General features: G+C 40.9%; 4 protein-coding genes across 5 annotated transcripts; all 4 read left to right on the top strand.

The window, feature by feature from the left end:
- Positions 1–4,379: 4,379 nt before the first annotated feature.
- On the top strand, positions 4,380–5,780 carry LOC306696578 (homeobox protein MSH-C-like; the record flags this gene model as incomplete). Its single annotated transcript, XM_079160235.1, has 2 exons — positions 4,380–4,800; positions 5,368–5,780. The coding sequence occupies 2 exons, from the start codon at positions 4,380–4,382 to the stop codon at positions 5,778–5,780; spliced, it is 834 nt and encodes a 277-aa protein (XP_079016361.1).
- A 2,169-nt stretch (positions 5,781–7,949) lies between these two features.
- Positions 7,950–11,462, top strand: atp5pd (ATP synthase peripheral stalk subunit d). Its single transcript, XM_079158909.1, has 6 exons — positions 7,950–7,982; positions 9,204–9,334; positions 10,128–10,224; positions 10,721–10,792; positions 11,128–11,190; positions 11,278–11,462. Exons 2-6 carry the CDS (start codon positions 9,213–9,215, stop codon positions 11,407–11,409), a joined length of 486 nt encoding a protein of 161 aa, XP_079015035.1. The 5' UTR covers positions 7,950–7,982; positions 9,204–9,212; the 3' UTR covers positions 11,410–11,462.
- Positions 11,463–12,160: 698 nt separating this feature from the next.
- On the top strand, positions 12,161–41,972 carry pnpla6 (patatin-like phospholipase domain containing 6). Of its 2 annotated transcripts, XM_079159650.1 has the most exons (36): positions 12,161–12,189; positions 16,672–16,763; positions 18,027–18,080; positions 18,322–18,409; positions 18,528–18,610; positions 18,714–18,808; positions 18,926–19,066; positions 19,381–19,540; positions 19,823–19,903; positions 20,277–20,405; positions 20,575–20,655; positions 20,885–21,020; positions 21,135–21,209; positions 22,206–22,306; positions 22,787–22,981; positions 23,739–23,816; positions 24,455–24,660; positions 25,171–25,302; positions 25,431–25,554; positions 26,189–26,302; positions 26,379–26,454; positions 26,583–26,732; positions 26,933–26,996; positions 27,278–27,446; positions 27,558–27,740; positions 27,959–28,077; positions 28,360–28,516; positions 28,743–28,859; positions 29,000–29,069; positions 33,751–33,867; positions 35,744–35,892; positions 36,071–36,223; positions 36,642–36,758; positions 36,871–36,958; positions 37,260–37,399; positions 40,177–41,972. In XM_079159650.1, exons 2-36 carry the CDS (start codon positions 16,713–16,715, stop codon positions 40,249–40,251), a joined length of 4,068 nt encoding a protein of 1,355 aa, XP_079015776.1. In that variant the 5' UTR covers positions 12,161–12,189; positions 16,672–16,712; the 3' UTR covers positions 40,252–41,972. The 2 variants fall into 2 exon arrangements, with proteins under 2 accessions (XP_079015776.1, XP_079015777.1); XM_079159651.1 differs by lacking the exons at positions 12,161–12,189; positions 16,672–16,763; positions 18,027–18,080 and having other exon boundaries at positions 18,404–18,450.
- Positions 41,973–44,712: 2,740 nt separating this feature from the next.
- LOC306696536 (ependymin-like) lies at positions 44,713–50,118 on the top strand. The gene is made up of 6 exons (XM_079160189.1): positions 44,713–44,872; positions 45,430–45,483; positions 45,535–45,671; positions 47,699–47,882; positions 48,740–48,827; positions 49,564–50,118. The coding sequence occupies exons 1-6, from the start codon at positions 44,797–44,799 to the stop codon at positions 49,712–49,714; spliced, it is 690 nt and encodes a 229-aa protein (XP_079016315.1). The 5' UTR covers positions 44,713–44,796; the 3' UTR covers positions 49,715–50,118.
- Positions 50,119–60,948: the final 10,830 nt, after the last annotated feature.

The raw sequence follows: 60,948 nt of genomic DNA, 5'->3' as shown, positions 1-60,948 counted from the left end.
CCTGGTAATTGGAAACAATTCTATTACCACAATTAAGTGTCACACATTTGACCTTGTGGAAAGAAAATGTTCAATGATAAAACTTTTTTCTGTCATTATTGGTGTGATGATTATTGTTTTCTTTTCCTTGCCAGAGCAATAAAGTGACACGTCTGCAAACGTATCAATGCAATCTATCTGCCAAGAACTGTGAATTTACCTGCGTTCAACTACAAAGAATAATCGTCTCAGCTATTGAACTTAATAAGGAAATTACACCAAAAGAAGAAAATTGGTTGCATCAAATGTCCTGTTTTCTCCTCACCCTGTTCAGATAACAGCTAATACAGTTTCATGAGGTGCAAAAGAAAATATTTCTTATTATATATACCAAATATACCAGTTACTGGCTTTGGCCTCGCTGGGATTTGAGGCCAGTAGTAAAAGAGAAAATTTATGCTGCTGCCTTGTTTCGTTTCTCTGCCTCAAATCTCCTGCATTACAGCTTTGGCTGCTAAGAGCGTATGAGATTGTGGCGAAATTCTTCGGTTTGTGAATGAGACCACGGAGTAGCCACACAAAGTTCCTCGTCCCCAGTCCTCAACCTAACTCGCCCACTCGCATTGTCTCTAGACTTTCCTCAAGAATGCGGATTTCTATGGCCGACGGCAATCCAGACAAAATTGCCGATTGCATTGTCACCTCTCGTGGTTTTTCTCCTCAACAATCTCTACTGGCAGCAGAGTTCAGGAGGAACCCTCTCAACAAAAACATCTGTTTTTGAAGAGTGGGAAACAGCGTCCAAGTTTTTTTAAAATGTAGCCATCAGTATATGAGCAAACATTCATTTCAGCTTGAGCTCAAAATGCAAATGCAACCACCACAGTCAAAAGAAATAAACCCTGTTGTGTTTAGGTTTGAGTTAAAAACAGCAGCTATAACACCACAGGACACTCCATCCCCTGATTGCTTTTTTACAGTCCACAAAACGAAGTCGTGATGAAGGCAGCTTGCTTCCTTCGCTTCGGCCAGGCAAGACTATTTCCCTCATTACTCTGCGTTCAAACACAGGGTGCTCTGATGCCACAGGAGGAAGTGGCTTTGGCAGAAAACGTCAAACCAGCGTTTAAGTGCAGGATTGAAGCGGGTCTGATGTGGATTGGACCAACTTGTTAAGTCAAATGAAAGGTCAAGATATTTTTCCACAGCGTTGAGCAGCCCTAAGAACTGTTATTTAAACCACCGTTCAATGCAGAGCGCCGTGCTGCCCACCTTATGCGAGGAAGGCACACGAGTCGAGGTGTTGACGGAGGCAGGAAATTAAAACAATGCACGGAAAGATAAACAGTTACCTCTTGCTTCCATGTAGAAATGAAGACTAAACTCCACCACAGAAATGTTCCTTTCTTACAGAAAAGTGACGGCAGCGTGAGAGTGGCGTGTCGGGACGATGCCGAGAGCGGCACACTCGCTTGTCCCCGTCTAGTCTGCGCCGCCACGTCAGCAAAGTGTCCATCTCGTTGAGGCCTTCAGGTCTTTGTGCCACCGTCGACACATCTCACAGGGATTGGGTTCCACAGCTCGCTCACTCCTCTAAATGATCGGTTTGTTTGTCAGAGGGCCTCACTACAGCGGGGAATTCACACATTGTTGATGGAGGACAGACACCAGCTCACCTGGACTCCCACGAAGTCTGAGTTCATCCGCTGGTGCACCTGAAGAGTACGGCCTTGACTGGGACACCTTCTGAAAGAAAACGTGGTTTCTTTACCAACTGGCTGAGTGGTTTCACCGAAGAATCGAGTATTGAAAATGGCAGAAGAAGTTCTCGTTTCTGGTGCCAGCTGAGGGGAAAAGGGCTTCCCATCGAGCTTGCGTCGACCTTGAAGGACTGATCTGCTTTCAAACTCACGAACACCTTTTGGCACAGTTCCCTTGCCTGCATGCTGTTACATAAATGTCTTTTGGGGTAGGCGAGAAGGGGGCCCGGAGCTAAATACACTGCACCAAACACCAGGGGAGGAGAGGTAACTGTACTTCTTGTGTAGATCTCTGGATGTACCTGTATCGGATGAATCTCTGTGTGAGTCTGCGTGGTCCGCGGGCCGACTCTCATCCCCTTCTTGCACAACACTACGGAGATGAGACAGAGGGAAGGGTACGCGGTCGCTGGGATTTAAACCCAAACCAGCTGGGTGACGAGAGGCCCCGGTGTGTGAGGAGACAGAGGGCCGGCTTTGTCAGATAGAAGGAGCGCACTCAAACATCAGGATTTACTCAAGTTGAATCACCAACCAAAGCTGCCCCTCTTACTTGATGAGGGGTAAACTGTTCTTTGCACCTGAGGGCTCACACATGGCCGACCATAGGTGATCTCAATAAAGAATTTTGTTTCCTTTTTTTTTGTCTTTTGTTGAGAAACAGCAGCTAAGTTCACTAATTCCAGTTGCATGACAGTCATATGCTGCTTGATGGGCCTGCAGGACACAACCAACTGCTTGTGGTTTCTAAGTATTCATTGTTTCATCCATCTAAGCACTGGCACGGATCAATCCATCTCCTCACTTAATCACTTCTCGATCGCATATTTGATAGCGTTGATGAGTGTGGAGCTCTCTTGTGTTGGGTTTTGCTGATGATGTCCAGGAGGCCTGCTGGAAGGGAAGATTTTAAAGGATGTTTAGAAGGTATTACATTTCCCGTTGAAACAACGAGCTTCTTGAAGGGACATAATTATTATGGGATGAAGAACAACTAAATGGACTACAACAACTTTATTCATCTACACAATCAGATATTATACCTTTTAGTCTGCTACATGCATCTTACTTGTTACAAGACATGTGATCAGCCTCTAAAATAGGATTGATTCTTGCTTTAATTGTCCAATATATAAAGTAGCCAGAATAAATTCCACTTCAACCTATACAGTAAAAATACTGGAAACATTTTAAATCAACTGTGAACATGATCTAATGATCTCATGAATATGAGTACATAATCAGTACTTTTACTTTTATGACTTTAAGTACATTTTGCTGATTAACTTTGGTACTTTCGACTCACGTGAAATTTTGAATGCAGGGAATGTATTTGTAATAGACTAGTTTTACACTGTGGTATTCAACTTAAGCAGCAACAACACATCTGAATAGTAACTTATTAATGAACGTGAAGTATTCTGCAAATACTGATGAGCACAATACTTCTGGAAAGAAATGTTTCCCACAATTCTTTCCAATAATTTCACATACAATTAATTTAGTTGAATTATTTTTTTTAATTAACAAAACGGACTTGTCACCTGATGCAAAGTCCATGATGGTCTCGTGATGAACTCGATGACGATGAAGGTTTTTGCATTGCTGCTGCAGTCGTCATCATTTTAATAAAACATGTCGAAATGAATTAAATCCCACCCTCGTCAGTTTTCGACTAGACGTGAAACAGTTAACTGTCAGCGGCTGCTTCCTCCCAGCTCCATGCAGCGGACTATGAAATATTTGGAGGACAATTGGTTAAGTGGAGTTAACCGTTGCCTTTTTTCTCCCCGAGGTATCTTCCTTTTTGATCCTGCCGAGACTGGCGCCTCGCAAAACACAACTTGTCTGGCTTATTAAATAGTATGACCTGGAGAAAGAAAACGCCTGTTGCTTCTCAACTGAGGCCATTGTGAAGCGAGAAGAGCTCATGACAGGCCTTAAATTGCTGTAATGCTGTGTGACCAACAGTCATTCCTAATCAATTTCCATCTCGGTTGCGCACCTTTTCTTATTTGATTCTCAGCTGAATTGTTTTACTTTTATTTTTTTTTCCAGTCACTTGATGAGAACACGTATCTACAAATCTACTTCTGCGTGCTTATTACTTTTAATCCGTTGACTGAATACATTTTACTGTTTGTTTTTTCCCCCTTCTCCTTTGATAAAAGTATCGCTTTGATATTGACATGTGACTCTTTAGTTCCTGCTCAGCTTTACAGTAGGAGAATAATTCAACGAACAGTACCGATGGAGAGCCCGGCTAATGGATGTAAATGGTCAAGAGAGATCCTCCCCACTGGTTAATTGCGCTAAAATTGGTCTAAGCTACTTTGTGAGGGCCATCAATAGCCCCGCGCCGCATGGGGTCTGTATGATTAACTTCTCCTTCCTTTCAAAGGCCTCTTGATCTCCCCTTCGAGGGCCAGCGGGCCAATCAGACCCGCACTTGCAGACGTCACGAGGCCAAAGCGACGAGCTGATTGGTGGGAACGTCGAGGGGGGACAGCCCTTGTCCTTTTATAGACGACCCCGTGCAGCGCGTAAAGGCTACTGGGCACCGCTGACAGCGCAGAGACGCATATTGGATACTGTACACCTCGGCGACTCCATTCCTCCTAACGGGCCACACGGAGGTGCATGGCCCCATCCCCTCGTATCCCGATGAATCCTGTGCAGGGGTCGCCGTCCCAGGACGCCAAACAGCTTCATCAGAGTGAGGAGACGGATACGGAGGGCGAGGATCTGCAGCCTAAAGACATGACCACTGAGAAAGGATACAAACCCCAGCGGAGCAGCCTCGCGTTTAGCGTCGAGTCGTTGATTTCCAAGAAGACCACCTGTCGGACTTCCTATTCCCCCACAGATTTAGCTGTGGCCCTGCCGAAACCCGCGGCCGGGCAAGGCGTGCAGTTCTCTCCAAGGACTCTTTACGCGGAGAGCAAGGTTTCCGCGGAGAGCTCGCAGGGTGTTTCCAGCAGTTCCAGCGAGGACAGCCCGCAGTTCAGTGAGAAAGAGCAGAGCACTTGGTACCAGACGTCCTCCCTTTCTACTCCGCCTCGTAAGTCCGTCCTTCTGCTGTTCTGAGAGTTTTGCAAACTCAAGTATACATTTGTTTTTAAATTAGTCATCTTCTACTGTCGATAGTCAGGGCTGCAAAGTAAAAATAGTTTGGCAACAGATACAAGAAATTGTAATTCTCTCGTTGTGTCACAGTCATATTGATATTACCACTGCTGCTCTGACTGCATGCATTTCCTTCTTGCATTATACCTTTTGTTGTGTCTTACAAACTGCAGATAGATTATGGTAATGTGTCTTTGTCAGATTGTTTTTTTATTATATTCTTATATAATTCTTCATATATATTTTGTTACTTACAGATGATATATATGCAAGCAAATATTAAAGTGTGACAGCGGGATTCAACTTTAAGATTAACGTTTGCAGGAGTGGATGTGATCCGTTTTTGACCCATATTGAAATAGAGGCTACATTTTTCATCAAACAAATAATAAAACTTGTCTATTGATATCTTTTTACCTGTGGCATGTGTTTGCATTTAATATTGTACACCTGACAATTAAGAGTAAATGTATTCTTCCCTTTGTTGATTGTTCTCTAACAGGGAGCTCAAGTCCAAATCAGTGTACGTTAAGGAAACACAAAAACAACAGGAAACCTCGCACGCCCTTCACTACCTCCCAGCTGCTGGCGCTGGAGCGCAAATTTCGCCAGAAGCAGTACCTCTCCATCGCCGAGAGAGCCGAGTTCTCCAACTCGCTCAACCTGACGGAGACTCAGGTCAAAATTTGGTTTCAGAACAGGAGGGCAAAAGCCAAGAGACTGCAGGAGGCCGAGCTGGAAAAGTATAAACTGGCCTCCAAGCCCATGCTGCCCGCATTCGCGCTGCCGCTCCCCCTCGGAGCGCACATGCACTCTCCAACATGGGGCACGTCAAACATCTTCCCGAGGCCCAGTCTGCCGGTACCAGGACTGTTCGGCGGACCCGTCACTTATGGGATGTACTATTTGTCTTAGTAGTGCTGCGTGTGTATGTGGATGGTTTTAAGAGAAAAAGAATGTCTTCTTTCATGGTCGCAAAACACTTATAAACGAGGAGGATGCGTTTTCTTCAACTCGGACACAGTTTTATATTTGGAGTTTAGAGAATTTTCTGAATTAATTTCGGGACACATTTTGATATGTATTTGTGTGCGTAATCGGACTGAGCGAGTTCACCTGCTCTCCTCATTGTAAGACAGTTCTGTGGGTTGTGGATCCACAGGCCTAAATTGCTGAGGCGATACTCCAAAATGAAATGTCAGGTTTTTAACCAACATGCCTTACATATCTCACTCCAGTGCTTCCACCGTGCTCCGCAGTTTGTGAACGTGGACATTCAAAGTGTGTCCAGACATGAAGGCGATGATCTACTGAAGCGCAGGTTCGAAAGCAACAGAAAAGTACTTAAATGATGTCAGTGCCTTAAGACCGGTGTATCCACTTGAAGTATTTCTCCTCATTCAGCATCGACTGTTTCTGGTAAAACTGCAGTTTGCCAGAGTTGCTGTTTGAATGTTTGTATTTCCTTTACAGCATCGCGATTTCTACATTTTTGTATGGAGCAAAAATTATATTTTAGAAAAACACGTGTATTAGATATTGTTTTTATTCTCACAGCGTGGCCTTTATGGGAGTGATGATAGATTTTCTTTGAGGAATTTTGCTGTAAATGTAAATACAATGTAGTGTTGTGTTCATAAAGCCCTGCAGCCTCGCTTGAAGAGCAGCAGGAAATGTGGTATTTATTGAATATCTTTGTATCTGTACTGTGTACATCACTCTATCCAAATGTTCAGTTACTTGTAAAAACTGATTTTAGTAAATAAACATTATACAAAACCTCAAAGTGGCTGTCTCGTTGCACAACCTTTTTACTGTTTTATTTATTTATATTATTTAATACTTATAGTAGATCAGATGAATTTATGGAGGAGTTAATATTCACTACTCCAAGAAATATGACTTATTCAAAGGTAGCACAGACTTAGATGAGATCATTGTTATTTATTAATGTAATTTCTAATGAAAGCAATGCAATCATGCCAAACCTCCATCACTGTTGCTAACAAAAAAAATTGCCATCCCACATAATTCTTAGTTTTATCTAATTTGAAAATGGGCCAATAATAATGTTGTTTCCCCCCAATATCATTCAATTTGCATACATTGTATTCAAAATTGCATAATCTATTACTATTGACCATAACCATTGAACACCTTGCAACAAAATTGTCAGGGAGATTTCAAAATGAGCCTAACACCACATCAGTTAAACCCCTGTTCTGTTAATGTAAAAAGGATTTGTAATATCTCAACACAACTTGATGTCTTCTTTGGCACTTTTCAATGAAGCGTTTGTAAACGAAATCACATCATAATAGACCTGGTCATTTCATTGTAATTTTCAAAAAAATATATTTGCGTTGCGGCACATGGAAGACTAAACACAAACATCTTGTTCAGTAGTACATATTTTCCAATAAGACAGCTTTAAAATGGGAAAATGTGGCTGCGCACCTCAAGGGGCCGATTTTATATTATTTTCAGATGTAATGTTACTATGGCCCCTAATCATTTTTGATATATTTTTTAAATTAAGCAATTGATTTAATTGAGGGGGAAATGCATATATATTTATTTATAATTTTTTTAATTTAATTTGTATTTATTTTCTGGTCTCTCTCTCTATATATGCGCGGATGTTTTACGTTTTTAATTAGCCTGTTGTTTGGTTCACTTAATGTAACCAAATACACTGTCACTATATAGCGTATAGTGGGTTACCCGTTAGTTCTCATGCCTTTATGAAACTGTTTAACTCAGGTTATAAAACAAAAGTTCAACATTCATGTTGATGGTCTGCCATTCTTGTCACACTTCTCCAACAAAAATATCTTGTATCCCCTTTAAAGGCTAAATACAATCACAGGAATAGGACTTACAGTTTATTGTGGGGAATATTTTAATGATATCCCCAGTAAAGCACTTACGTGGAGATGTACATTTCATCATTTAGTCGGAGCTTTCGTCGAACATGGCAGTATAACTCGCGGTCTGTGCTCCGTCCGTCCGGCAGAGGGCGATAGCGCGCTCGCTGCTGCTCCTGACGGTGCTGAAGAAGAAAAAGCCCTTCCGCTGCCTGCTCAACCCGTCACAGACTACTCTTTGTACAGCGAGGTGAGTACGTTAGCTGAGCGGCTTGTTGAATGACAGAACATCTAATGAAAACCTGTTTAAATAGCTATTTGTGCAGCTCATCCGTGTATTGTTGTGCATGAGATTCAGCAGTAAACCTAACGTTCGCTCGGTGTTTTTGTGAGAAAACTGGCGTTACTGAGAGACTTCACTGACCTTGGCTAGCAAGCTAACGGCGCTAGCTACCGTTAGCTTGCCTTGCAGCGGTCTTCAATTGAACAAAATGTCAAGGGCCTGGTGTCATTGATTGTCTCTTGTCAAAAATGTGTTTCCACCATCTCATCTTCTGTTAGTTATTAAATGTATGCATAACCATTTGGGACCAGCTGTCCTACAGTCTTTATTGGTAATGTTAGCTGCTCAGGCCTGCTTTAACCTGAAGACAATAATCTATCAGTTCTAACGTTAACGCCACTTGTCTGCTTGTTTAGCACAAACTTAAAGGTGTTTCATCCTGAAGTTGATCATTAAAAGTACAGTTGACGCACAAATGTGTAACTGCATTACGACATGGCATCGCACATTGAAGTGGAAGTGAACATGTTTCAGTCTAGGCTCCACTTAGTAATCAAGGTGACATTTTACACCCAGCTGAGACTAATGTAGCCAAATAACGTCACATTTAAACAGTTTAGCTTTTGTTGAAACTGATTTAGAGGGTGTTGATTCAACTTTATACCGTATTTGTGTTTTTTTTAAATTATTTACCACATTTTATAAAATAACGAGTTTTTCCGTTATGCTACCCTCAATGATACAAATTATATAATAAAAAAAATATATAATACAATAAAATATTATTACAACAAAATCATCCAATTCATTAGCAACTTCACATCTAGTCAATAATATTTGACGAAGTCATATCTTATGCATATTCATTTTATATTCTCTAATATTGTAACATTTTAATATTGTATAGGTGGAGGCTTCAAATAAGCCCAGTTGGCTTTTTGCCTCTTCCTGCACTATGTCACATGGCTCCAACACAAACTGAATATTAACATTAACTCTGGCAGGATTTATTGCAGGGCTGTCATACTATTAGTATGAGCTAGGTTTACCTCATAACCTGGCAACTGAGCGTATATAACATCTGAAAATATTGTATGTACACACTTTTGTTTTCCAGCCACATATAGCCTGGATTGTTTTGATGTTTTTGTTGACTGGACTAAACAAGATTTCCGTCTTACCTTTCAGACAAGCAGGATGGCAGGCCGTCGCGTAGCCCTGAAATCCATCGACTGGCTGGCGTTTGCTGAGCGTGTCCCACCCAACCAGAGGGGCATGTTCAACGCGCTGAAGACTCGCAGTGATGCCATCGCTGCAAAGTTAGTTTCACAACAACAGACTTTAGAAGTCATGCTGAATGTCAGCTAAAGTCAACTTGGTCTTATAGTGCTGAAGTTCATTCATTGTGAAAGAACACAACAAACAGTGCAATTGAATCTTAATAGGTGTATTTTCTTGCTCATAAGCAAAACACACTTTCCAAAGGAGTCTGCTGTGATCTGTCGTGCAATGAGAGAGAGTGGCACATGCAGTGCTGCATATCTTAAGTGTCCACCTGGCTGAGAAGCTTTGCAAGGCCCTGGAAACACGATCACATGTAAATGCATAAAAGATAACGTGCACACTAGCACCTATTTATTTACAGTAGGCAGTTCCTCGTGTGTGGTAGTTCCTTTTTGTATTTTTAGATCGGGGCTGAATCTAGTATTTGGTTCTTGGCAGTTTGATTGAAAACTTGTCAATAGTTTGGTGTAACTGATCAAGTGTTTAACCCACAGAAGTGATTCTACACATCATGAGAGGTTGGAGCAGAATAAATAAAAGCTGCAAACAATAATGCAAAGTTAGAACACCTGTCTTGTTGTTCTTTGCTTTTTTTTCGTGCAGCTTATCAGGTCCTCATTATCAGTAAATAGCATTGGGTTATTGAACTGTCCTCATACTACAGTACATGTATCGCTCACTTTATATCGCTATTATGTTTCTAACACATTTGCTCATTCTTTTGACTTTTTGTACCGATTTTATTCTTTGATGTCCTTTTTTTTTTTAGTTTGCTCACTTAAGCGTCATAGTCGTCTGTTAAACTCCGTCTTCTCCGTTTTACACCAGACTGACCTCACTGCCAGAGGCTCCTGCAGCCATCGACTGGAGCGTCTACAGGAGCACAGTGGCCAAAGCCGGGATGGTTGATGAGTTTGAGAAGAAGGTGCGCTTTACTTGGCTGGTTCATTCAACGGTTCATGAGCATTATTCAGTGTTTCCAGGAATTGTGGGAAAAGTTCCAATCTGTTCTGACACCACATGGCAGCTTTCACTTTAGTTGTAGTTTGTATATTTTTATGGTTGCGTCCAGCTGTGATTCGACATTTTCCAGATAATGTAAAAATGTATATCAGGATCCAAATTAATGGAGAATTCAAATTAGCATGAATACATCAGTTTTATGTAGAATCCAAATCTTAGTTAATCACTTTTAGGATGTCTTGAAATTAGTTTTAGTTTGAACAGCTTTAAATGTTACAGTGCAAGTGAATAATTATAGCATTCAAACTACTGTTTAAATCTCCTTTTAGTTCCTCTGCAAAAACAATCAGTTGAGCTGGTGGTGGCGCAGTTGACTCAGGAATTTGTTACAATAGTTTGTTCAGCATTTGTTGGTTTGTGTTACAGTGGTAAATGATAAATGTTCCTTCTGCACACAGTTCAAAGCCCTGCAGATCCCTGAGCCTTCTGACACACAGACGAGCGCCATCGCTGCACAGGAGGCTGAATCTGTAAGTGATGACGCCAAACAAATCTGTGTTGCCGGAGTTTCCGCTTTACTGTATTGTTGTAAACTGTGTTGTCTTTTAATTAGAAAACAATGCAGTCAAACCAAAATGTGCAATTCTATGTATATATTTGTAACTACTAAGATAGTTTAATATGCGCAAATAGATCGACAATAGTTCATCAATCATGAAATGTATTCAACACTAAAATGGACATTTTTTATTAAAGCAAAGAGACAGAACTGGAATTTTTGGAATAATAATTGGAAAATAGTAACAGATATGTTATGTTGTTATTTTGTATTGTCAGATGTAATAGTTTCACTTTTCTCTACCAGAATAAAAGTGCATCAGCCTACCTTGAAGGATCTATGGCCCGCATCGCTCAGTATGAGCAAGAGGTGAGACTAGCTGTGGTAGTAGAACACCTCATGGATGTCTTCGGGAAAACCGTATTTATAACCTGTTCTTTTTACGTTTCGTCTCAGCTGGATAAATTCAAGAACATGATCCCCTTCGACCAGATGACCATCGAGGATCTCAACGACACCTTCCCAGAGACCAAGCTGGACAAGGTCAAATACCCCTACTGGCCCCACAAGCCCATCGCGGAACTGTAATCCTTTTACCTGAAACTCACCTCACAATAAAGTTTATGTATTGTATAGAGAAATCTTGTGATGGTCTCATTATTTGATATACATTTTGGTTTGCATGTGGTATTGTAGGTGGAGCCCACGAGGGGGCGGTGTTTCAATAGTTTTACTCTGAAAGTTAAACATCTCGGTTGAAAAAGCTATACATCTTGACATTCACTATGTCTGTAACCACTGTATGATAAGATATGTGGCACCAGGGCGAATCTGCATCTGTGGGCATTAAACAATCTCACTGACGTGTGAGACGTTTCCTGATTCAATTAGCAGCAGTGTTGAGGTGCAGTACAGCACAGGTCTGGTAACTAATAGAAGTAATGTTATCAGTCTATTAATTGTAGTAAATGATAAAGCTAAACATGCATAGTAGCTTACATTGTATACTGTTAATTTATGCTAATACTGAATTAGGTCCATGTCGAAGTCCGTTTGAAACCCTCGAAAAATAATCTGCCGTTGTAGGTTAATGTCATATGTCAATCATCCTGAAACTATCCAATCATGGATCGACTAGTTGTGTCTCTCAACAATCATTGGACCCCCACTATTTATTTACATATATGTGGGTGGGATCGAGCCCATTCACTCCAGTTCTGCATTTTGATTGGTCCATTTTTCAGCGTCTCGGCTGCTGATTGGCCAAAAATGCTGGTGTAAATATAATAGGAGGGGCTTTGTCAGAGACGATTTCCGTTGTATGTTATTTGACAGTCACAGACGATTGACGGGAGAACATCAGCTCAGGTGAATGTCTTCTTTAATATCTTATCTATTATTCAATGACACGGTTTCACGTTGATAGGATTCAGCTCACGGTTCGGTGATTTTACTGCGACTTCTCATTTAGCGTTGGTCAGTGACGGTGGAAACACGGGCCATCCGTCCAAGTGTGTCAAACACGGTGGAGCTCCGTCTGAGGTCAAAAAGGCAACAAAAACAATGCAGCAACATTTATTTTCGTTTAAACATAAGTAACGTGTTTGAGTTGTTTTAATTCCACATGACCACAGTTTACTGCCATTAGTAGCATCGGATGCTAGCTAACGTTATCCAGTGATAACGTTAGCCTCAGGGATTACATTATGGATGGGTAACGTTTTCACCTACCGTTAGTGGTAACCACTCATTTACTCTCGTGTGATCATAGACAACAAGGCCTTTCTATGTCTGACATCGTTCAGCCACAGTCTCCTAAAGACTTCACGTGCCTGTTAGCTAGCTTAGCTAACGGTGCAGCACTGCGTCAAAACAATCACTACTTGTGTGCATCAGCTACATTTCGTACCAGCTCGAGGTTTATTGAAGGGACACTCCACCTTTTGGCATTTTCTGAAGCGGTTCCCCGCCTTCTCGACGTGTTTACAACTCGAATGAACACTCCCACCAGGGGATTTACGACAGGCCAGTGAGGCAACTCCTCTGTGGGCGCATATTATGCAAAACTATTTTGGCTGGAGGGAAATATGAGCTGATGTCAACCTCTGAGTTCACCTTGGTCAGTACTTTGCAGCCGCTTGTGTTTGAGCTTATGTTTGTTTACTTAAAACTTCAAGACATGTCTCTAATGAGTGTTGCACTTTGGCTTGACTTCCAGGGTCAAAGGTGATACCAGCATGTGAGTAAAGCAGTTGGTGTAAGTGTTGACAGCAGCACATTCAACCAAAGACATGGTTTTCTCGGGTTTGTCTTCTCCCACTGTGAAATCATCAGGGAAGAGTCGTTTTTTTTTTTTTTTTTTTTCTTGTCTGACATTTTCCAGCCGTGCATCTTCTAAATGTGTGTTCAAACACAGCATCCTACAGGCCAGTTATTGTGAGTCTCATGGCCTAGAGAGGGTGTATTGTGTTCGGTGAAAACAAACGAGGATGTGTTATTAGTCGGCCCAGGTCTGCCCCTGGACGGTGAAGTCAACAGTAGCTTCATTGTTTATAGAGAACAATGGGAATAGGCCTGTGTGGAGGGAGGCACTGCTAGGAGGCTAGAGGTTGGCTTCTGTCTCATCTCTAGAGGACAGCAGGCCTGTGCTTTTCTTACAGTTATTACCACACACGATGGCGTGTAGAGTCAAAGAGAGAGAGGGGATCTGAAGCAAAGTGTAATGTGTAGCAACAAGTTTTGGTAGTTGGAGCGTTCTTATCCGGAGTGCCACAAGTTTTGTTGAGGCTGCTGCACAAGAGACAAGAGTAAGAAATGATTCACGGCACTTTAGGGATGGCAGTGACGTCCAAAAATCCACAAGCTAAGCTGTTTTTAATTTTGAACTGGCAATTTTCAGAATAGAAAACGATTTGCAGAGTACGCCTGGCTACCTGACGAAGAACGATAGATGAAAAGTCCAACTGCAGCTAAAATCTGCTGACATTGGGCTGGTGGTGATTTTCCTGCTCTGAAAGATGAGCGACACTTAGCGGGTCAGGTGAAGGTGTCATACACACATTTCCATAAATTGATTCCATATTGAGTATTATGAGATCATTAGAGCATTCAATTTCTATTTACACTTTCTGTTTAAAATAAAACCCCTCTTATTGCATATATTAAAATATAAATATTTCAGGATTGTGTCACACAATGTCATTATAATATACGCGTCCTTTACATGCTGGCCATTCTCACGTGAGAGTTTATGGCAGTGAGACCGTGTGTTTTGTGGTTTGTTTGTGACTCCCAGGGTTACTTCATGTAACACGGCACTGGATCCTCAAGCTTCCACTGATTGAATTTCATCTATGCAGCAGTTCAGCCACCCTCTCATGTTACATATTTAAGCAGGAAACGCATCAGATGAAAGATGCAGCTGATGTCAGTCTGTGTTGTTACTTCATATGTATGCTGGTTAATAGTCGGGACATTGCTGGTGTCATTGGCAGATATGTTCTTCCACTTTTAGCAGTTAATATAAGCACGAGACATAGTCATTGTTATTAAAAACAAATGTCAGATTAGACCTGAAGCATTTAGTCAATTAATCGCTTGCTCGTTTGACAGAATTGATTAAAAGTCTTTTTTTCAAGCAGAAATAGTATAAAACAAATACACTAAACTTTATCTGGTTCTATTTTCTCAAATGAGATGATTTGCTGCTTTATTGGGTTTTTTGGACTTCTGGTGAAACAAAACAAAATCACCTTGGTTTTTATTATTATTTATATTAACCTAATGTTTAAAGACTAAATAATTAATCAGTTAAGACAATTATTTTCATTATCAGTAAATTATACAATTATTGAAGAACCTGGAGCCAAACAAATGACTGAAAAAAAAATGTAATCGATTTATCAAAGTATATTCAATTAAGGTTGATTATTTTTCTGTCGATCGATGAATCAATTCTTTGACTGAACATTAGTTGCAGCCCATCTTGAGTTTTTGATATAAAAAACAAACATTTGACTTAGTTTTGTTTTAGCAGTAAAACTAGAGTCGAGTAAATCTGAATCAGTTGCATCACCTCATATCACAATCGTTTTTTAATCTTGATCGACCAATATTAACATCCATTCAAACATCCTTTATATAAATACTTGGTACACAAAACAAGAGGCCTGTTTGTATTCTATTCTATGGATATGGTAATGTCTTTTCTCTAATGGTCTTGAAGTTCTGGCCATTAGCCATGAGACACTTGCTTGTTTATAGGGTTCTCCATGCTAGTGCTTGTAGCCTACTTTGTATGCCCTCAGCAAACATGGAGTGTGTTTTTAGCCAGCTTGTTTTCCCTCCAGCCTCCCTTTCAGAGTACAGACATCGTTGGACCTCGACGAGCTAAGCTAGCGTAGCTGCTTATTTGTCCACAGACGGTGAATGAAGCTTGTTGTCCCAGCTACAGCACATAGGCCTGTGTCAGCTGAATCAGTCCGTTCTGGCAGATGTGGGCAGGGAACCGGTATGTAGCCGACCCGGATGAACTTTGGGAACCATTGCATCAGTATTGCTTCAATTATTGCATCAGTATTGCTTCAATTATTGCTCCAATTATTGTAGTAGCTCAGTGATCCGAGCATTTTGGTGTTACTGGGCTTCTCCCCGCAAGTGTGCTCAGTTATTATGACTGTAAAAAGGAGCAAGCTGGGTCGGTAAAATGTTACAGTATGTAGAAGTATCTGTTTCTATGTCGCGGCATTGTTTAGCTGAGTGGTTGGAAGAAACACAGTAATAATTGTATGTGCAGTGTGTAAAAAAAACTGCATTTCATTAACACAACAGTAGCTTGTTTCTTAAAGGTACAGGTATTTCAGCTTATTTTAAAAACAACATTTTCTCGCAAAGCCATTAAGCTGTATAAAGGTGAAAACCCTCTCCACCTCGACTGCAATCACTCACACATAAAAGTACACTAATTGGCATGCTAAAAAAATGTAAAGAAGAAGAAATTATATAGAAGAACTATGGCCACGAACTTTGCATTGTTTGTTATGCTGCCTTAAAATGTTGTCACTGAATCACCAATAGATGTGGTACCAATTAATTGGGAGAGTAAGAAGATCATCCTCTGAGGAAGTGGATGGATGGATAAAAAGAGGGGAAGGGGTTACCATCTGGATAGTTTTATCTAGATACCCTGCTGTGTGTGTGTGTGTGTGTGTGTGTGACAGAGACAAAGCCTGTCCCAGTAGGATGCAATTATTTGATCCCTCTCTGATTCTAGTACTCAGTTAAACTGATTTTAAGGAGAGATTAAGTTTGATAATCATTGTAAAGAATAACAGGGACTTTCAAATCTTCTGCCCCGTAAGGCTTTGTGCTAATGGCTTCGTATTTACATTTCCCATTGCTTTGCCGTAGCTTGGAACAATTTAGTGTTTGTTTGTGTGCATGCGTGTCCATTGTTCCAAAAACACATTTTTCCAATAAGAGAACAAACTGTGCTGCTGAGGTCATTTTTGTTGTTCGCAGTAAATGAGAAAGGCCTTAAATAGCCAGACGTTGAGCAGCAGCCTTAAAGAAACTGCTGAGTCCTGAGGAGTGAGTGGATGTTTGTGGGTGTCGAGTTCGTACAAGTACGGTAGCATCTGTCCCCGGATGCAGCTGAAAAGTCAGGAAAAATAATGTAATTTCTCTTTGTGCTTGTGCAAGTGTGAACGTTGGCATGTTTTCTTCTTTTTTCGCTCGACCGTTTTGGCAGCAGACCATCAACCATTCTCGTGTGCGTTTCCTACTGTGATATGTCAACATGTCCCCCGTGAAACCGGCCTGTTTAGTATGCTTGTCTGTCTTTGTTTCCAGTGGCCGTTGATGGACCATCCCTATGAAGAAACAGGGTTACAATGGGACAGAGTACCTCCGAACAAGAGGTCCAGGGAGACGTCACCAACGAGGTCGGTTTGCTCACTGGCTTTATTTGCTGTAAATTTGCTCTCACGTGTTCACTTTACACACTTTTGTTTCCAAACTCTGATGCGCCTACTAAGGCATATTTCTGTGTGCACATCCGGCCTATGCACTCACCCGTCTGTCAATATCCCCAGTGTCCAGTCTTTTACTGCCAAATATCCATTAGCTCCTCACACACTAATCAATAACCACTGATAGCAGACATGTAGTCTCATTTGCTGAAAAAAAACAGCCAGAGTACGAAAATCATGTTACTGTTCCTCTTGCGATGCTGTATCTGATCGCAAGTTAGCCACACACACACACACACACACACACACACACACACACACACACACACACACACACACACACACACACACACACACACACACACACACACACACACACACACACACACACACACACACACAGTAAAACAAACAAGCTTATCTTGGCCACAGGATCTCCACTCCCTGCATGGACTGTCTTGTTTTGTTGTGTGAAGAAGCGCTTAGTTTGGTGTTGAACTTTAAAAATAAAAGTCAGATCAAGCCAAAAGGAAAAACTTAATTCTTCCTCTGTTTAGCTGCTTGTTTTCGATAGGCAATGCTCATGATTAGAGATCTCCTCTTATCTTCTTGGTTTCTTTCATGCTTAGTTGCTTATCGTGCCCCTCTGCCCCGCCCAAAGTCCAGCTCCGTCAGTTTTCATTATGTCATGTTGTCAGCCCCATGGGCTTACATTGTCCGCAGGACCTGCGTGCTCCCTGCAGTTACAGGTTTGTTTAGATACCTTCATGGGAAAACGTCACCCACCTGGGCTGCATTTTGCCATCCAGCCTCGGGTTGCGCTTTCCAGCGTGCCAGTTTGTAGCCTGTGAACCCAACAGCTTCACATCGGGAATCCTTCCGTGAGTACATAGGGAGCAGAGGGAGGAAGCTGTGAGTGGTGCTTATTGTTTTTAACACTTGCAAAGGTGCACGCATTAAAAAAGGTCAGATAGTATGTTCATATTCTCCTCCTTTCGTTTCCCGGGCACTCGTAGTCAGTCAGACATTCCTGCCTCCAGGGCAAATCCCTTATTCACACATTCCATTACGCTTCAATGGAAGTGGAACCTTCAGACCCACACAGTGTGTCGGGCTCAATGCGCTGCAGGTGGTTGCAGCCGTTGGGTATGCTACTTAGCAACTAGCACTCTGCCTGTGGAAGTTTTGGTTGTTTTGTTTTGTAATTTCTATATATTTTTTTTCCTCTTACATTAGGAGGGGTTTGATAACCTCAAGACACTTGTGGAGGAGGAACTACAGACGAGCATGGTGAGTGCAGGAAATTGTAGCAGTGCCATGCCATTCATGTTTCAACACGGAAAGAGAGAGCCAGAGAATAAAATGTTGCTCAATAGTATTTAAAGAGCATGCAAATGAAATAACGAAGTGATACTTTAACGTACGCGTAGATATAATTTTCGTTTACATTGCGAGTTCCATTTTTTCATTCTGCAGACTTTAACCGTGTACACACATTAACCCTTCTCCTCTTTTCGTCTCTTCTCCTCAGATGGTGGGGATGGTGATTGGTGCGGGCATCGCCATAGTCCTCATTGCCATCCTCATCTTCTTCATCTTGCGGCGGATCCAGCTTCGAAGTCAGTAATTGCTGAGAACCGTATCTCGCCCTGCACTGAGGGTGCGCAATGATGAAGAAAAAAAATAATACAAACTTGTATGTATTTCTATGGTAATTTGTCATTTCTTATATTTTAGACATAGAAGCTCAGGAGGCACCTAAATACCGCTTCCGCAAGAGGGACAAAGTCATGTTCTACGGGCGAAAGATCATGCGCAAAGTGAGTCTGTGGCAGAATGTGATAACTGGCTTCAACGGCCAGCTAGTTTTTTAGCCTACTACTATCACAGGAGTACCTTTTTTAAACCAATGTTTTTCAACAGGTCTCGCAGTCTACCTCTTCCCTGGTGGGTACATCCTCCTGTTCCTCTCGGCAGCGCCTAAAGAAGAAGCAGAAGATGCTTAACATTGCCAAAAAGTACATCAGAAAGATTACTCTCACCAACAATACAGCTTCTGCTACTGTCATGGCCAGTTCTCTTGTTAGTGGTTCACACACTTACCCGTCTATTCCCGCTGCCTTTCTGCTGTGAAGGATCCTGCGCTTTAAGAAGGAGGTGCCCATCCTGCAGGCCAAGGAGCCCCCTCCCTCAGTGCTGGAGGCTGACCTCACCGAGTTTGAAGTGGCCAACTCCCACCTGCCCTCTGAGGTGATCTACATGCTCAAAAATGTCCGGTAGGTTTGTCTCCTTTGTCTCACCTGTGTTATTGTGTACCGCAGTCTTCTAAAGTTGATTTGCATGATTGATAAGCAACTCTGATGAGACATGAGCCGGATGCCTTTTGACATGTTTGGCTCTGTTGTGCAGCGGTTACCGAGCAAACTGTGCTCATAAAGCTCAGTTAATAGCATTCCATGCAACTTAACACGGATTTTAAATATCCAAACTTTACAGATGAGTGTTCACACCTGTACACACCTGTTTGTTTGTTTGTTTGTTTGTGTGCGTGTGTGTGCACAAACCTCCTCTGTGTTGTCCTTCACTGCAGTGTGCTGGGTCACTTTGAGAAGCCCCTCTTCCTGGAGCTGTGTAAACACATGGTGTTTTTGAAGTTCCAACAAGGGGAGTACGTCTTCAGGCCGGGCCAGCCTGACAGCAGCATCTACGTGGTTCAGGATGGAAAACTCGAATTGTGCCTTACTGGAGCGGTACGCAAGCTTGTGTGTGTGTGTGTGCATGATTACATGTGAATTTCCTGCATGTCATAGTTGTTTCTGTGTTTGGGGGGGGATTACATTTTCTGATGTGAAAAAACTTAATGCACATGGAAGCAAATCAAGGGGCTTAACCATGGGAGTTCTGACTTTAGCAGCGCACTAGCATCTATCAACATTTGACTCAGATAATCTCATTAGGGAACTAAGGGGCTATGACTGTCTCTTAGTAACTAAAAGAAAAAAAACCTGGTATGTCTTCTTCCTGTCTTCCAGGATGGCAAAGAAAGTGTGGTGAAGGAGGTTTACCCCGGAGACAGTGTCCACAGCCTCCTCAGCATCCTGGATGTCATCACAGTATGTCACACACTGTTCACACACAGGCTTCTTCATAACACGCGTACACATTATTCACACGTTCCTGAATGAGCTGCAGTCCTGGACACCACCCACTTCCTCCCTCCTCGCATCATTCACATTAACCAGCTGACTCACCCAACCTTCTCCACTGGCACACATGTGACTCATACATTGATCTGTAGTTGTAATTCAGTGAAAATCAATGCCCATCTTAAATAAAGGATAAGTTAAAAATGATAACGTTAAGATTTTAGTTTTTTAAATGGACTAAAAACTACAAGAACCGACAAAGAGAAGCAACCTCTCACATCAGAGCTTCTTAGACTGTGAAAACATTTTCTGAAGTATTCGTTGGGATATTTGTGTCCAGGGCCACCAGAAGCCTTACAGAACTGTGTCGGCACGGGCTGCAGAGGTTTCCAATGTTCTCCGTTTACCTGTAGAGGCCTTCCTCGCTATATTTGAGAAGTACCCTGAGAGCCTGGTGCGGGTAGCACAGGTGAGTTGTGTGTCTAATTCTCTTAATTCTTTTGTGTTTCTCTCCCTCCCTCCTCTTCTGTTTTCCCTCTGCTGTTGCTCAGAAATGTATGCACTCATAAAACTGGAGCGGTTTTGGTGGTCAGTTTGCATGCATGGGAAACGACTCACTTCCTGTCTTCTCTGTTCAGATTATCATGGTTCGTCTCCAAAGAGTAACAGTCCTAGCCCTGCACAACTATCTGGGGCTCACCAATGAGCTCTTTAGCCATGTGAGTTTGACACGCACACACACACACACACACCACACACAGTACACAGTACACCAGACAGCCATGCAAACATCTGTTGGTGATGTGGTTTGGCATTTATCAGGAATTCTGCATCATTAGCTCGGTACGCATGCTGTTTCTATTATGATTTGAGTCGCTAATGTTGTGTCTCTGTTTCCATTCTCCCCCGTCACACACACGCATCATATTATTCACACTTGTCCTATAGGAAATGCAGCCCTCGCGTATGCCGCCTCCGTCTCCTCACCCAACTCGCACCAGTCCCATCCGGCATGGTAAGCGCTTTGGCAGCCTGTCCGTAACCGAGGAGCAGCGGGAAGCTGCCATTAAGGGTGAAGCTGCAGGTGGGGAGAAAAAAAACCCATATAAATATATCTTGACTCTTCATTTTCCTCTAGTGTTACTTCTGTGTTTGGTTTCTAACTAAAAGCTTCATTTGTGGTTTCCTGTATGTACAGGAGGGGAACAAGGGAAGGATGGCGCAGCAGTGCCAACTCTTAGCAGGACCATCTCGATGCCTGTGGACATTGCTGGTGAGGGACGTCTCTCCTGTTCAGAGAGATGATGTTTTCACAATGTTCTTTAGTTTAACCAATAAACACGATATGTTTTAATTGTAACAAGTACTATTTTGAGAAAGAGAAAGCTCTTCTGATGTCATACTTATCTACGTCTGCGGTCATGTTTAAACCAGTTCTAAAGCATTTTATTCAAGCTATGAACCCCTGTAGTTAGCCTCTTTTTTATAAACGGTGTGTAACCTCGCTGTAGCTGCTTGAAAAGACGTGTTCTCCGTTCTCCTTTTAAATGAAACACAGTTAGAAAGTTATCTTCAATCGATCAATCAAACTTTATTTGTAAAGCCTCTCTTATACAGGTTAGTGTTCACAGATGACTGACAAGCTCAGAATAAGACAACCTTGAAAACAGAAAAGACAAAAGCAGTGAGAGACTTACACTTTGAGACCAATGCACGCAAGAAAATACAATGATAAAAATGTAATAAAAGATCATTTAAAGCTATAATAACAGTAATAGTAGTAAAACAGGGTGAAATATAAACTACATAAATTAAATAGAATTAAATTATACAACTTGAATACAATAAAAATAGAATATTTTTTTCAAAATAGATATTATAAAATAATTAAAATAAATGAATGAATAGCTAGGTTTATCTTAACCATCTGCAGCGAGGGGCTCGTTAACACAGAGACGTTGTTGGCATGAAGACATGATGTTGAAACATGAGAGCCAGCAGATGAATCATACTGAGGGCAGGTCCATCGTGCTAAACTTGGCTAATGTGGCTAGAGATTAATATTTGATTTGTTTGGAACCCGTCAAAATCCTTTCCAAAAGGTATGAGGTCCCAAAGGTCCCAAGGCCGAAATCAAACCTGGGACGTTTTGGCTATACGGCCAAGGCCCTCCAAGACGGATGTTTTTCAGAGTGTAGTAAATGGAAACCTGTGTATAAAAAAAGTAGAATGTTGATTAAAGACTGGATATCTACTTTTGTCTGTGCAGGTATGCAGAAAGGTCCGAGATCGGACTTTGACATGGCATACGAAAGGGGGCGGATATCTTCTTTCTCTGCCGAGGATGGCACCCCTCCTACGTTTACTCGGGTCAGTACGCGGCAGACTCTTGAGACACAAATGAGATAAGGTTGACTCAATTGATCTCCTGACATAAAATTGGGTAATTGCACCAGAAGCTACAGTGGTCTTTCAGAACAAAGACTAAAAGTCTGCTACGGAGCATGAATAACAACAAAGTAGTCCGGTATATTTTTTAATGTCCGGAAATTAGTCTTTTAAAATGTTTTAGTTTTTTTAAAGATAAGAATATATATATTATATATATATATTTTTTTTTTACAAGAAATGCTCTCTGCTGTGTGGTAGAATATTTGTATTGTTCCATGACATTATATAAGTTTTGAACATGTAAACATAAATAAATCGGTCAAAAACAGGATATTATCCGACACTCTTGATTCAAAGTCTTAGTTAATCACCTCATCACGATAATTCATAGATAACTCGTTGTTTTTTAGTGGCAGATTTCCTATGTTGAAACATATTCTTGTACTTGTATGATTCCAGTCTCCCAGTCTGATTCCAGTGTCCCACGACCAGCGGGAGAGGAAGGTGACAGTAGATGAGGTTCCCTCAGGGATCTATCTGTACCCAGAGGAAGAGCCGGGAGTGGACAATATTTTTACACCTGTATCCAGTCGATCCAATTCTGCTTTGTTTGAGGAAGGGCAGAAAGAGATCCTTAAACTCATGAAGATTGAGGTTTGTTTCCATAACATCACATTACTTTTTGAGCATTTTTCAGCTGAAGCCGTCAAACTACTGTAAGTAAAGGTGGATCTAAAGATGCAGTCAGTGCAGTGCTCTCACAATCATCGTATACTGTATACTGTAGGATCAAATTCTCAGGGATTAAGAAATAATACTAGCCTCATTACACTATTCCTTTTTTCGCACGAGGGAGCACATTGTCTCAAATCACCCGGGAGCATCTGCTGACAGATTATGATGTGGAAAGAGGGTCAGTCAGCGGGCCCACTCTAGAGGAACTGGGCCTGGTCTATGGATGAGTGGAGGGTGGGCTGCAGTGTGAAGCCACCGTGTGGAGACATGAGCTGTTCCTGTGTGTTTGGTTATAGATGAGGAAAAAAATATGCACGCTAAATACGCTTAAAACACAAAGAAACACAAATGACACGATGACAAACCAGAGTTCAGCTGAACTAGATTCCGGTAACTGTAACACAATTAAATGCTCAACTTCTCTGTGCCAGTTTTCAGCTTGAGTTGCAAACACTCGTTTTGTGTAATATGTGGTGAACCCTCTGTGTGCCTCTTGAGTTGAAATTGCTACACCGAATATTTCAAAACATCATGTTGGTGTAACTAGATCAAGCATTATAACTGAACTGAATGTTGCATAGTCGTCTGGGGCTTGATTTTCATCCCCATTGTTCCTCCACGTTTGACTTTTGTTGCTGCTTGATTGGATTTCTTTTGTCTTTCTTCTTAAATCCAGGACCCGGCCTTGTTAAATGGGAAAGTGACTCTGCACCAAGCGAAAGCAGGAGCTGTCTTAGCCAGACAGGGAGACCAGGTACTTAAAACACAAAACATACTGGACCCGTTTGTTTGAAACTGTTGACCCTTAGCTGCCGTACAAAGGCAGAGTGCAGCTACTACCAAAGCACTGAAGTTGAGGGTAAAAAGAGTTCAAAGTGTCCAGGCTGGATTGGAAAGTGTGTAACAGATAGAAAGGCTGTAAGGTAATTTAAGTCGAATTATTTTAACCCCCCAAAAATCATTGCCATGCTTAATACCTAAAGCATGCATTATACCTAAACAATACGGATGTGATGGGATCTTTAAGCTCTCTTCTCCATTTCAGCCAGTTTAAGAAAATAAACATTTATTTAATTATTTTCAGTTGATGGCTCATACATAGCGCATTACAGTTATTCCTCTGTTTGATACTCGTCTGTTCATATTTTATTTGCATACATTTCTTTATATACATATTATATTACTTATTTTTAGTCAGATTCAAGTCTTCCTTTAATTTTGACTAAATGTGTAGTTATTGCACTTTGTCTTTGTAAGGCAGTATAGTAGTAGTAGTACTAGCAAGTATTTTAAGTAAATATAGTATATAAACTTAATAATAGCAACAAAAAGCAAAGTCGTTTTTATCCTCCCCTCTTTCCGTTTTCTCTCTTTCTCATTTCACTCTTGTAGGACGTGAGTCTGCACTTTGTCCTGTCTGGGTGTCTGCATGTCTACCAGCGGATGATCGACAAGCAGGAAGCCGTCTGCTTGTTTGTGACCCACCCGGGCGAGATGGTGGGCCAGCTCGCTGTGCTCACTGGAGAGCCCCTCATCTTCACCATCAAGGCCATCCGCGACTGTACTTACCTCATGATCTCAAAGTCGGATTTCTACGAGTGAGTTCATCGCCTTGAATGTGGACAAACGACAAACTTTTTTTTTAATTTACAGTCAACTTTCAGCAGGAATACAACTGAGTCTAAAATGATGTGTCCTCTTATTAATAAAGCAACTATGCCCCATTATATGTCCCACAATGCAATTAGACATTCATCCAAAGCCTTTTCAATTTCGCATTGAAGCTTTCTGTACAGACTGATTTGATTTCACATCATTCATCAAAATATTAATATAAAGTTGTCTTGTGTCTCAAGGTGTACACTGTTTCACATCAATACAAAACATTTAACCAAATAACAAAACCATACATCAGACAATAGGAAAGGTGAATGCAATGCAAACAATTGAATCTCTCCCTTTAAAATTCAGTGTTTGACCCAGGAGCACTGAGGCCTACCTGTCCAGAACTATAATTATTTTCCATGATCTTCCAAAATTGCTGTAACCATTCTAATTTAGCCATATAAAGACTTGCTCATGCCTGTGCCGTGTGCTGCCCCCTGCAGGATCATGAGGGAGCAGCCCAGTGTGGTGCTGAGTGCGGCTCACACGGTGGCCATCCGCATGTCCCCTTTCGTCAGGCAGATGGACTTCGCTATTGACTGGATGGCCGTGGAGGCTGGCAGAGCCCTCTACAGGTAAAACTAATATTTAGCTCCCTTGTGCCAACTGTACTTGGTCAATTCATTGTTTTAGCATCATTTATTTGTTCAGTGTATTCGTGTACTGTTTATTCATCACGGCGACTCTAATATCCCATCCACAGACAGGACGACCAGTCAGACTGCACATACATTGTTCTGAATGGACGTCTACGCTCAGTCATCCGCAAGTCAAATGGCAAGAAAGAACTAGTTGGGGAATACGGCAGAGGAGACCTCATTGGAGTGGTGAGAACATGTCTTTTCCCCTCGGTCTCTGTCTGCCTGCATGTAAAAGAAACCTCCGCTATCAAAATGAAATATGAAAACAAAAACAAACGAGGGCTATTATTTTGGTGCCTTGATGAGCTGCTATTGCGAGTAGTGCAGTGTTTTTGTTTTGAATTGCTTGTAATACAGTAGGAGTAGATTTGACCACATCAGGACAATTTTAACGAGATGTAGTTTATATGCTAGATTTCTATCCTATTAAGTAACTATCCTATTAACTAATATCCTATTTTATTTTGTTAGATGCAAACATGTTTAACAAAACATTTCGACTCTTGGGACTAACAATGCTCTTGAGTTATAGGAATGTTTGGATTATAACAAGTCAGAAACAATCCTACGCAGCCATCCCTGGAATCTAATTCTGCAAATAGTATAGTATACTAATAATATTAGTGTAACCTGATAAATTTTTTTTTTTCTGCAACTATGCAGAAACTACTGGGTTTAAACAGAATAGGATAGACGTGACAAAAAAGAGCAGCATTCGAATATTGATTTAAAATGTGACCGTCAATGTTATGATTTAAGCTTTTGGTACAGCTCTACTTACTATAATTACATGTCATGGTGGACTTGCCTCGTACTTTAGGTGGAGGCCTTGACCAGACAGCCAAGAGCCACCACCGTCCACGCTGTGAGGGACACAGAGCTGGTCAAACTGCCCGAGGGAACGCTCAACAACATCAAAAGACGATATCCCCAGGTCAGGTGTCTTCCTCTTGATCCGGTTGTGGTTGTGTGTGCGGCTGAAACGGTACTGATGCTTGATGTCTGTTTAGGTGGTGACGAGGTTGATCCACCTGTTGGGCCAGAAGATTCTGGGGAACCTGCAGCAGGGTCGAGGGCCCTTCTCAGGTAAGGTGGTGACGAGGAGAATGTTATGTTCTCAAAGACATGCTCCCTCCCGCCGTCTTTGTGAGTCCAACCTGATCCATTTGACGTTCAGTATACTACCATTTGAGCACTGTGGTCCTGTCTTCCAGGTTCAGCCCTGGGTCTGCCCAGTATGACAGCCAGTGCTGATGTCACCAACCCTGCCAGCAACCTCTCCACTGTGGCTGTCCTGCCTGTATGTGATGAGGTGCCGATCAACGCATTCAACCTGGAGCTCAGCCATGCCCTCAGGGCCATTGGTAGGTCCGCAGAGTTTTCATTTGGACACAACAGCCCTTTTCTGCTAGATTTCTGTTCCGTTCCTTGTGATACTAGAAATATACATTGCTTACCAGTACAGACTGGAATACACATGGAGGTTTTACATGCTTATGGTTAATGCTTTTATACATTTCATACAACGATGCCTCAGTTGTCTGCCTGTCTCTGTAACTTGCAGGCCCCACTCTGCTATTGACCAGTGAAATCATCAGAGAGCGACTGGGCGCCTCTGCTTTGGACAAGTAAGTCGAACAACAACTCGGCTCTCAGTCTCATTAGGCATCATCACGAAAGCTTTCCAGCTGTTCTTAATTCTTTCTCACATTCTTTTTTTCTCCATTTTAAGTGTCTGTATTAATCACCATCATTTCCACTCGATATATCCTCCATAGTCTCTTTTCTGCTACATATTTTTGATCCCCTGTCACGTTCCGTTCCTCTCAGTCACTGTCGGTGTCTGTTTTTTGGTGAATTAAAACCCCGTTCCATAACCTCGTCCCTGCGTTTCTCCTGTATCCATCAGTATCCACGAGTACCGTCTCTCCGGCTGGCTGGCCCAGCAGGAGGACATCAATCGGATTGTCCTGTACCAGACCGACAACAGCATGACCCCGTGGACTCAGCGCTGCATCCGCCAGGCTGACTGCATCCTCATCGTCGGCCTTGGCGACCAGGAACCTGCCCTGGGAGTGGTATGTTTCTGTCTTAAGAAAGGAAAAGTAGCAAACAAACTTTACAAAGTACACTTATTTCCTTTGTCTCTTTTCTAACTCTTGCTACCATCTTCTTCTCTTCCCCTCCAGGTGGAGCAGATGCTGGAGAACACAGCAGTCCGTGCGCTGAAGCAGCTGGTCCTTCTGCACAAAGAGGATGGGCCGGGCCCCTCCAGGACGGTTGAGTGGCTCAACATGCGTAGCTGGTGCTCCGGTCATCTGCACCTCAAGTGTCCCCGCAGGGTCTTCTCCAGACGCAGCCCTAGTAAACTAGTACGCAGCATACTTCACTGTGATAGCTGTTTTTCATGAAATTGTACTACTTATATTCTGTATATTGGTATGCTGTGCTAGCTAGAAGGCAGACCCAGTGGTGAAGGGAATTGATTAGCCACTCCTTCATAAGTGTAAACTAAGCGTGCAATCATGAATTAATGCTCTTGCAAATCAATGGCGCTGTATTTTCATCCGTATTTCCTTTGTTTGTGCAGAGGGAGGTATATGAGAAGGTGTTTGAGAAAACGGCAGACAGGCACAGTGATTTCTCTCGGCTGGCCCGAGTCCTGACTGGAAACAGCATCGCCGTGGTGCTGGGAGGAGGGGGAGCCAGGTGAGCAGGGCTGAGCCACAGCTGTCTGTACCGACATGTGGAGAGCAGTTTGTGTCTCACAAGTCTTGGTGTTAACAACGCTGTCTGCCCACTTGACATCAATATTATGTCATACTCTTGTCTTATCACACTAAATTCGGATGATGAAAATGTACTCTTTTATACCAAAGGGACATCTCAGTCATTTGTTTACCGCTCAGTACAATGTGCAGTTTAGATCATATGAAGCCATTTAGTGTACCTGACTTTTGTTTGAAAAACTGTTTGTTTTCCCTCATGCAGAGGCTGCTCTCATGTGGGTGTGATTAAAGCTATGGAGGAAGCAGGGATTCCTATTGACATAGTGGGTGGGACCTCAATCGGCTCATTCATCGGAGCGCTGTACGCTGAGGAGAGGAGTGCCGTCAGAACCAAACAGAGAGCCAGAGAGTGGTCGAAGGTACAGCACACGTCTATACGCATTGTTGATATTTCATCTCTTCAAATTAAAAAAAAGGTTTAATTTACCCAGCAGTTCAATTATACTTCAATTCAATGTCTTTCCATCTGTTTAAAGGGGAATGCCAAGTAACTGACGCGAAGGGAAAACCTTTTGGTTTCAAACAAGAACAGGTGATTAACAATAGACTTTTGTCTGATTTTCTCTGTATTTTGTTGTGGAACAGGCAATGAACTCGGTGTTCAAAACAGTCCTGGACCTGACCTATCCCATCACCTCCATGTTCTCTGGTTCTGCCTTCAACACCAGCATCCATAAAGTGTTCCAGGACAAGCAAGCCGAGGTGAGGGATTGCGGTACAAAACATTTAAAGAGGATTTCTGTGCCGCTGCAGTAAAGTCTGCCAGAACATGACCGGGTCTTGTTTTTTGAAGTCACTGGGAGAGTAGTAATCCGGTTTATGATACTCTCTGTGCCCAACAGGACCTGTGGCTGCCATACTTCAACGTCACCACTGACATCACGGCCTCAGCCATGCGTGTTCACCAGGATGGTAAGTGACAGCTGAGCTGACTGCATGGGCCCTCTTTATCAAATCACTGCTCAAGGCGGCGCTAGCTTTAGATGACTTCACATGAATGCAAACACTTACGCACAGATAAAAAAGACATAGAATGAAGAGCATGCGTAACTGCTTAAGTCAACATTTAACACAACTGAATCAATAATAATACTCTGAGAACTAATGTGTTTAATTGGTATTGTCATAATTTAATGTTTCAACAAGGATTAATGCTCGCAGCAGTCAGTCAGAAGTAAAATGGACAGTTAATAAATCGATTACCTGAGTGAATATATTGGAAGTGACTTTAGGTTCTGTAGCATTTAAAAAAATATTTTATATAAGTATTGTGTTAGTAGGCACCACTTAGGGAAATACACAATGTAACTGACCTATGCATCATCTAGATTGACAGACCCGCATGCTCTTAGATGTAGGGTTTAAGGTGGCTATACTCCAAACTAAATTAAAGATGGAGTGTTCTCTGCTGTTGAATATGGAACTTTCCGCAAACGGCAAAGCAGTTACTACGACTCGCAAGTCTCACTGGAAGTAGACAGTTTTAAGTTCCTCACAACAAAACGTGTTAAAACTAGTAGAATGTAATAACTTTTGTCCGAAAACACAATACTCAGAGAACATTTTGAAAATACCTTCAGCCATTTACATCATGTTATGGAAGAATTGCATCCAAGAGTATGTTTGGGGGTTGGTGAAATAAGTTAGAGTGGCCAGACTTCATAAATTGCAGCCACCAAAGCCAAATGCATTGCTTCATTTTAGTCGAAAATCCACTATTTTGCCTCCATAAACATGCCGGTTATAAACTCGTTTGGAGTATTTGGAGTATGCCACGACCAAGGACAGGGATTTCACTAGATACGTACAAAAGAAGACATTGTGTAGATGTTTCTATGCTTGTGTCTGTATATACTGAAATAATGAGGCACATGCTCTGTTTGACTTGTGTAAGAAATGCACCATCACTAACATTAGCTAAAGTAGATCTATTCTGACCAACCCTGCAAATCCAGTGTGCCATTTTTAATGCCATGCAGCATAATCAAATGCAAAAAAACTAAATTATAGCATTGTGCATCAAATAAAGCCATTGCTAGTTCCATTGTGAAGGCAGTGTTTTCAATTGTTGTAATTCAGGCTGACTACTGGATTTGAGGGGTGTGTTTATGTTTGCTTCCTGACATATGTATGAATTAACTGCTGGAGCAAAGCCTTTTCCTCCCTCTGTCTCATCGTTAATGGCATCTGCCTCTTTCACTTTTACTGCACTAGCTTCTTCCTTTTTCATTTCTTTATTTCCTTCCTTTGTTTCTTTCATGTTTTCTAATATTTTACCATCTTTCTGACTTGTTTTTATATCTTGATTCAAATGTTTTGTTTCTATTAAACTTCCTTTCTTAACGTCTTCCTTTTGATACACTAAATTGCTAAAGCTGTAGACAGTCTTTTTTTTCTTTTTTTTGTCGATCACATTTGTGTCTAAAACTCTCAGATTATGCCCCAAGTGTGTAAACCACCTCCGTCAGGTCTTTCTGCATATAGAGAGACATCACAGCGCTGCTCATCCGTAGGATACGCCATAGACAAAATAACTTGTGTAGTCGCTGACTTCCCGTCCCATGTCCGTGTCAACATGTAGGATCCAGAACACTCCACCCTGCTTTCCCCTCATTGCTCCTTAATGACATCCCACGTTGCTTCTCTCACTCATCAGCTTTCTGTAGTTTGTCTGGTGTGCTTTTGTCAAACAACGCCAGCGTGGCGCTATTCAAAATATGCCGCGTTGGCTCCAGTCGTTTTGATGGGTGTAAGGAACACGGTGTCATGAGTTTGCACTACTTCCTTTTTAGTTTTATCCAATGAGAAAAAAACCCCAACAAGACTGAGATCTTTCCTCTAAAACATTGTCCAGTTTCCTCTTCAGTCTACATTTACAAGAATTGAGTTTAACGGCAAAAAGCACTTCTTGAAATGAAGGACTCTATCTCTCTCTCTCTCTCTATCTCTCTCGCTCTTTCTCTCCGTCTTTCTCCTTCTCCGTCCTTCTGCCTCTCTAGTAGTCTTTTTCTGTCTCCCCCCTCTCTCTCTGCCTGCCTTCCTCCCACCTTGCTTGTCCGACCAGTCATCTAACAACGCTAATACTACTTTATTTAATATGATTAATGAACACATCAAACAAACCTTGCATCGCCGTTTTCAGTTAATTTACATACGTCTGGTGTCATTCATCCAACATATTTGTTGTCATTTATATCACGGATTTATCATACTTAGCCTAGATTGTGCCGTTTGTAGTAAATGTTGTTGTGTTGATATTTTGGTATCTTGTCGTCATTCTGAACAAAGTCTATCGTACTTCCTTAATCAGCCTTTGAATAGTTTTATTTAGTAGCTAGAGTATGCTTTTATTTTAAATTGGCCTCGTGCTAGAATTTACTGCATTCATTTAGAAACCGTAGGCATGAGTGAATAATTTTGTTGACATTGTATTCCCCTTCCTCTCTGTCTTGCTCCTGGCAGCCTCTTGCACTCCTCTCCTCTATGTTGCGGGCATTCCTTTCTCTCCATTTCTTCTCTCTCTCTCTCTCTCTCTCTCTCTCTCTCTCTCTCTACTCTCTACTCTCTACTCTCTACTCTCTATGTCTTCCCCGCTCTCTTTTTCCATCCGTGACGATGAGTCCGGTCCATATTTGATGTGTTCCTCCTTCTCCATCTTCATTTCCCGACAGGTTGCGTCTGGCGATATGTTAGAGCCAGCGCCTCCTACACCCCCTATTTACCTCCCCTGTGCGACCCCAAGGATGGCCACTTGCTTGTGGATGGTTGCTATGTTAACAATGTCCCAGGTCAGATTTTAAACACCGGCTCACCAAAACCTTCTCCCCCCCCCCCCCCATCCCTAAGTCGACAGTCAGCCACTCGGCTACCCTCCTCCTCTTTCTTGTCCTCTCCCTCCCAAGTTCTCTCTCGTAACTAACCCCACCCTGACCAGGTGGACATTGGGAGCCCATGGTTTGGAAGGAAAGACTAAATCCACTATTTCCACTACTGTCCAGTGCCTCATCCTTCACTGGTACATATCACAAATTCAAATTGGCTTTATGATTCTCACACAGCAGACTTTTCTAAAGTTAGCTTGACGCCACCTGTGAATAGAACTGCTCACTTTTACTTTTCTTAGATGTGAGGTTTTGCCCATGCATGTCCTGACATCTATGGGTCATGGAGAGATGCATGATAGACTGGCTTCTTCTGGTCCACTATGTTTTATTTGGTAAACTTTTACCTTCTCTTTTTTTAACTATAAAGTTCTGGATGTGGCTTGTAAGAACCACTGTACTTGCTTATTTTGATGTATTTCTTTACAAAAATACAGTTGCTAACTTGCAGGTAGCTCATCTTGGCCAATGTAAATCAAACTTAAGTGATTTGGATGCAGCTGGATTCTCGGTGTGAGACCGGGTATAGAGGGCATACATACAGTAGTGCTCGTTGTGATGAAAGGAAAGCTCGTCGTGTTTAAGTTGACACTTACTGGAGACGGTGAATGGCTGCACCATATCAACATCGCATCTGTCTGTTGTTGTGGATCATTGTGTGTTTCCGGTGGGCCTACATGTTTTTGTCCTTTTTGGACTGAATTTCAGCTTGTTCCCCATGAGGAGGTCCTTGTGAAATTGCTACCGTTTCATTTCAATCACCTCTACCTACAGGAACATGTTCAGTTTCTCCTACGCCTGTCCTCTCCCCTGGCTTTGCTTGCTTCTGTGTGCATGCCAGTGTAAGACACTGTAAGGCAATCAATATATTTCTCATGAATATATATATACATACATATATATATATATATTTATGGCATGTATTACTTTTTTAGTTTTTCTATATATTTTTTGTATTATACGGGAATATGTGTTCTGGATCCTGCTTTTGCACATCGTAGCTACAAATGGGATAAAGCCCGTAACTTAGAATAAATCAAGAGCAAACAAATGAAAAGCTGTAGGTGATAATATGTTCCCAAAACTCCCATTTCAATAAAATGATTCTTCCTCAGCATTCACACATTCTCCATGTACAGATGTTCCCCCTGGCTTTTCTCTGTGGTGCTCCTTATCCTTCCAACCCATGCAGCACCCGGTCCTGCTCCGGCCCCCTGCTGGCACTGAGCTGGACTGCAGGACTGGGCAGGCTGGGTGCTTCCCTGCCATGTTCACGGTGAGGGATCTCCAAACATTGTCACAACACCTGCCGCTACTCTCCTCAGGTTAACATGATTGGGTTTCAATTTAAATATGCAGGATCAGTGGATTTTTGCTTTGGAAAGGAGCTGTTGCTGTGACACTGTTTGGAGATCCAAACAGCCTTGGTGCTCTGTGATTGGTTGCCATTAACTTTTTTACCTTACGCACAAGTCACTCAGGGTCTCTGTGCAAGGTAACGAGGTTTGCAGTGGTGTACAGCAGAGTCTAAAGGTGGGCAGAACCACAGTCCTAGCCTTTGCAGGGATCGGCTACCTTCCTTTGCCCGACCTCCCTCTGATGTTGGGATTGCGTTCTGTGTCCGAACTAACCTGAAATGTGTAGCAAACATTATTGAGATGTTATCCCCCTCCCCCCCTTCCTCCTCCCTCCTTCCCTCCCTGGTGTGTCAGGCTCTCTGTGGCGCTATGTACGGGCGAGCATGACCCTTTCTGGGTACCTGCCGCCTCTCTGCGACCCCAAAGATGGAAACTTGCTAATGGACGGTGGCTACATCAACAACCTGCCAGGCAAGTAGAGGTGGTCCCCCCCCCACATCCTCCACCCCCCACCCCCCATCCCCCACCCCACCCCCCCCCAACACACAGTCCTCAAGGTCCACCAAACTCCTGTCCCCCAGAGGAGGGTTTGGTGGAGTGAGGGACGGGGATGATTATTATGAGGGGTTATAATCAAGTTGTTAAAAGGTTGGGTAAGTATACAGACATGGGCTCGTCTTGATGCTAATTGGGGGAAGTCCAGTGGTACTTTAGGAGTGTGCTGAGTTTTCCCTGTCTGTATATTGAGCCGGTTCCAACCATCAATTAAGAGAAAACCAATCAATCAATCTGAATCAACCACATTTTTATTAAAATATAACAATAAAAACTGAGTGAGCATTATCAGTATTACTAGATGGGGAAAACGTAAGCATTTAGAGTTATATTGAAAGAGGATTCAAGTGTATTCAATGATAAGGTTACACTTAAATTAATACCTCATTGAATAGGAGAATGTGGTATTTGTCTGTCAAACAGCCTGGTGTCAGAAAATTGTAGGATTAAAAATGGGAAGCGGGACGACCACTTCTTTTCACAAATGTGGACATTAAAACTATAAAGTGATTTTGGCACAAGACACCAGTCTGCTTTGAGGTGAAAGTCTGGTTCCCTTCATGTCGAAATGAGCACTTTTCTGTAGAGCTGGGCAATAACTCTATTATTGCTTATTGACTTTCAGCAGAATCATACGGTGGTGATATGATCATATCATGTAATCATTCTGTTGTCCAAAATAATGACTCCAATCAAACTGTAGTTTAAAACAAAGAAAATGATTGAAGTTTTAGTTTTACACTTATGAGGAGCTCAGCCTCATGTAAAGCATAACGGTCCTGCTTTGAACTTCAGTTTGATTGTTTTCTAAGGGATTATACATACATTTGATACATATTGTGTCAAATATATGATAATGATTTTCAACATTTCGCCCAGCTCTACATTAATTATACTGAAGCTTAATTTTGGAATTTGCTGATGAAAAATTAGTGAAGTGTGTTAAGAAAAGGGGGGTGGGGGGGGGCAGCTGTTCTTTTGTCTGCGGATCATTAAATACATCCTCATTACGTGAAAGCATTTTAACAATGCATCAGAACAAATGTACACTCTCCTGTAATGTTAACAGCGATGACACGTAATGAGGCGTGTAGCTTTCAATATGGTGCGCAGATGAAAACTCCCCCGAGTCCGTCTCTGTGTGGTAATGATAAAGAATGTACTCTGTACTGACGAAACGCAGCCATAAGTCACAAAGCTCTGGACTGAGCCGTTGCATTTCCATACTTGGTGTGAGAATAATGTCTGATTATGTCTCAGGCGATGCTCAATCTTGAGGTTTGTGATGTATGGCGCTTTCTGGGCCCAACGATTGATCCGACTAAAGGGTGCCTTGTAAAATCAACGCGCTTCTTTTCTCACCGATTGTTTCTCTGCCTTCTTTCTCGGCACTCTGGATCAGTGTGTTGGGCTTGTGAGATGCTTTCTGCTTTTCTGTCTTTTTAAAAAGGCTCAACACCACAAAAGTGCTCACTGCCCGAAGGCTTTTTCTTTGACACTGGCAAGTCAACGAGAAAGGTTCTGGCCCCGTGCCGGTTGGCCAGTAAAGTTTGCTCTGTTTTCTGTCACTAATTGGCCATAAATCCTGTAAGAGTGTGTCTGACAACTTAAAAAAAACCTGACATTTTTGTGGCGTTAGTCTGTTTAAACATGTGTGGCTCCTAAAATGAAGGTTTAAAGATAAAGCTTAATAACACAGTCCACTGTCTCACCATCTCTGCTGCTGGATTTTGTCGTGCCGTGTGCGTACGTCTGTGTGTGAATGCTGGTGTGTGCGCTACACGTCAAACAGCGGACATTGCGAGGAACATGGGGGCCAGAACGGTCATCGCCATCGACGTGGGCAGCCAAGACGAGACCGACCTCTGTAACTATGGCGACAGCCTGTCGGGCTGGTGGTTGCTGTGGAAACGGATCAATCCCTGGGCCGAGAAAGTAAAGGTAGAGTACGGGTCACTGCCGACCGGGGCTGACTCAGCAGCTTAAATACAGAGCAGTACGTTTTGAGTTTTTAATCAATACGTAGCAGTGGGGGGGGTTCCGCTGAGTCTGCAGATTAAGAAATGTTTCTGTTGGTGTCTGTGGTGAATTCTGGTTCTTCCACCATCCTCTGCTACAGGTGCCAGACATGGCAGAGATCCAGTCTCGGTTGGCCTACGTGTCTTGTGTGCGGCAGTTGGAGGTGGTGAAGAAGAGCGCCTACTGCGAGTACATCAGACCGCCCATCGACCGCTTCAAGACCATGGACTTCGGCAAGTTTGACGAGATCTACGTGAGTTACTTCATGAATGTTTTTATTTATTTGGGGATAACCTGCATTAGCAAACATTACATGTTAATTGTGATGCCCTGATTTAATCACAGCGAGCCAATGAGGGCACAGTTGCATTGATGGGGATTAGTGTCAACCTGATTGCTTAATTTCGCAAAGAGAATGCTGCTACTCAGGTATCAGTCCATGTGCATTTGTTTTGAAGACTACGGCCATGTTCAGATAGATATATATGTATGTATATATATATATGTGTGTATATATGTTTCACTGTGTAAAAAGGCGCTGCTCCCTTATTCATGTCGCATTTATAACATTGATTTCATGTTACCAAATAAAAATAAAAAAAACATCATCATCTGTTCAGAGTTCCTTGCTTTATTAAAAGTACCTTGTATTTCTGTTTAAACTACTTCAGGACGTGGGCTACCAGCACGGCAAGCTGCTGTTTACTGGCTGGGCCCGAGGCGACATTATCGAGAACATGCTGAAGGACCACCGCTCGGCCGACTACAACGACAGCAAGAGAACTGACGTAAGAACAGCAGTCACACCGCACATGATATGTAATATGGTTGATGTATAACTAAATACATGTTCACCGTCAACATTTTATGTCCGTATAATAATGATTTCTGGTCTCGTAGTCCTGCACGTGTCCAGGAGCGGACTTCACTGACCTTGCAGAGATTGTATCCAGGATAGAGCCAGTCCAAAGCTACGTAGCTGCAGAAGGTAAACGATCACTTGCCAATTCATTATTCTTATCTAGAAACGATTCCTTTTATAGCGGCTGAAGTATATTAAAAGTCCTTGTTTGATCAGTCTCCTCCTACAGATGTACAGTTTCCCCCCTCAGGATCCTGTCTGATTTAACGAGTGTAGTAAATAAGGGGTCGTAGCTTTCACCTGGTCTGTTTTAATGAAATACAGTGGGAGATGTCCCAGTGATACTTTATGGGTGCTATCTAAACCAGGTGGCTCAGTCACACAATAAATTCTCTCCGTAATATGTCTTCTAAATCTTTCCATTCAGCGGAGGAGTCGGACTGTCTGACAGAGTATGAGGAAGACGGGATGGACACGGTGAGAGAGGAGGAGGGGGAGGAAGAAGAGGAAGAGGACCTTGAGGACCACTCTCCTGGAGAGTGGGGCCAGAATGGAGTCTTTCAGACTGTAAGCACACACGAAAACATGACGTGACCCATCCATATTAAATACATTTTCTTCTTCAATGCCGTTGTAACATTTTAGGGATGCACCGATACATCGATACAGATGATGTTTAAAATAAGTGTTTGGCCAATAGCTAATGCCAATGTTTCTTTGTTGTTGTTTTTTAAATTGAGTTTGTTGTTAGTTATCCCCCTTTTGTGCCAGAGGAAAAAAATAAATCTTCATTACAAAGACAAACTGAACTGTCAGCATTTCGTGACACTTAGAATGCACGCAGATCCAATCATACAAATTGATGAAACAACCTTTGACGTAATCTTTATTCACGGGTGGCTGTGGCTCAGGAGATAGAGTTGGATGTCCTTTTAATCACAAGGTTAGCAGTTCAATCACAAAGAGATAAGTATCTCTGCCTTGTTGCAGCCTATTTTTCTTCTCATTCAAGATGTGAGACGCAAAGCTGAACGACTGCTCACTGAAAACAAACACCAACACAAACCACACGAGCCCACGGAGCCCATCGCCCTCTTATGTCATGCTGGTGTCTTGACTTCTTCTCCGAATCAGCCGCTGGGAATGCTAGCTACTGACCTCAAATGACCAACACAACATTTAGCCTGTTGCGACACAATAGATAAATATCGGCAACACTGGTATCTCATTCACAATTCCTCTTTTATTCTACATGGAGACCTCATTTGTTGTCGAAACATTATCATGTCCATGTAGAACAGGCATGTCCAAAGTCCGGCCCGCGGGCCAATCACGGCCCGAGGTCAGATTTTATACGGCCCGCGCCTTCTGTCTTAAAATGCATTATTTATGCCGCTTTCATATTTTTTCACCGAAAACCGAAACAACTGTGTCTGCCTAGTTTGTCATGAGACTGTTGCCTTGTTTAAGTGATATAATGTAAAGAGACACTACGAGAAAAAAAATGCTAATACTTCAACAAGCTATCAGAGAGCGACCGTGCTAGAAAAGCGAAGCAAATCCAAGATAACTTGGCCACACAGCAGCGGTCTTTTTCGCGGGCCCACGAGTCAAATACACCTGCAAACGTGTTGCTTTTCAGCGAAATTAGCCGTTTTGAATGAAAATATATCATCCACGTGATCCGTAGATGTTTTCTCTTTGGGGGGGGGGGGGGGGGGGGGGGTCATCTGGCCAGCCAGCGTTTCTCAGATTGGATTGAGACGAGGAAAAAAGGTGATGACGTGATCTTCGCAATAAAACATCTTTGATGTGTCGAGTCTTGGCCAATCAGCGTTAAGATGTCTACACCGTCTTTCCCTCCGTTACAGTTCAGACTTGCTCGGTTAAGGATAACGTCCACTGCATGCGGAACTTTGTTTGTTAACATTCGTCATTATCGCGATTTAGGAGGAACAAAAACGTAACGCGATGAAACATGCCCGGTTCAGTTCACGCGGTCACTCGTTAACGTTAAACCGGAACACCGGCGGATCTGCTGGCAGGTTGGTTTTTTTTAACTCTAACTTTTAAGACCACGATGATGAGGCCCAGATACTGATGAGATGATGAGGTCAAAGAGCTTCAGGGAGAGGACGCTGTTTGTGTAGCGCAGCTTGATGCAGGGCTGAGATGTGAAGGAGCTGGGCCTGGATAAAGGTGGAGCTGGGCCTGGATAAAGGTGGAGGTCTACTCTAAACAGACGTGAGTACAGCTTCCTGCTGTCGCAGTGTTTTAGAAATATTGATAAGGCAGGGTATGCTAAATGCTGCCTCTGCTCCAAGGAGATGAACTACAGTAACAAGGGCTCACGTGCCCTCTCATCACACTCCTAGACACTGTTCACTGTGATGACCACAGCCAGGGTACTTCCGGTCCCAACAGGGCCCTGAAGTAATGATAGAGAGGGTTAAGGTGCCTGTATCTTCATTTCAGCAGGTTGCTAATGCAGAGGTGTGTATAGATCACAGCTATTACTTTACTCTTCATTCTAATTTAAATAATTGAACTGGATTGAATGCATATTATTTGCAAATAGAAGATAGGCCACAATTCTAACAGCTTTACAGTAACAGTGGAAGTTAATACAGTAACGGGGTTCAATGAACACTAATCACTTTATTTGTACAGGCGATGGTTCTCGCTACTCTTGCTATCTTTGTTTTTAAATGACAAACTTTTGAAAATGAGACCTCGTTCTCAATGGATTTTGTCTACATAAAAGGTTAATAATAATAATAGATTGAAAAAAACTATCCAGCTGTTCAACCAGAGCTGAAATACTGATTAATAACTGAATAATAAATTAGTTTTTTGCTTAAAGTAAATGTCTTATCACTTAATTTTCTTCTCAGAGTACACCAGAATGCTACATTTTAAAGATCATATTTAAAATAAAATTATCCCTGCTGTGTCATTGAAAACATAATTATTAAATAATAGTGTATGTATAGGCAACTTGTATTGTTTAAAATAATGTCAGCAGGGACTGTTGGCCCTTGGGCATCTTCACATTATCAAATCTGGCCCTCTTTGAAAAAAGTTTGGACAGCCCTGATGTAGAATAAGAGAGGAATGGAAAAGGAGAGAAATGTGCAGGTATTTTGACCAGTAGCAGGGCTACAGATCTGAAACTGCTCCCAATGGTTGTACTAGAGGAAAAGCGGCTATGCTACTCAAGGTTTTATTCATCTATTTATTCATGTGCAGAGATGACATTTTGGCAATTGAGGGGGTGACACAAGAGGAACCTTCAGATTTCCGCCATACTGATCAGGTCAAAAACAACTCTCCTCTCTCTGCAGGATGAGGAGAAATCAGTGAGACAACGCAGGAAACTCGCCAGTGACTCCAACACCTCCGAAGTCTCCGACTGCTGACAGAGGGCCATGGAGGACTAGAGGGAGTCAAAACAAGACCGAGGGCCAAATTACGGGTCCATAAACCGCCAAGGCTAGAGAATTGGACGCCACGCTCAGCTCCTGCGACTTCTGAAACTCTGAGATACCGTTTTTTGTTTTTCTGCAGGAAATCTTTCATGCTCTAACTTATTGAACCTTCGTTACATCGAGTTGCTTCCTCCTTGCTCTTCACATTCTGACCCCACCATCAAAAATGAATATGTACGGCCTTGAAAAAGAACAGTCTTCCCCACCCAGCGGTTTCGCTTTCACACCAAACCCATAACCAGAATCCCTGCCTGCCAACTCCCAAACCTGCCAAAACCAGGGACTCCCACAGTAACCAACACAACAAAACAGGGACACTTAGAAACGGGATTGAATTGGAAGTTTTGAGTTTCAAATGGCCATAAAGACCCTGTCTGAGTCTCTGAGTCTTTACGTGTGTCTCCAATGTCGGTACATCTTCATTGCACTCCATTATTGACAATTTAACGTATTACAAGGTCCTTTAATTTCTTATGGTCGCTTGTTCAGATGAGTTTGTATATTTTGCTGTGTGTTCGGATGACTGTTTGCTGTGATTTGTTGAAGTAATATAAGGACACTGAAAAGAAAAGTAAGATATACATACAATAGAGCTGTAGCTAGAAAGAGTTAGATAAATGTAGCGTTGGATGTCAAGGAGGGGAAGCTGTGGGTTGAGTATACCTTCAGGTTGACATCAAAGTAGACTTCATGTGGAATGAACAGAGCAGAACGAGGATCAATTCAAATCCGGAGATGTTGAGTAAGGGCATAAAAGTGTGTGGACGGATGAAAAGAGATGGACCAGTGAGTTACGTTTTAATTTATTTAAAATTCACACAGAATAGAGTACAGGGAGCTTAATGCACTGTGGGTAGACTAAACTAAACGGAGGATGGAGAACATTTGTAATGAAAATTAGGGGTGAATGAGATGATCTGTTTGAGTGGATGTGTCTGCGTGTTTGAGATTTAGTGTTTTAGCTTTCATGTTTGAGATGATGCCAGGTAAAGACGATGCCTTTTCAATCAGTGTTTGATCCACTCACAGTACACAGTGACTGTGGAGAAGAGAGCCCTCATGTGACTGACACTAATTTAGCAGAACAGCGTGTGCTTGCACGAGGTCACACATGCGGTACTCAAGGTTCCTGCGTGTAGTGGACAACGAGGTGTGTATGACGGTGTGTCTGAGGCTGAACTGTGATAAAAACCTACGTGTAGCCATCAAATTATTGTTGGATGGATAATACGCAGAAACCCTGAGTACTCCTTCACTTCAAATGGGCAGAAATTCACCTCATGTAACTATTAACACTTGATTAACATGGACCTCTCGTAGATTGTAACAAGAGTATATGATAATATACACAATCTTGATATTCATATATGTATATGAGGTGGAAATTTGTAAATTGATGCTTTGCTGCAAAACAAGGGATCCTACACCTAAACAAAGAAAGGGTTTCTTCTCTTAAAATTCATTCAGTTGTATTTATATGTGTTAACTACTGGCTTTTTAAGAATGATTTTCTTGTTTTTTAATTTTGGGGTGTGGGAGAGGGGGGGGTGTTTTATTTAATTAACTTGACTTTAGCTGTTTTGCACTGAACTATTTGAAGTGTTCCTTGCTCAGACAACCTCGAGATGTCCAAGGGAATTCCAAGAATAAAAACAGAGATTATAATTTAATAGGCATATTGAAAAATAAAAAAAGAATATGCAGTAAAGTCTTTTGGCATTTTTGTTTTTGTTTTTCTGACATTTTTTAATGTTCGGCTTATTTCTCAAAGCTGACACAGCTTGAGACCTGCACACAATTCTTAAAACAGTGAAAGAAAACTCATCCACGGAGTATTTCAGTGTAGTGTGTGTATGTATGCTTTTATTCGTTCAATTAAATGAACGGAAACCAACGGAGCTCATTGCACACACAGTGGTTATCACGAGAGGAGGACTGGAGCGTCACTGCGAGTTACGCAACGGCAGAAAGCCAACATTAGCCGTGCCAACCTGGTTTTCAGGTAAGGTCTGCACCGTTTATTGTGTTGACAAGCAAAGCATTAAGCGTTGATCCAAAACGAGTTATTTTAGTAGTACCTGTGCGGTGTGAGACCGTTTTAACCATATTTGTTTGGCAACGTTTCCTAATTAACACAAAGTACGGCTGAGGGGAATGTCATGTTTTGCTTGGATTTGGTCATTAACCAAGCAAACCATGAAATATTGGACAAACGAAATGTCAAGACGGGATCCTCGGTAATTAAAATTGTATCTGTAGGGAAATGTCTGCACCCAATTTCATGGCAAACCACCTCAATTAATATTTGCTGATTACATTTAACGAAAACTTCAAATGTCAACCTCATGGGGGCGCTATGGTAAATGTTAGGGGAGGCACCATAGTCAGTCAGATTCACCCTTTCACCACCATGAAGGTCTGTACAACAGTTCATGGCAAACCGTCCAATGTTTGTAGAGATATTTTAGTCTTGAACAAAGTAGTGGACCAACACACAACCATAGAGCCACTCCACTAATAAAACAAAGTTTCCATCACCGGATCAATAAAGTAATCAAATGAAACCTGTTCAGTGCCTCTAATGTGAGACCTACTGTAGTTTGTAATATGCATGTGTTGTTGATAACCTTCAGATAAAGACAAAGCACCTGACCGAGCACACAGATTTTATGATCATTATCTGTGTTTACTGGCAGTTATTTCCATTAGAAAAGACCTAACCTCTGAACGTTCATGTGATGCAGGTTCATCTATCTCACATACCCTTTTCCTTTTACCTAATATGGAGTTTTAACTGTGCTCTGACGCAAGTCTCTCCATCATTGCTGTAAATCAAGATCAGCCCCAAAACATCTTTTTACAGGCAGCAGCACACAGTGATCTTTTTTTTTTTTTTCTTAAAGATTCATTTTCATGTAAAGCACAAACCTACAGAATGAAAATCACCTTAAGACCAGACATACAACGATAACATATGGTGAGACAAAAGCACATCTGCAGAAAAGTATATTTATAAAAACCACTTAAAATTGTAATTGGAACTTTAAAATTCACATTTAAATGATGTGATGATATGTCATCTGTCGTATGTGACAGGAAATATCACTCTATTTTCCACACACATTTCATCTGTATGGGCTTACATTTGTATAGAGAAATAGGTGTATTGCTTTCCAACAGGACACCAAGTATCGTGTCAAGGTTTATCTGGAAGAACTGCACGGCTATGCCTCTACAATCACCAGACATCAACTACAACTAGATCTTTAGTTTAGTCTACTTCATGTTAAAGTGAACATGACAGAATCAAACAAACTGAGAAATTCTGTAAATCTCAAAGATTCTTATGAATGTATTGTTTGTAGACCCATTGTTATTTAATTGTGTATTTAATATAATTTCCATTATCACTTGTCTCATAATTCTTACCTGAGGTGGAGGGTAATTGTATCCGAGTGACTTTCTGACCCTCTAGATAAGGATGGTGCACCTGACTATGACTCAATTTCTATTTTACTACATCTTAACAACTTTCACATGATCAGGGCTAATCTGCAGACATATTGTAATCAGTAGACAGAGGCTCTGGATTGGAAGAAATACTTTCATGTAACACATACTTTAGGTCTATCTCTTTATGAATACTGTTCAACAATCCTCTCCTGACCAACGGCTTTATTAGTTCTAGAATTGAAGCTATTTTGCAGTTAAGACATGATACAAGACTTGCTACTAAATAAAACAAGACAAGACTAGTAAGTAACACCAAAGTGAGGAGGCATGCTTTGTAGCAATCACTGGTATTTAAAGTAAATGCAGCTTTGAGGTCTGAGAAAAAAAAGCAGGTGGATTTTTTTAATTCGTGGGATTATTTACACCTGCATTCAAAAACACTGGAGCTGTGCACTCTTTATCTGGAAGGTTTGACCAGCAGCTAAATGTGATAACGAGGCACTGAACTTCCCAGCGTGGATAACACAGACCTTGAAAAAGCTAAACAAAGTTTAGGAATTAATTTGGTGCATACATGTGTACAGTCAATCTCATTTAGTATATACATGTAAACAGTCAGTATTGCCTTTATTGTACTGTGTTTTTGTAAAAACTATGTATTATATGGAATATCATATAGCTTTTGATCAAATTAATGACAATATCCAATTTAGAGTCATAATTACAAGGCACAACATCTAACTAGGCACTCAGATATAATATCTCCATAATATCTGATGAGCTTGGTGCTTGAACATAAACGCAAGCATGTGATGCATTGCCTAATCTTATCAATGTTAATAAGTCGCACCAGCTTTTACAAAGCAGAGCTGTATACTAGTTGATCATATTTTCCCTTGAGGGGGTTGAACCACATGGCGTGAGAGCGACCAACTGTGAGCAGGTATATATGGAGGTGTGTGTCGTCCCTTAAGACCATAGCGCTCGCAGGTTCACCTCGTCTGGATCCGAAAGCTTCGCAACATGAACTTCATCGGTGTGCTGTCTTGCCTCAGCCTGGCGCTGACCGCTGCTGCCGCCCAGGCACCAAAACCCTGCGGTGAGTATGGACACCCTTCTTTTGTACATGACAGAAAAAAGTTTCAAGTGTCTGTCAGAGCATCAAAGAAAAAAGTTCCATGAATTCATTCATGAATATGTGTCACGGTATTTGCCTCTCTTTTACAATACGGAAAATCATGATCAACAGCTGGAGATTCACTGGGAATGTTTTTTTTTGTAATTTTTTTAAATTTGTGAATGACTTAATTTTATTTCTTTGCAGTTGAGTTGGAAAAATGTACATCTATAATACACATTATTTCTTTAATTTAGTCTCTTGTCATTAGGTTGACAGGACATTAAAATGCATTGTAACTGTGTTGATGGAATTACTTTTTATGTCTGAAACTGGAATTTGGGGTAACCTAAAATTCTTTGTATTTACCAGCATTTCACATTAAATGACAGAGACGAGCCAGATCTATAATCATAGACAAGCCAGGTTGTTAAAGTGTGGCTCTGCCAACACAGAGTTTGTTTACTCAGTGTGCTTTAAATGATCTCAGATCATTAAGAGAACTGACTTCTTTAACACTTTGATTTCTTCTTCCACAGTTGCTCCACCACTGATGAGTGGAGGCTTCAGTCTGGTCAGTCTTTTCATACGCTGCAAACATTAACGTTGCTCACATGAAATCTCCTGGATTAACCCATGTCAAGTCATCCCTGTCTTTCCCATCAATTTCTGCTCTTTCTTTCTAAGCTATGATGCTTTTGGTCAGAGGATGCGGGTTAGAAACTACGCGCTTGTCGGCAATGAGACCTCTTCAATGGACCAGTTGATGCTTTTCAATCAGGTATGTAAGCCTGGCTGAATTGTCTCTACCACTACTTTTCAGGATTTGTTTTAATACATACAGTGCATACTGAGTGGGCTTTCCACCTTCGCTGTGAGACTCTCATGCAAATGGAAGCTTATCTGTTACCATGACCTAACTGGTAATGTGGCAGATGAATTGGTGAACCAGGAATGTCTCTATATGTCCTTATATTCCATTTTCCTGCAGCATCAGAATAACTAATCACTCCATTTGCAATACTGTCAATGCCCCGTGACTGTAAATAATGGTTTGTACTCTATTGTATTTTAGAATCAAAGTACCATTCTTGTTTTCTGATTAATTAAAAGAAAGCAACAACAGTATAGGGCTGCAAATAACAATATTTTGTATTATACCATGGTCCGGGTGAATACTTGACTCTAATTGGCAGCACAGTGTCCATTGTTTCCTGATAATAAGTAGTTCCATTTAAACTGCTGTTCGACTGTAACACACAAGGTGCAACAAGAAAGTTACACTACCCCTCTGAAGTTACTGACGCATATATACGTAAGTGGTTGTCTCTCACATCCCATTCGCAATTCAACTCGCTACCCCACACTGTGGCTGACATGGCCTCTCATTTGTTTGTGAAAATATTGGTATTGATTTGGGGACATTGACATGGCTGGATAGGCAGCTACTGTTAAACATACTGTGAAATAAAATGTACTTTCTTTCAACCATACGCCGTACGGATAGTTATTTGCTTTGAATCCTGCTAGCATAATGTTAGCTTTATGCTAGCGTTAAGTGGATCAAGATTTCATGAAAATATTGATATTGATTTGGGGACAAGACATGGCTTGCTGTTCCACAAAAAGTTAAATATGCCCCAAACAATTTTCCAGATGTCAAGGCTACTTATTTAAATTGCTTGTTCTGTCTAACAATCTAAAACCCAACACAAATTCACTTTACATTGATATGACAGAAAAGCAGCAAATGCTCACATATAAAAGACTGAAAACACAATATTTGGCTTTTTAAAAACAAATTACTTTTAAGATTATTTTTTTATCAATGTTTTTGATTAATTTTCTTCCCTGATTAATCGATACAATACACCAAAATATCCCAAATATAAGAAGACATATTTAGATGATGGTAACATCGTCTCAATGCTAATATGCCTCATGTTACATTTTATGCTTTAAAATATATTTATATATATTTGGTAGAACCGTATATCACATTTTAAACACGAGTCACAGTGACTCACTTTCATCATGGCTACTTCCCAAACTTCTTCTATACCTCTCAAATGTGAGTCTTGTGCTGGCTAACATGACATGTTCAAAACAACACAATTACAACCGAATGCAACCATCTTACAGCATTGTGTCTAATATAAGTTCCATATATCTTCAGCTTACCTGTAAAGTATGAAAATAATGCTAAAATCTTACTATAGCTACTTATTAGTTTCTGCATTCTCACTCGTTTCCTTTCATGCATGTATGCAGTGAAACTGCCATCTGCTGTTTTTTTATTTTTACTACCTACTAGAAGTGGACGTAGTCATTGTGTCGTCATCCATTGGTTTCTGGACTGCCGTTTTAAAGCCTTGGGTTCGGCGATTTGGCCGTCGCCATCTTGGATTACGGCCGTCGCCATGTTATTTTTTAAACCAATGAACGGAAGTAACCATATTAGGACTGTGGAAGCATACCCTGCTTTATGGTTTATTTTACTCTAAATGGGACCATAATTTACCAAATGAACATCATGTATTGAAGAAGCCTGGAAACTAGCTAATGAGACCATAAACTCATGTTTACTGAGTGAGAAGTAGGGTCGTTTTCTCGTAGACTTCCATACAATCTGACTTATTTTGCAACCAGAAGAGTCGCCCCCTGCAGGTCATTAGAGAGAATGCAAGTTTAAGACACTTCCGCATTAGCTTCACTCTTCAGAACTGGAGGTTGTCTCCTGGTTACTACCAATTGACAATGACAATTATGGATAAAAGCAGCCCCTTTACAATGTGTTTGTCCTTTCAGGAAGTCTACTATGAGATTGACTGGAGCAAATTATCTTGCAAGAAGAAAGCACTGGATACCACCTTCCATCCCATGCAAGTTCCCTCTGATGCCAAACTGATGGCTCAGTTTTTCATGGGCTCCTCTTCCTCCTGGGGAATGGGTGCACTGGTCAACAACTGGTATGGAGAACTGCCACAGAACGGTAAGAGGAAACATTGTATTTTAAACAAAAATCTGGTTTTATTTTGACAAGATCTGAATGAATGATAGCTCTTGCTACAGTGTACCAGGTCACTGATTGACCGGATTCTGGTGCTATGATGAAAGGCTGTGACTGTAGCCGACAACTTGATTCCCACAGAATGTAGAAGAACAAATAATATTTACCTCCAAGCTCTGGTATTTACACTCACTCAATCTGGCCAGAATGTTTATTCATTAAAAGCACTTTTTTATAGTTTAATTTTACATGAAATTGGAGCATCAATGTTTCCTGTGTTCAGTAGAGAGACTGGTGTTACACAGCACTCGGTAACTAGTCTTAAATTAGCCTTTCCCTCCTTATCTTAACCTGAACCAGCATCACATATACCTTCTGAACATATCTCAGGTCATTCCTGGTGGCTGGCTAACCAGATAAGAAGACACAACATAATTAAGACAACTTTTGAGATAGTTAGGACGGGCGTTGAGGTGATGTGTGTGGTCACAGGGATAGCTGCCCATTAAACTACAATTTTATTCTTATTTTTCCAACGTGTTAAAATGAGATGTGGCTGCGGAAATGTTGAAAGATACTTTTGAAGGTGCTGGGCTGAGCAATGGAAAGTAATGTAATAAATACTGTGACAAATTACCTCTACCTGTGAATAATTAGTACATACACATTTATTTTTTTTGTAATATCTGTAACTCAATGGTTAAAATGCTGCTATGGGATATTTTCTTTGCGTAAAGCATGTTGTGCACGTAAAGGAAGAGGGTATTCCTAAAAATGTTGACGGTTTTGTGCTGCTTATTGTTAGACCCTCACATGTGACTTATGCTTCATGTCATCAGGCTTCTATTTACATATCTTCACTGAGATCGGCTGCATCCCTCTGACCATGACTGTCCACACTCCAGCATCTGGATGGGTCACACTCAGGTGAGAACCTGAGTTGATAAAACCACAGGAGCACAGAAACAGCAAACAAATTAACGCCACCATTCAAATAATATACTATTCATATTTATACATATCTGTCAACACCCAGTTAACCCTCAACTTGTCTCCTTTAGTAGCTTTAAGTGTGGAGAAATCATATTATTTCAAACTGTCGGTATCATGTACACTGTCTTATTATTATAATACAATATGAAATACAGATGAAATACAAGTGTGCAAAAAGCACAATTTATAAGACTGTTGACAAAAGTGCTTGACAGAGAGATGACAATTACATTTAGATAAAAGTGTATTGCAAAGCAAAGAAAACGGACATATAGGCCAGAGAACTAATAAATACGACAATCATGTCTTCATGACAATTATCAAAAAGCTAAATAAAAGAGATGGGTTTAAAGATATTAATGAAGATGGGGGAGCTAATGGTAAAATACAAAAATAGTTATTATTTAGATACTGTATATTGTATAAGCATGCCCCAGTGCTTCTCTAAAGGTATATGATGTTTTCACTGGGTGAAGTATTCTTTGAAATATTCTAACAACCAATCAACCAATTCTCAAATGTCAACTCTGTTCAATCTAGGAGAAATCAGTCACGGCATAATTGGCCACTATTTGTAATCTTATCGGATTTTTACGGTCGCACTGTATTTCTGGCCCTGAACCACAGTCAGTAATGATTCTCAAAAAGTCAACTTTTGTTTACATTTCAGCACCTTCAACTGGGTCTTGGGCAACACAAACCCCATGGACTACAGCCCTCCTTTCTTCTGTGCCAAGTCTAAACTGGAGGAGACTGAGACACCAGAGACCTTCTTCGCTGTCTTGCAGTCTCTGGCCAAGAAGACCAAGGAAGAGAAGTAAACATCTGGAGCATCTCATGACTGAGGCAAAGCTAAATTTGACTCAAATGATTCAGAAATCATCGTAGTATATAATGCTATTTAGATTAACATGGCAACTGCTAAGCCAATGGACAACACAACGAGTCACAGGGATGTATGTGAACATCATTTAATACACTCTTGACACATCACCCTGTTTGCATTGTCTTAATGGGGTAAACCTCACACACCTCATTCCTTGGTATTGCAGGTTGAAGGAAATAATAAGGTAGTTTAATAGTAGCAGCAAATCCCGACTATGGGAGTGGAAATTAGAGGTACACAGTAAGAACAGAGTAAACCTTTCAATAACGACGTATGTAGCTGCATTCCTGCTATGTTTTCTATCTCTGTCACCCTCTTCAATAAAATATATTAAAAGTATTGAATAATGCTGTGCTTATTTAGAGTTGGGTGCTTGGATGGATGAGTGAATAAGACAGCAGAAATAACAGGAACAAATAAATAGGACTTAAAACAGTACATCATTTTTTTAAACATGTGTTTAATCCATACCAGACATGTTCTTCATACATAGACACGATGCATGCATGTGGCACATTAATCAGTGATGTTTATCACTAACAATTACACCACAGTGGACACCAAGTTCAGCCCAGATAGATGTCTTCAAAGAGTGAATAACCTATTTTGAAGTCAAAGTGTTCATTGGAGTTGCTTTTGTGTTGACAAAAAAGGACATTTTTTGCTGTCTCCAAAAGGAAAGTTCTGTTAATTGGAGTCAAAAATATCTTACATCTAAAACAAAGATGGGAAAAGTAAAACGAAAAGAAGGTTAGGACTGATAGATAGTGCAGATGTGAAACTCTCAATGTCAGAGGATGCAGACAAAAACTCTGGGACATATAAGTTGTAGAGCAAGTGTTGCTTTTCAAAGAGGTAACAAACCGGGGTCAGATTTGTTTATGAAAAAGATTCATTTAAATTTCCCCATATATTGCAGCTGCCAGATGAAGATAAAACAGAGACTGTCATCAGTAATTTGTTAATTAGAGTCAGCAATGATTCTCAAAAACATATAAACTGTAACTTCTGTTGATGAAATTTGTTCATTTTCTTGAATGTTTTAAACTAATATTTTGGCCATAGCTTACATTTCTGACCTTTTTTGAGACACAAATTATGTCCAAGGTTATTTAAACCTTCCACAGGCCTAAAAAAAATTGTCTGGAAAAATTGTGATGCTGGTTCAGGATTGTCTGTCCCGTGAATGACTTCCTATTTGCATTGTTATGTTAACCTAATCCTTGTTAAAGTATGAATCTGGACTATGAGACTTAAAATTAGACAATTTATGAATTCAGATCCCCACTTTGTCTTCCATCTCTGTGACTTGAAAATGAAATCAGACTAGCACTCTGCGTACCATAGCCTGAGTACACATTGTCTCACAGTGTCACTTAGATGTTTTTAAAGACTGGACATCTTATTTTGTCACGTTCTTTCTCCTGTTAAAAGTAGATACTATTAGAGTGTCTGTTTAATTAAATTCACCTGTAGAAAACTGCACTACTTACTGTCCTACAGCAGATGGAGACAGCATTGCTCTTATCGCAGCTGTCCCTGCTTTGGTGCGTTTGCCTAATTTCTTACTTCATTTTTATGTTTACTGTAGTCAACCCATTAAGAAGGCTACAAACAAGGAATGGTTACGCTTTATGACACACTATAGTAGTTGTAAACTGAGACCAGCTAATTTTGTAGTTTATTCATTTTACTTTCAACAACTACAACCCCTCCCGCCAGCCAGGATGCTTCACAAGACAAAGTCAATTCTATTAATATACTAAACAAATACATTAAACAATTGTCTTTATGTCTGTTTACAGCGATATATAAGTTAGTCATTAACAATTTAGTAAATATAATTAAATTGGGGCGGTTGAAGTAAAGTGTTACCCAGAAGGCAACATGAGACTTGTACTCAAGGTAAAGTGATTAAACTTTTGCCAACAGTTAAGTGTTATCTGCTACCACTAAACGAAAATAGACGTCCGTTTAAAAGTTATCCTTTTTTGTTCCACCTTTTTAATCGAAAACTTCTTAAGTGGCTGAATCCCACCGCTGTGTCCTTTCAGTAGCCTGACTAACCCACTGAGCATCACTAAGAAGAGCATCAGTTGTCACCATTCTTCACACTTTCCATTTTAGGCATTTCTGAGTCATCTTCTAATAATGAACGTAAAGGTGTTTGGAGGTGGCTACCTAACCCAACTGTGAAAAATGACTCATTACTCCTGTGTGATTTAAGAGATGTGACACTGCTCTGGAACCATTAGCAGCAATAATAGCCTTGCTAGTCTGTTCAATTATCGGTCTAATAATTATCTAAGCCTGCTGGGACTTTGTCGTAGGCACAAGCGCAAGAAGACCGGACTGAATGTTAAGTCCCTGTTGTGATAAGGAAATTCCATTGTTTAAGTCAGTTCTACCTTCCAATTTACCAGATTTAACGGAGCCTAAATGTTAAAGTGGGAGACGCTGTATGCAGATTTGTTAATGTTATGCCTGACTGCCAGTCAATGACAAAGTCAGTGGAAAATCGAGGCAATTTCAAAATCTTGTTGCCTCAAAAGTGTCACATGAACAGGCTTAAAATAAAGCTCATTCAACAACTGAAACAGCAAAGAGCTTATTAACGAAGGTAACATGGCATGTTGAACATATGTGTTTATTGTACAGAAGTGAACCCGTACTAAGCTTTCTTTTGCATGGAGGAGTTGACAACCACAGAGAGGATGATTTAAACCCCCCTATAAAACCGGATTTTAGTCAGTTGGACTGACTATCCAACAATTGCCCTAATAAGCTTACATCTTCTCTTGTACAAAAAAGAACTGACTGTGCCTTCCAGTACACATGCTATTTAGTATGGCAGAAAAAGATTTAGTATGTTCCAATACATAGTATGTCAAGTTCACCAAAAATACCAGAATGTCCTGCTGCATCTGGTTACAGTTTGCAGTATGCAAGCCAGTATACTTTTCTTTGCTATTTTGACCTACAATCCTTTGCGCAGCGTAAATATATGAGCAAGAGGGTCAAAGTTCAATGTGCAATGTTATGATAAAGTATTATGTCCCTATCAAATGCATACCACATTCAACAGTACATCATCTTTAAGGGCAGCTGCAGTATGTACTAAAAAGTAATGAGAAAAAGCATGCCAGTTAAAGCAGTGTACATGATGTTGCCTCTAGCCCAAACATTCCATGCCCTAGCCTTGCACCTAGTATCTTATACAACATTTTTAGCCCCGGTAAGGCTCTATAAAGAGTACCTTCCTCATTCTGTCAAATTATATTGTTCTGTGGCTCTTTTTTAAACCTTGTTAATCCGACATTCGAATTATAGAGTTATAGATTAATTTCACTTCTTTCTTATATTATTATTTATTTTATTGGTGAAATCCTCCACTGTCAGTTCCTGTGCGTCCAGGTAAGATTTTAATTTACATTCTAGTTTTATTTTCATTTTACTGGTCTGAGGACAAGCATGTGTCAAAGTCAGTTTTGTTTTTTTGTTTGCACGTGTTGTTAGTGAACAAGACTAAGAGTCTACAGCCATGCTAGCATCTCTGTGAAGCTGTACTGTGTGAAGCACAGTGTTGCTTTGAGCTAAATGCTAACGTTAGCATGCTAATATGCTCAAAATGACAATGCTAAAGTTTAACATATAGTGTTTTACTTTGCTACCATCGTAGTTTACCGTGCTAGCATGCTAGCTAATCAAAAAATCAAAAATATAGCTGAGAGATAGTTTTTGCAAATATTTGGTAATATCAGGACAAATGTGACCTGATGATGGTGCCAGAGAAAACGTCTTTGCCATACTCTTAGCTTGATAAACATGTTATAAAATAGTTTACCTCTGCAAAACATATAAATCAGTGTAATATGACCTCTCTGTACAAATTAGTCTTTATTTGTTATGCACATTAGGGACTGTTGACACTAGTGCAAGAGTAAAAGAGTGTTGAAATTCAGCACGTATCAGATGTAGCATATTTTTGGGCTTTAAATCTTAGAGAATTAATATGTTGACTTCCACTGCACTTGGTACAGTATGATTGTAAATCCAAGCAGTTTCAGCGATTACTGGATTTCTCATCCACAACTGATGCTTCATCAGATCTGCCTAAATGCAAATTAGTGCATGCTGTCATCTGGAGAATTTTTGTGCAGCAAGTACTTTTCTTCCATTAGAGTCGGCCACACTGAGGAGTCAGCCGAGGTGGTTAGGTTTGGGTTTATGCAAGTGGAATAATAGTTATAGCACAAGTCTTTCCATGTGACTAATGCCCATGACGCAAACATGTCATCATTTGGCTGCTTTGCGTGATGGAGGATTGTGGAACATTGGTGCCAAATGCTTGGTGTACAGTGAACGTCTTGCTGTTTGATGCCAACACCCAAAGTGTACATATGACAAAAATCCCTGATGTAATATCATGTCCTTATTTGACCAGTTATGCAAATAGTAAGACAGAGAAACATAAGTTAGATTGCGATGGCTGTTTTCACTTGTTGTTTTAGAACTTAAATGTATCTCATCACAAATTTTCATTTAAAGCAGCTGATTGCCGCACAACATATTTCATCCCCAAACACACAGTATTCATTGGGCATGGTGTGAGATTTTCATGTTTTTGGGTAATTCCTTGATATTATTAAACCCTGCCACATGAACCAGTCACTGTTTATCAACATCGAGGAACTGTATATTTTCCTTGTTCTGACCGGTTAACTTTCTGCTCTGAGCAGCATGTATTAGGAAAATAAAAACATCAGTAAATGCATGACCCACTCATTCACTCATTCACTCATCACACACGCACACAAAACAAACGCCTCAAACACCTCTTTTATTCCTACCCGGTGTACTTATTGAGTGCTCATCCGGCCCGATCAAAGAGCCCTAATTACACACATTAGTGGTGATGACTCCACTGAGTGGGTACCACTCATACAAATAAGACTCTGTATGCAAGGTTACAGGTTTTAATGTATGTGTATGAGAATGTGTGTGTGGGTGTGTGTTTGGAGTGTCACCGGCAGAGTACGTTGACGCTTGAATGTGCACGTGATGCAGCAGCTCCTGGTGCTCTGGAACAGTGTTAGTTACACTTCGCTATTCAGTAGAGGATGATGGACATCGGAGGGTCAGCCACCAATTATCCTCTTTACTCTGATGGGAGAGGCGGGTCCTCCTCTCCATGCACCTCGATCTCCTCCCCTCTTACTTTCTCTTCCTTTATCTTCCTTTATCTTCCTTTATCATTCACGTTCTCTCCGTCTCTCACAATATGTTTATCGGTTTGGAAGAAAAGAAGCATAATAAACTGTTGCTATTTGTGAAGCAGTTTTAACTGTTAATAGACCAACATGAATTTATTTGGGATAAGTTATTAACAGTTTTGACTTGACTGAAGTGTGTTCACGGTCACACATGGTAATTTATTGAAAACATATCTTACATTATTTCTAATTATGTAATAGTCATGCTGTGTTTTGCGAAAGGCTATCAGCATTTAGATCCTCCTCCTTGTTACTGACGCCCTCACATAGTTGAATCAGAAATGGAGGAAAAAAATATTTTAACTCCACCGTGAGCTCAATGCTACCTCATATTTGTGTGAAGACTGGACGAAACTGTGTGCATACATGTATGTGTATAAAATCATAGACTGTCTATAGTACAAACATTAACGTTGCTGCCGTATTAATGCATATATGACGTTATTTTGAGTGTTGATGGGGCAGCTACAATATTAGCATAGCCTAGCACTGATTGCAATTAAATCACAGCAAAATTGTTTGATTATTTGCAATATAGTGAGAAAAGCAGGATGGAGGGAAGGTCATTTTTCTGTCACGTTTTTTAATCTATTACAGTACTGAGAGACATTGTTATTCAAGCTGAGACAAAAAGCAGAAGTTAATGGGCAATAACACACTTTATGACTTCACTTAGTGGCTTGTTCAGTGATACACGATTGTTTAAACTCAGCATATGGCCATGCATGTTTTTATGTACATACATATGCAGAATCCCAGGCCCAAACACAAACATGACAGACACAGTCGTTGCAATCTGTAAAAAAAAGAAGAAAAAAAAAAGGACGTTGTTATTCAATTTGCGTCAGAAGAACACTTACATAAGGAGCCAGTGAAACGGGTACATGATGTATCGCTTATATACGGCGATGGTGACTGGATGTGGAAATGAGCTGTGAAAGCCATAGGTGAAGATTGGAGGCCACAAATAGAGGAAACCATGCCATTAAGTCTTTTTTCATGTCTGTCTCAATTAATTAATGTTACTGGCTGACAAAATGTCCAGACAGGCCCCTAGAGAAAACATATTGTTCCCTTTTCCACAATTATCCAAGAAAATCTCGCCACATGGATACCCCATCTGAGCCCATTACCTTTTCACAGAGGGTGACTTTTAGCAAAAAGTTCAACGGGATTAAAAACAGCTTTTCCCAAATCATAAGATTAAGTTCAGCTATAGGCAAAACATGTTAACAGGGGGTCTTAAACTAATTCCATGCTGTTTTGAGGTCTGTCACCCAGTGTGAACTAAGCTGAGAGTTGAGATTTCGTCTCAGGAAGCTATGCCAGCATTACATATATATACAGTATATAGCAGTACTGATGAAGTCACTGCAGCAGCACAATATTTATTTCCAAAGTACTGCTTCAGTTAAGTTGATTTTGTAGCCTAAATTGTAAGGATTGCTAAGCTAAGTAGGTTTTTTAAACTGACTGGTTGTTATGTGTAAAGGGAATACAAGGGAAGCTGAAATCTCACCCAGAATTGCACATTATGTCTACTTCTCACTATATGTCATTGCCACTAATAATTAGGGCTGTGTATTGGCAATAATCTGGCAATTTGATACGTATCATGTTGATACAGGGGTTATGATTCAATATATTGTGATATTTTGCTATACTCTTAGCAAGGCTATATATTGTAATATTTTAAAATCAAATTTTAGGAAAACTGTCATAGTCAAGAACACATCAACAGATCCATACATTCTGAGTAGAAATATCTTAAAACTGACTTTCTTTATGAAATCAGAACAGTGGGATCAGTATTTGCATATATGACAGTCTGTAACATCCAACATCATAGCACTACTCTTTGTGCCGCAGAAATTAAAAACCCATTACACTGCTGACCATAATACATAGCCCCACATGCAATATAATGCTCCAGAGCCTTTCATCTCAGACGACCTAAACATTAGGAATTTTTGAAAGTCCACACTGGTATTTAAAGTGTCAAGCGCTTATTGCAGAGTCCGTTTTTTCTTCTCGTTTCGATTTTTAAAGGGCACTCACCCGCAAAAATATACCCAAAATCCCAAAGAACTAAACCCCACTCTTGATTAGCCATTAGAAAGGTTAACAGCAACATTTTAGGCAGGTTGAGCCATCAGGGAAGCAGGTGATAATCTTTCAAATGGTTATGAGGACTGCAATTTGTAAAGTGGAGGTTACTTGAGGAGAAGATAGAGGAGAAAAAAAGCACATTCTCTTGAACTGTTTCTCCTGTTTCATTCACTAAAGATTCTCTGCACACAATAACAAAGACAGGAGAGACTCCCCTCAGTGTTTAATGTGGCACTCGCTGTTGACTGTCCTGTTAAACAAATGCACACATTGTGCAGACGTTGTTGTGCTCGACACTTTGCTCTCTAGCTCACCATTAACCTGTGTGGTCGCTGGTTCACACGCTGCAGAGTTTCTGTTGATTTATGCTCCTTTACTCAGCGGACAGCGGTATCGTATCGCACAGTGGCGAGAGGTCCGGCTCGACATCCGTCATCCAGGGCCCATCACTCATGATGTCAATGCTGCGAAACAGATTACAACCTTCAGTGGGAATCCTGTTTGCATTGGTGTGCCTGCTGCACTAAGTTTCTGTTTATATTTGCAGTAAGAGAGAGAGAGAGTGTATTGAAGCGTGATTGTTCTTGTTTGTTCATGTGGGAGAATTCTGTTTTAATACGGCCAAAGATTAGAAAGATACTCATAATTGCTCTGTCCAGCCACACAGGATTTTCTTTCTCCCTGAGAATTGTATATAATACAAATAATGTGAGATTACTACTACTGGGCTATTTTTGAGGTAAAGCATAGCCTATATAAAATGAAACCTGATCAATTCGAATAGTGATTTGGATGTCAATAAACATGTCTAATGGTTGAAGATTCAAAGCATTCAGGTCAGCTTTAGAAATATCTTATTAATTAAATCTTTTGACATTTTAATTATGTAAAATTGTCACTGCAGTTGTTCTGACTGGGACTGGGAAGGATGTTAAAATGTCATGAGAAATCATGTGAGCGTCAGGTCTGTGAATCCAAGTGAAGTGAGAGAGTGAGAGAGCAGCAATCTAAAACTTTTTCATAAACGTAAATATCTATTCTGACTGACAGCAGATGATATACATATTTATATTCGCTGTCTTGATGCCTATGAAAGCAAAAATGAAAGGCAAGAATCAAACACTAAGGAGAAAATGTTTAGCATTTATTGCCTATTTATCCAAAATCATGTATATTTACAATTTCCACTGTCCATGCTCCAAAGCTGTAGTTTAGTTTAGTTTTTTTACTGTGAGATAAAAAAAAAGAAGAAAAGCACACTTCGGTCTAATACACATTTTAAATGATAAATGTAAACTGATGGTAATTTACACTTCCGTCCCTTTAATCTAAAGTTTGACACTATCAATTATTATTATAAAGGCCCTGATAATGTATTTCTTCAATCCATACTATGAATGATGTGGTCCTATACATGAAGATATTTTCTGCTAAAGTTTCAATAACAATTGTGTTTATATCACATTAGAGATTTCTGTATTTGTGCTTTTCTCACTGGTTTGAAAAGACCAAGACTTCTGTGCACCAATCAGAATGAACATTTCTCGAATGTGAGGGTTTGCTGTTTTTCCTTGTCACAATGATAAATGAAACGTTTTCAGCTTTTGAACTGTTGGTCAGACAAAACAAACAATGGCACCTTTCCCCAAAAATATGTTATTTATAGACAAAAAAAATTATAATGTAAAAAAAGTGTACAAAACAATTGATGATGAATCATGTTCACTGTGATTTACTCTCACACGCTTCTAATTGCTACAAATTCATTCACATACACAGAAATAAGTGTAATCCAATTGTGGTTGAAAACTAACACTATTATATGCTTCTTTAATCTGATAGTAGTACTGTAATGTGAAATATCTGTCATTTGTAGGACGTGGGCTAAAACATGACCCATGATGCAGGATGACCACAGCTCCACCCGGCTAAATCCTAACGAAGGTGCTGGAAGTATCAAAACATACAAGCTATCATTGTGAGATAGTCACAAAATATGATCTATGACACTGCTTAGACTGCATAGATCTAAGTGTGACGATATCTCCTTCAGCTAAAACATGAACCAATTACCCGAATCTCCCCCAAAAAAAATTCAGACGCAACAGAAATTCGGTATATAAGAATGTGAGATGATAAACAAAGCGAGGTTTCATCTCAGCTGGCCAGAATGTACCTCGACCCACAGTAAAGGTCCAAAATAAAAAACACTCGCCATTATCCGAGACAGTTATACAAACACCCAACATCAGATGATGGAAGAAATAATGGACCCAGCCCATCAGCAACCAGCCATTATCCACTCGTTAGTCCTCACATATCCGTTTTAAGTTCTGTTTTCATGCGTACGTGTTTGTGCCCGTACATGCAGCCGCTGAAAAAGCCCGCTGAGTGGATGTGTAATGGGGAGCCAAGGTTAAGAATGGGTGGCCTCCATTACCTGCTGTGCTTCTGCTCTCAACCGGCTTTGCTCAGATGTTCTCCACCGATGTGGCGTATTGTTTATATATATGGCCATTATGTACATTTGTAGAAGGAGGTAAGGGTTGATCCAGAGTCTCAGCTGGTTTGCTGATGACCTGTTTACTGCCTCCCACCACCTTCTTCTAATAATGGTCCTATGGTCTACTCATGTCTTGTTTAAGGGTTTGTCAGATCCACAATGAGCGTGTTCATTTAATATGGGCATTAGTTTCCATGATTCATGCACGATTCATCCCTGTAATCTGCTGGTGGAAGGATGCAAAGCTATCGAGTTAATTACAAGGTTCATGTCATCCATATGCATTTTAACTGTTATCTGGACAAAAGGTGCAGATGGTGGGACGGAAAGAAGACTGACTCAGTGATCAGTGTTTCTACAGTATAACCTAGTATCATAAAAAATGCAATACATTTAGAAACACACAATAATAGTATGGTAGGGGTGGAAATACTCAGATCCTTTACTTAAGTAAAAGTACCAATACAGTCATGTTAAAGTCTTGCATTAAAACAACAGTATTCTCAACAAAATGTATTTGAAGCAAAAGTGAAAGTCAACATGCAGAATGGGCCCTCTCAGAGTGTTTTATTTATATTCAGTATGTGAATTATCCGCTTTGCCGTCTTCCATTTTTGTCATAGTGCCTGTGTTCACTCTACGCAACAAAAACCTATCCACACAAAGAATGTCTAAGGGACTGTTAACGACACAATCCATTAACCAATCAGACTCCGAATTCAATGCTAACGCTAGCTGTTGTGGCTAGCCCCGTTCCCGTGACCAACATATAAAGTTAGTATAGCTGCATATTGGCTTCATTGCCATCTTCATCGTATCCCAGCTGCTTAGCGACCTCAAGCCTTTTGTTGTCCTTCATTGGGTTGAAGTAGCCGTCGCTGTGTTTGTTGTGCGTTATTGGGTGTTGAGGAAACAAATCGATAAGACGTTTGCCCATTTTGGCAGCGAGCTACCTGGAATTATACCATACCTGGAGGTATGACATCACTTGGAACAAGTAGTTAGATTGTTTCTGTTTTTTTTGTTGTTGTTTTTTTAGTTAACTTGCGGTGTGAAGCTGGGCGATTTATGCTAACAGGCAAAGCCTGTGTTGGCTATCCAATGTGGAAATATGTAATCAGCTTTGCGACTGTATTTTTTGTAAAAAGCACTCGGCTGACTTCAGATATTGTAACCAGCGTTTTGAGGGTGATGTGTCCACGCATTACACAGCCTTCTCTTGGCAGTGCCTGGCTGCAGGCCTATATATGCGTAATGCAGCCTCCGGAGGCTGGAGGGATCAGA

Source organism: Pholis gunnellus (assembly GCF_910591455.1).
Source record: "Pholis gunnellus genome assembly, chromosome: 5".
In the NCBI taxonomy this organism is placed as follows: Eukaryota; Metazoa; Chordata; class Actinopteri; order Perciformes; family Pholidae; genus Pholis; species Pholis gunnellus.
The sequence above is the reverse complement of the archived record's forward strand: the minus strand, read 5'-3'. Positions and strand labels throughout refer to the sequence as shown.

Coding starts and splice junctions, on each gene's coding strand:
- atp5pd (XM_079158909.1), top strand. CDS start 9,213: ATGGCAGGCCGTCGCGTAGCCCTGAAATCCATCGACTGGCTGGCGTTT. Junction 9,335..10,127: donor AGTGATGCCATCGCTGCAAA/GTTAGTTTCACA, acceptor GTTTTACACCAG/ACTGACCTCACTGCCAGAGG. Junction 10,225..10,720: donor TTGATGAGTTTGAGAAGAAG/GTGCGCTTTACT, acceptor TTCTGCACACAG/TTCAAAGCCCTGCAGATCCC.
- pnpla6 (XM_079159650.1), top strand. CDS start 16,713: ATGGGACAGAGTACCTCCGAACAAGAGGTCCAGGGAGACGTCACCAAC. Junction 19,067..19,380: donor TACATGCTCAAAAATGTCCG/GTAGGTTTGTCT, acceptor CCTTCACTGCAG/TGTGCTGGGTCACTTTGAGA. Junction 27,447..27,557: donor AGGAACCTGCCCTGGGAGTG/GTATGTTTCTGT, acceptor CTTCCCCTCCAG/GTGGAGCAGATGCTGGAGAA.
- LOC306696536 (XM_079160189.1), top strand. CDS start 44,797: ATGAACTTCATCGGTGTGCTGTCTTGCCTCAGCCTGGCGCTGACCGCT. Junction 45,672..47,698: donor AGTTGATGCTTTTCAATCAG/GTATGTAAGCCT, acceptor TTGTCCTTTCAG/GAAGTCTACTATGAGATTGA. Junction 47,883..48,739: donor TGGAGAACTGCCACAGAACG/GTAAGAGGAAAC, acceptor TCATGTCATCAG/GCTTCTATTTACATATCTTC.